General features: G+C 41.9%; 4 protein-coding genes across 4 annotated transcripts in view; 1 reads left to right on the top strand and 3 right to left on the bottom strand.

Annotated features, from left to right (window-relative positions):
• LOC142398589 (uncharacterized) overlaps positions 1–5809 on the bottom strand; it is a 7963-nt gene extending 2154 nt beyond the window's left edge. The window contains exons 1-3 of the mRNA XM_075482646.1: positions 5383–5809; positions 3075–3166; positions 2921–2993 (exon numbers count right to left, since the gene is read on the bottom strand). Of these exons, the coding sequence (XP_075338761.1) occupies positions 2921–2993; positions 3075–3166; positions 5383–5689 (472 nt within the window). The 5' untranslated portion in view covers positions 5690–5809. The remainder of the gene's footprint in view (positions 1–2920; positions 2994–3074; positions 3167–5382) is intronic.
• Positions 5810–5814: 5 nt separating this feature from the next.
• Positions 5815–10303, top strand: LOC142398786 (tripartite motif-containing protein 16-like). The gene is made up of 2 exons (XM_075482960.1): positions 5815–5848; positions 9186–10303. The coding sequence occupies exons 1-2, from the start codon at positions 5815–5817 to the stop codon at positions 9824–9826; spliced, it is 675 nt and encodes a 224-aa protein (XP_075339075.1). The 3' UTR covers positions 9827–10303.
• Positions 10304–11547: 1244 nt separating this feature from the next.
• On the bottom strand, positions 11548–23978 carry ift57 (intraflagellar transport 57 homolog (Chlamydomonas)). Its single transcript, XM_075482146.1, has 11 exons — positions 23507–23978; positions 22171–22345; positions 20790–20908; positions 18692–18782; positions 17342–17410; positions 16740–16862; positions 16527–16598; positions 14858–14989; positions 14657–14719; positions 12267–12333; positions 11548–12182 (listed from the first exon to the last, which is right to left on the bottom strand). The coding sequence occupies exons 1-11, from the start codon at positions 23659–23661 to the stop codon at positions 12001–12003; spliced, it is 1248 nt and encodes a 415-aa protein (XP_075338261.1). The 5' UTR covers positions 23662–23978; the 3' UTR covers positions 11548–12000.
• Positions 23979–48205: 24227 nt separating this feature from the next.
• On the bottom strand, positions 48206–70004 carry cavin4a (caveolae associated protein 4a). The gene is made up of 2 exons (XM_075482642.1): positions 69451–70004; positions 48206–51948 (listed from the first exon to the last, which is right to left on the bottom strand). Exons 1-2 carry the CDS (start codon positions 69856–69858, stop codon positions 51364–51366), a joined length of 993 nt encoding a protein of 330 aa, XP_075338757.1. The 5' UTR covers positions 69859–70004; the 3' UTR covers positions 48206–51363.
• Between the last annotated feature and the right edge of the window lie 1418 nt (positions 70005–71422).

The following is a 71422-nucleotide window of genomic DNA, read 5'->3' as shown; positions in this document are numbered from 1 at the left end:
CGGTTAATAACACGGTATGAAAACCGTGAGTTTAATCCTTCCCAGCCTCATCCGAGTTCTTAATTTGTCGCGCATGCTCACTGCGCAGCCTACAACGTGCATTTCTTGAAGTTGGAATCATGGCCGAAGGTGTAGATGACAGCACTCAGAGTCAGGACATTTATCAGCCCTCTAAGAGGACTAGATCCGAAGTATGGGCATATTTTGGTTTTTATAAGAATGCCGGGGGAAAGTAGATAGAAGATGGTTATCCTGTCTGCAGAACATGCAGGAAAAAAGTTTCCGCTCAAGGTGGCAATACGTCAAATCTCCGTGATCATCACCCACAATTGTACAGCCAATGCAACGTAAGTTAACGTGAACGTTTCAGCTCAAATGCCTAAATAAATGCATGGTGTGGGGACATTGGGTTGAAGCAGAATGCAATGATCCGCCTGTCTAACTTTTTAATAACGTGTCAATAATCTAAACAGATGCCAACGGCACATGTTCGTTCAGTGGTGTTAGCGCGGAGCTAATCGGGACACATCTTTAACGTTAGCCTCAGAGCTAGACGGGTGCACATGTGAGTTGCGTTTATCATACAGTTGTAGGCTACAGTATCTCTTTGCATGCGTAGAGCCAACGATTTTCCGCCATAACGGAAAACGGACGGAAATCGCGGAATGTACCCTTTGAAACGGAATTGTAACTTTCAGACGGAAAAATAATTCAAAATCGCCCAAATTCACCTGTGTTTTGCCCTGTAAGACTGTATTTCACCCCGTTAGCCTGCATTTCGTTTTAAAATGAACACAACAACATTCGCAGTCTGAAAACGCATGATAGCGGAGGACTCCACTCGGGGCAGTAATATCAGATTCGGAAATAGTTCAAAAGCCGATGTTTTTGATAAGATTTTGCACTATAATAAACACTGTTGCACTTTTTTTCAGCTTGTGTAGGCCTGTCAGTGCTTTCTGAACAGATTGAACACACTTTTAAAAATATATCGTGATAATACCGAAAACCGTGATCATTTTGGTCACTATAACCATGAGGTTAAATTTGCACACCGTTACACCCCTAATCCCAACGCCAAACTCCCTTTTCTCCGACAATTTCTCCCACGTTAATGCCACAAAAATAAATCTGACCTCCAAATTAACGCAATTAAGATGAACATCTTACCCAAATTCCTATTTTTGTTCAATTGTCTCCCACTTTTCCTGCTGAAGCATTTTTTTCAAAAGAATTGATCAGACTATTTCTGCCTTTCTATGGTGTGGAAAGGCACACAGGATCCGCAAATCCACATTCCAGAGGTGGACCGTCTCTCCCTAAATGTATTACTGGGCAGCACATGTCCACAAAATTTTGTTTTGGTCTAAACCAGGGCTGGGTTAACTCGTTATTATCGCGTTAACTCGCTAATTATTTAACGCCGATAAATATTTTATCAAGGAATTAACACAGGTTTTATTTTTTTTAATTATTTCTAAAAAAAAATGTCTTTCTTTTGTGCCTTTAATGGAAAGTTCAGAGAGACAGGAAGCAGGGAGCAGAGAGAGGGGGAACAACATGCAGCACAGGGCCGTCCGATACGGGACTCGAACCGGGGCCAGCTGCAGCGAGGACTATAGCCTCTGTACATGGGGCGCCTGCTCAACCCACTACGCTAAAATCAAACCACCCCTGTTTTATTATTTATTTTATTTTGTAAAAGTCTGTTGCTCACAGGCTTTTATTTTGTAAAAGTCTGTTGCTCACAGGCTTTTATTTTGTAAAAGTCTGTTGCTGTCTGCTGTGGAATAGGAAAAGAAAGTAATCGGCGGATCCACCAAACATGGAGAAGGGTACGGAACTTTTACTCGGCCATTTTCATTTTAAAGTTCTTCCAGACGGCGGAGTCGACAGAACCAAACTCATCTGTAAACTCTGCCAATATGCCGCCCATTGATTGGACGCGAGACTCCGGTTCTTCTCACAGATGTTTATTAACGCCACATCAACACCGTAGAACTAAATGTTCGAGTAAACAAAGTAAAAGACAACATTAGCTGTTGTAATCGTTAAAGAAATAGCATTCTTAGCATTGTGGCTGGTGCCAATAAATAATCAAAGTAATACTGGCCACTTTAGCTGCTTCTCAACCAGCGGCCGAGTCATTCCCCAGAGGCAATCTGCAGGGTCAGAACTAGGATTCTTTAACTTCCACTTCTCCTCTGCATCACATTCACACAGTTACAGCAAACACCACCAAGCATGGAGGAATAAAATAAAGAGAAACTAGCAGCTAACATCACCGCAACACGTGTGAAGCTAACGGAGCTAACCGGCGCTACTTCCTGTTTTACTGGTTTCAACATAAAAGCACGTATTTCAAAATAAATTTAAAAAAAAAAAAATCCCACATTTACAGCCAAGTTGAATTGTCTTCTCAGCGTAGTAGTTCCAGTCTAAAATATCACTTAAAGGCAAAACACACAACTGATAGCAGCAAGTCATTCAAGGAAACAGACAGTGGAGCGAGGCTTCTACATAAAAACTACAGAAAGATGCTGATGTTAAAAGTGTGTTTGCACAACAAATGTTATGGCACTTTCATTCATATGGCAGCACATTTAAAATAAAGCTAAATGCTAAAAGCTATACGCTACTTTTGGATTCATTTTTGGATTCTGCGTACAAATGCGATTAAGCGTGATTAATCAGGGAAATCATGAGATTAATTATATTAAACATTTTAATCGTTGCCCAGCCCTAGTTTTTTTTTCTAGATGCACATTATTTTGACTTGTTTGTTCAAACTGACACTGTGGTGATGCTCCATGTAAATGTGACATTGATTTCTATTCCAACGTGCCTTACCCCCCAATAAAAATATCAAACAAAAATAAAGAAAAGATCCAACCTGTTAAATCACAAGACGTGTACTCACGGTCCGACTCGGGCCGGGACCAGGGCTCCTCGTCCTCCACTTTGACCACCACAGCCGTCTCCTCTCCGGCGGGCTGAAATCAGAGCAGAGAGGGTATGAGGCCGCCGCAGTGGTGACGGAGCAGTTAGACTCCGCCCCCTGCGCCTCTACTGACCGCCTGCTGGGTTTCCTGTCCAGAGTCCGGCGGGGGGCTGGGGTCTCTGCAGCGGGACGTCTCCTGACCGGACAACCGAGCCAGCGCTGCCTCTGATGGAGGAGGGGAGGGAAGGAGATGTGATCAAGTTTGTTTCTTTTTTTTGGTGTATTTTAATACCCAGTAGTATGATGACACTTTTATCTTATTCGAGTTTGTTTTTTCTTCTTCTGTTTTTTTCCAAATTTTTACTCAGAAATAGTTTAAATCAAATTCTGTCGTTCTGTTTTTATTTCACCATCTCTAAAAGTCAAAGTTTCTGAATCATTTTATTACATTTCCCCTCTTTTTGGAGAAACGTATTGAACTTCGATGCATTGTTACTTGGTTTAAAATGAAAATGTTTCACATGAATCAACCATTTAATTTGCAGAATCTGTGTATATATATATATACATATATATATCAATCTAACACCACTTATTTAGTATCAATGCTTTTACAAAGGCTTTTGCTTTAATTTGTTTTGGTTATTTTGTGCCATCTTCGAACTTTATGTTGGTTAAATCAGTTTGTTGGATCGTCTTTATGTATTTATTCACCATCACCTCTTCAAATCTAAGCTAAAAACCTACTTATTTAGGACAAGTTGGCCATTTTACCACAGGCAAGCTGCCTGGCGGGAGACAGTCAAACCTGAGGTAAACTGAGTTATGGTAAGTGATCTGCTCTGACGCTATTACTCTTATCTCGCAGAAATCGCCACGATTTTACATACTAAAAGACCCTGTGCGATATTTTATTTATTCGGTCATCTGTGCAATAATTCACGTCACTACTGTGCAATATCTTATCTATTTATGGTCAGACTGTGTGCATACAATGTGTAATTAACACAAGTGTAGTGCAATATGGGCAATAACTCAACCATAGTGCTATAACTTATTTTATTCAACTCTCTTTACTTTGTATATCTTGTATAGCCTATATTCTTTTTTACACTTTGTTTTAGATTATTCTATATTAATTATCTTTTAATGATATATTATATGAATTATTCTATATTATACTGTATTTTAGATTTATAGAGATCCTATGTGTGTGTTTGGAGCTACTGGGGACTTGAATTCCCCTGAGGGAGTCATCACAAGGGATAAATGAAGTTCAGTCATGGGGAGCTTCAAAGTAAGATGAGGGTTGATCTACTACTGTAGACAACAAAGTATATGCTATATTCTACATGTTTTTTTATGAATTTTTATGTTGTAGAGTTGTGAAATTATGTTATCAATGGAGAAATTGAGCAGCCTTGCTTTGTTGTCTACAGTAGTAGATCAACCCTCATCTTACTTTGAAGCTCCCAGATCAAGGAAGTGACGTCGACGCAGCTTTAGCTGCGGAGAAGCTATTAGGCTTGTGTTGATAATAATAAACTCCTGGACTATGTACAAACTTCCAAATGCATCGTTTTGTGAGTACAGACCATATTTGTACAACTGTAGAAGTTTGGTGTCATGGCATGTGATTTTAGTGTGGTAATTTTGGAGATACTGCCAGGGTCCATTAGCGCTTGTACGAAGCTATTCGGGATAACTCAGTAACTCAGCTGATGTTCAGCCAATATCGGAAAAACTTCGGGTGGGCTACTTGGCTGGATATCACGGTTCAAATGACCCCAGGTTGAATCTACTCCGGAGTATCACTTTAACATGCCATTCTATAATTCCATAATTGCATTGTTGACTTCGTCAAACTCACGTCAAGTTCCACTGTAGGCTATGTTCGCGGAGAACTAGCCCCTCAGAGTGTTTTTGATTGTTGGCAACGTTCGCCTGAAATTCAAGGCTAGTGGAAAATAAAAACCATACTTATGAAATCGATATCATGAACAGCTTTACTTGTCACAAAGAATATTTAAATGAACACAATTATTAATGGATGGCCAGCTACACCCGGTGGATAAATAGCAACAGGCGAATATCAAGTGCCAACGTGGACAACGTAGTCTTTTTTAGTTATTTATTTATTCTTTACATGTATATTTTAAAAATAACAATGTTTTTCATGTTTGGAACATGTTTGGAAAAAAAAAAAGGGGCTTTATTTCATACATTTTTCGTTGGTGTCAGATGTTTTGGTGACAAACACTGTTGGTAGGGCCCCCTAGGATTTTTTTGCTTGGGGCCCCCACAGACTCTAGAATCGCCACTGGGTTTCTTAGCTCTCTGTGAGTTTAAAATGTAACCGTTACCTGCGAGTTTAAAATGTAACCGTTACCTGCGAGTTTAAAATGTAACCGTTACCTGCGAGTTTAAAATGTAACCGTTACCTGCCTGCGTCCCGCTCCGCCTCGGTTCGTTGCCCGCGAGCAGATGGACTCTTGGGCGGCCGCTCGCGAGCAGCAGCCCGCCGCAGCCGCTGGCCGCGGCTCGCAGCGCGTTCACGCGCACGGCCCGGAGCTCCATGAGCCGCAGCTTCCTCCGCAGCACCTCGTTTTCTTTGCGGCTCCGCGAGATCTCGAGCTGCAGCACCGCGTGGCCGCTGTCCACGAGCTCGCAGATCTCCGCCACCGCCGTGTTAGCCAGCACCTCCATGATGGAGGCGAGCTGCGCGTGGAAGGCTGCGGCCGGGGACATTTTTTCCAAGACCGTCGCGTGCGCGCCGTTGACGCAGAAAAGTCCAGAACAAACGGTTCGAGGCGGTGACGGAAGCAGCTCGCGTGTTCGCCTGACCGTGCACTCCTGAGACGAACCCGGAAGTGATGAGAGCCGAGAAGCGACCTGAGATAACCCCTGGTGCGCATGCGCATAGTTTCTCGGTTCAAAATGAGAGGAAATGGGGATTTATACATGAAATTAAGTCAAAATAACAAAAGATTTTAAATAAACTTTATGAAAAATGTACGTTTCTTGTCAAAAATTACTCCCAGCATCTTTTGATTAACATTTCTTTAATGGTGGAAATGATATTCAGCTGAAGCTGGAGTGTTGTTGTAACAGAACATATTAGTATCAGGGATATCATTTGGCCCTGTACTTCTATTCTATTCTATATATACAGGGTTCATACACATTTTGACCAAAAGATTTCCATGACTTTTCCAAGACTTTTCCATGATTTTAAACCAAATTTCCATGACCAAACATTTGGTGAAAACTCGGTGTATACATGAAAAAGTTATCAAATGTAGTATTAAAACTAACAATGAGAATTCCAAACTCCAAACTACTTCCGCCGGAAGTAGTTTACGCATCGTTTGCCAATGTAAACAGATGATGCTAGCTTTCAGCCCACTCAGGCCAACTCGTAGATCGCTAATAATGTATGTAACGGGTTGGCAGTTGATTCCACTTCCACAGTGACTGCCAATCATATTTATCTTTATTCGTGTATCATGGTTGGCAGGGCTCTCCTCAGCACGTAAATATGGGCAGTGATGTAGGCGCAGCCAGTGCACGAGGATTGAGCCCATAGTAGGTTTGTTACACAAAGCACAGTGTTATACTGAAACTGTATTTAATGTAATAATGCGGTTAGCATTATTATTATTATTATTATTATTATTATATATTATGCTCAGTAAGATGGCGACAGCATTGCATTTGACTACATGTGTTTTTATTTTGTAATGTTAATGTAATGGTTGTTAGCGATCTTGGCTCGAAGGCTAAGCTAAACGTGCTAACTTTCTCTCATGAAGCTGTGCCGAACGAGTGCTGCGCTGTGACCGTGAGCTGACCAGTCGTATTTCTTCTCGTTATTCAGGCAATAAAAGTCCAGTCCTGTTTACATAATGTAATATAATGTTGAATATATTGTTGTACAAAATTGAAAATAAAGATTGATGTAATTTCATTTCATTATTTCACTGAACTACGATCATGAGTGCCCTATCTTCCTTAGAGTGAAATTCTTTTAACACAGTTCATTCATAGTAAACTCATACTTTACATTAATAACACTGGAATCAATTCATTGTTTTGAGGAAATTAAACAAATGGCTTCAACTAGAACGATCATCTATTTAATCCTAACGGGTATTAAAAAGTGAAATGCAAGATGACCCCACACAATTACATCACTATAATAATAATTTACAATATTAACTGTTAAACATATACACACAGCAGTGGCGGCTGCTGACTAAAACAGGGGAAGCCCATATTACGCTGGGTTAAAACCCTATATTTGGTGTTGCTAACTGCTTAGCTGCGAGCATACCCGCCCGCCCCCTCCTGAAGCCGGGCGTCCTCGGCTCGGAAGCCTGGCTGTGGCGGCTTCATAACATGATTTCCTCTGTGAACGGCAGCGATTTCAGAACAAATCACCTCATTAAGCTACAGGACAACATGTTGTAATTATTTCAAACTCAGTATAAATGAACGACCTGAAAATATGAATGTTACAAATTTCCATGACTTTTCCAAAACTTTTGCGATTTTATTTTTTTCAAGCACTTTTTCAGGCCTGGAAATGACCATTTTGAAATTCCATGACTTTTCCAGGTTTTCCATGACCGTACGAACCCTGTATATATATTATTATTATAGAACACCAAAGTTAAAGGATGATATTAATCAGAGGGACAAAGTGTTTCTGTGTTTCTATAAATGTGTTCTAAGTGTTTCTAAATGTTCTTCCTGATTTTTTCAGTCTCAAAACTCAGCTGCTTTTATGTCGAGTGCAAATTAGGATCCAAAGCAGCAACATGTTGGATTTATGTGCAGCAGCTGATTCCGTTATCTCAGGAGAAGCTCGTCTGCTTTATTTAAAGTTCTGTGAGGAGAGAAGCTGACGAGGAACTGGAGCTTTAACATCATGAGTCACTGTGAAAGTGAAGTTTCTTTCCAAAGGGATTAAAAGAAGAATCGACCCGTATTTAACCATGAAGACTGCTGCTAACAGCTTGGACTCACTTCCTGCTCTCACCCACAGCGGCTCCGCTCGGCCCACATGTCTCCTTGTTCCCTCCCCTTCAGATCTGCAGCTCATGATGGGTGTAACCAACAGGAGGGGAGCTGATAGGCTCTGTTCTCTGCACCGACACGTCATTTATAGCTCAGAGCTCAGAGCAGTTTCAGCTTTCAGGAAGTGAAACTCAGTCAGTCGCTGATCTGAGAGGAGAAATGGCTCAGAAAGGAGTTCAGCTGGACCCAGAAACCCTCTGCTGTTCGATCTGCCTGGATCTGCTGAAGGATCCGGTGGCTATTCCCTGTGGACACAGCTACTGCATGAGCTGTGTTAAAGGCTTCTGGGATGGAAAGGATCAGAAGGGAATCCACAGCTGCCCTCAGTGCAGGAAAACTTTCACAGCGAGGCCTGTCCTGGAGAAAAGCACCATGTTAGCTGATTTAGTGGAGCAGCTGAAGAAGACTGGACTCCAAGCTGCTCCTGCTGATCACTGCTATGCTGGAGCTGAACCAGAACCAGAACCTGAACCTGAACCTGAACCAGGACCAGAACCAGGACCAGAACCAGGACCAGAACCAGGACCAGAACCAGAACCTGAACCAGAACCAGGACCAGGACCAGAACCTGAACCTGAACCAGGACCAGGACCAGAACCTGAACCTGAACCAGAACCAGAACCAGGACCAGGACCAGAACCAGAACCTGAACCAGAACCAGAACCAGGACCAGAACCTGAACCTGAACCTGAACCAGAACCAGAACCAGGACCAGGACCAGAACCAGAACCAGAACCTGAACCAGAACCAGGACCAGAACCAGGACCAGAACCAGGACCAGAACCAGAACCTGAACCAGAACCAGAACCAGGACCAGAACCTGAACCTGAACCAGGACCAGAACCTGAACCTGAACCAGGACCAGGACCAGAACCAGAACCAGGACCAGAACCAGGACCAGAACCAGGACCAGAACCAGAACCTGAACCAGAACCAGAACCAGGACCTGAACCTGAACCTGAACCAGGACCAGGACCAGAACCTGAACCTGAACCAGAACCAGAACCAGGACCAGGACCAGAACCAGAACCAGAACCTGAACCAGAACCAGGACCAGAACCTGAACCTGAACCTGAACCTGAACCAGAACCTGAACCAGGACCAGAACCAGGACCAGAACCAGGACCAGAACCAGGACCAGAACCAGAACCAGGACCTGAACCAGAACCAGAACCAGGACCAGGACCAGAACCAGAACCAGGACCAGAACCAGAACCTGAACCAGAACCAGGACCAGAACCAGAACCTGAACCAGAACCAGAGAGCAGAGCTGGATTCTTAAAATATTCATGTGAAATCACACTGGATCCAAACACAGCACACAGACAGCTGTTACTGTCAGAGGGGAACAGAAAAGTGACATATATGAAACATCCTCAGTCTTATTCTGATCATCCAGACAGATTCACTGTATGGCCTCAGGTCCTGAGCAGAGAGAGTCTGACTGGACGTTGTTACTGGGAGGTGGAGTGGAGAGGAGAATTTGCTGTAGCAGTCGCATACAAGAACATCAGCAGAGCAGGAGGATGGAATGAATGTTTATTTGGATGTAATGATAAATCTTGGGCATTATTTTGTTCCTCAGGCAGTTATACATTTTGGCACAACGGCATCTCAACCTTCATCTCAGGTCCTCGGGCCTCCAGAGTGGGAGTGTACCTGGATCACAGAGCAGGTATTCTGTCCTTCTACAGCGTCTCTGGAACCATGACTCTCCTCCGCAGAGTCCAGACCACATTCACTCAGCCGCTCTATGCTGGGATCAGGCTTTATTATGATTATGGATCCACAGCAGAGTTTGTGTAAAGTGAAATAAATGTGTTTAGTCAGCTGGTTGCTGACAGCTGGTTGCTGGGATGTCTCTGCTGCTCTGCTGTTTAGTTGCTGCTGTTTCCTGTGTCTGTGCAGCCATGGAGGATATCACTGCTGATCAGGAGTTTGATTCACAGAAATATTTCTCCACATGAAACTCTAAACTTCTCTGAGCTCTAAACATCAGTGGGATCCTGGTGCTGATGTGTCTGTATGTTGTTGTTTCTCTTCCACTTCATGGAGCCCAGCAGAGGAATCAGCAGACCTTCCTTTATCACAGACTCTTTTCACATCTCATCACTTTGGAAATGGGAAAATAATCCTGGAGTTACGCTGACTTTGGTTTGTTCCAGAGATCAAATGTTGTTGCTGTTTTCTGAGCCGACCAACAGATGAGGAAGTCTGTTCTGAGGTGTTCAGAAACTGTCAGAAATTTGTGCTTTTGACTTTCTTCAATAAAACAGCTTCATCACAGAGAAACGAGTCCAGTTTTCTTTGAATGTGTCCTACAGAGATTTTTCTTTCCTCCGTCTCTCACTCAGAAAGATCTGATCCACATGCTTCAGATGATCAGTTATTATTCTGGGAGCTCTGTTGTTCGGACATTTCTTCTTTAACAGCGTGGAAACGCTTTCTTCAGCTGATAAAAACAGTACGAGAACCGATGAGAACAAACAGCAGGGACGCAGAGCGTTTACCCACAATGCATTTCGCTCCTGCCCGAGCCGAAATCAGCCGGCCTGAAGCTGATTTCCCTTAACCTCTGTAAACTTTAGCAACATTTGAAACATTTTCAGGAGAGAAAGTAGTCGTTTAGATCCCCAACGTGTTGAAAATCTGACAAAATACCGGCTGTTTACAATTTTGTTCCGATGAATTTGGCGCTACTAAAGCTAGCCGCAGTGAGCAACACACTTCCTGTTATTTTCACAAAATAAAATACCCGTTGCCTTTTATCATAGGGAAAGCCATTACCATACAATTGGTGCTTTTGTTTTGAAAACAGGAAGTGAACCTACCCTCGCTGTAGCTAGCTTGAAACTGCCGTTTTGAGGGGAAATGAGGATCGGCGACGTCACGTTACGTTGCATCTTGGGTAGTTTGAGTATGAGTAGTAACCTCATGATGCATACCCAACATTTCAGAGAATCTAGTATGCATCCGGGAACTTAAAAAAAAGTTAAAGTTAGTAGGAGTAGTATGCGGTTTCGAACACAGCCTATTGCCCCCCTTTTGGGCGAAAACCACCCGCGCCATCAGGCAACGTTGCAGGCAGGCCGAACGCAGATTGAAGAAGGACAAACTGCATGCGTCTCTGGAAATGTTAATGGCTGATTATCAGAGAGCCGTATGTGAAGCAAAATCTCAGCATCTCTGATATTATTGTGCTGCCAACTCTGGTCTGATGGCTGCCATCAAACACAAATTCTACTTTTCACAGTAGAACAGACACTTTAGTGTGCAGTGCTGGCGCCATCTCATGGACATTTCTCCTTACATGCGGTTATCATTCGGCCTGAAATTTGACTCAGTGAGTTGAGTTGGATGAAATTCTGAGTTGTATCAAAGTTTATTTGACATATATTTACAGAAACAGACGTAATATACTAAATAATATGAAATCTGAAAAATAAATACGTGAGAATCCAACAAACCAGTTATTAGAGGAAGGAAAGTTTTGTTTGATCCAGTTACAGAGGCTGAGGGTTTATACGGAGGCTGTGAGGGTTCGTACGGAGGCCGTGAGGGTTCATACGGAGGTCGTGAGGGTTTATACCGAGGTCGTGAGGGGTTCATACGAAGGTCGTGAGGGTTCTTACGGAGGCCGTGAGGGTTCGTACGAAGGTCGTGAGGGTTCGTACGGAGGTCGTGAGGGTTCATACGGAGGCCGTGAGGGTTCATAAGGAGGCCGTGAGGGTTCATAAGGAGGTCGTGAGGGTTCATACGGAAGTCGTGAGGGTTCATACGGAGGCCGTGAGGGTTCGTACGGAGGTCGTGAGGGTTCGTACGGAGGTCGTGAGGGTTCGTACGGAGGCCGTGAGGGTTCGTACGGAGGTCGTGAGGGTTCGTACGGAGGTCGTGAGGGTTCATACGGAGGCCGTGAGGGTTCATAAGGAGGCCGTGAGGGTTCATATGGAGCCACGCTGCGTGTTGAGGGCCCGGTGGGACTAAGCGAAGGGCCCGGCGGCGGGCTCGGGGATGTTGGTGGCGTGCATGTCACGCGTCATGTTGGACTTCTCTTTGAGTTTGGCCTGCAGCAGCGTGTGCTCGACCACGCCGATCCTGACGTCCATCTGAACGACCTCCTGCTTCAGCTTGGTCAGACTCTGCTTGATCTTCACCACGGGAGCTGGAGGAGACACAGAGGCAGCGCGTCAAACTCTACGCTCACAACACCAGAGGTCACAGTACCAGAGGTCGGTGTCTGCTTCACCTCCATCAGACATGCTGCTGCCTTTGTCCTCCATCTCCTGCTTCACCTTCTCCAGCTCCTCGCTGACCTGAAACAGGTGGAACAAACGTATGAACGAGTCCAACAAACCTTCAACTGCTTCTCTATTTAAAGGGATAATCCGGTGTAAAATGCACTTTAGATCAATTTACGGGATGTTGGGAGTACATACGTTGAGTTGACATCAAAATCATGTCATTCGGATGTGTTTTGAGAATTTCGATTTGACCGTTTTTAGCCAAAAGTCGTTAGCCTGGAAGTGATGAGGGCATCGAGTATCGCCGCTACAAAACTCTATTTTTATACCTCTTCTACAGCTCCAAACAACATAACACTTACGTGGTAGTGAGTAGAGGGTCCCTAAAGCCAAACCGAAGTGTCCCGAGGTCTTCATGTGGTCGGATAGAGTCCAGAATGAATTTAATCACGCCAGTACCTTTCCGGAAATGTGTCTGCTGCAGCTGCCGCTACAGACCGTGGTGAAGTTGGTTTGATATTGGTTTGAAAAAAAAAAGACACCTTATTTCCTTATTGTGAATATCTGTCGAATATCTAATATCAAACCAACTTCACCACGGTCTGTAGCGGCAGCTGCAGCAGACACATTTCCGGAAAGGTACTGGCTTGATTAAATTCATCCTGGACTCTCTATCCGACCACATGAAGACCTCAGGACACTTCGGTTTGGCTTTAGGGACCCTCTACTCACTACCACGTAAGTGTTATGTTGTTTGGAGCTGTAGAAGAGGTATAAAAATAGAGTTTTGTAGCGGCGATACTCGATGCCCTCATCACTTCCAGGCTAACGACTTTTGGCTAAAAACGGTCAAAACGAAATTCTCAAAACACATCCGAATGACATGATTTTGATGTCAACTCAACGTATGTACTCCCAACATCCCGTAAATTGATCTAAAGTGCATTTTACTCCAGATTATCCCTTTAAGCTTCTGTTTTTTTTAAAATCTTAAATAAGAACAACTTGATCACATTTTTAACTGCTGAAAGTGGAGCTGATCGACTCTTTCCTCATCTTAAGATTTCTTTAACAGCTTCTGAGAGGAACCGGAACCTTTAAAGACCAACAGAAACCTGAATTCAGCCATTCACAGACCTCTTCCCAATGCTTTCAAAACTCCTGAATCATCCTCAGATTCACATCTGGAGTCAACAGCTGGAGTTTTGTTAGAGAGTAAACCTGCTGGCGTCACATTCAGCTGTTTCCGGTCTGCTAAAGGCTCCCTAACAGGATGTAAACCTGCTGGTTTCATCAGTTATCTGGGCCAACAAACAGCTGGACCTCCCCGTTACACCTGAGCGAGATGGGGACTCGAGTTGCTGTTTTGATGACTTGTGACTTGACTTGACAAAAAATAAAAGACTTGAGACTTGACTCGGACTTGGAAGTTAAAGACTCGGCACTTGACTTGACTTGAGACACGATGACTTGAATGACTTGAGTGTTATTCAGTTCATGTTTTCAGTTTGAATATAAAACTAATAAATTAATTTAAAAAATAACATGGATTACCCGGTAGGAGCGCAGGCTGAGAATGGCGTCATGATTGGATCCCTACCCTGTCAGTCAGCCATGCCCTCTCTACATACCTTAGTGTTACCTTACTTATGTATTTTACTGATTTTCAGTAAATACAATGCAAATCCAAATTATCCAAACAGGTTGAACACATTGGCCAATGATGTTTAATGACAGTTACTTATATCTCGTCTTCCATTCTGACCAGTAAGTGCTTGTCAAATGAGCTAATATTATCCTGTTAGCCTAGCCGGTAGTTAGCTAACGTTAGCTTGATATGATACGGGGTGGACAGGTTGGACACATTGGCCAATGATGTTTACTGACAGTTACTTATATCTTTGTGTTTTCACTTTATTAAGATCAGATTCTGCAGGTTAAACTGCAATAATAAGGTGACTTGCCCAAGAAAGAATTACTTGAGACTTGCACATGTGTGACTTGGTCCCATCTCTGGTGCATGCTGACTGCTCAATGAATGCATTCGACTTGGTGAAAAATGTCTCTTAAACTTCTAACAAAATGCTTAAAAACTAAAGACATCAGAACCACCAAAAGTCCCGGCACGAACCTCCTGAATGAGCCGAATGTTTTGACATTTGAATCGTTGCCGTAGCTCACAGAGCGGAGGAGCATTTAGGTGCCAAAGCGAGGAGAAACCGCAGCTTTAATCTGCTGAAACATGTTGATGAAAACCAGAAGAAACGCGAGTTCATTCATTCTGAATTCTTCTTCTCTGGTTTCCCTATTCTTTGGTCACCGTTTGCACTGTAAGTGTTCGGCAGCGGTGGGATTTCCTGCACTCTAAGCGTTGCACGGTGATGCATTCACTGACCTCAGCCAGGACTCTGGTTCTGTCCGTCACCCCCCCGCTGGCCTGTTGGTAGCGTTCTTTGGCCTGACGGAAAAAAAAAAGAGACACGCGTCAGACGCATCCTCTGGAATCATTTTAAAATAAATGAGTGTAAACTTTTCAAGCCCTCCTCCTCCTGTTGGTCACGCAGGTGGAGCGGGAAGCTCCGCCCTCGGCGTTCACCTCGCTGAGCTTGGCCTGAGCGCCGCGGTACTCCTGGATCAGATGCTCCAGCTGGTTGTTGATGTACTTCTCTCTGCTGCCCACCTTCTCCAGAGTCTTTCCGATGTCCTCCTGCAGCCTGTCCAGGTAGCTCTGCACAAACAGACAGGAGGAGGATCCTCGGTGAAGAACACCGCCAGCTTCCACTTCCATCGCCCTCCCATCTGTGGACTCAGTAACTGCTTCATTTTTATCCAAAGAGACGCTTTAAGGCGAAACACGGCAGGCAAAAACAGGGATTTTTTTTTTCATGCAGTGGTCAATTTTGAGATTTTGGGCCAGTCTGCTCCTTCAGCATGTGTTCTTTCAACCTGCTGTAAAGAAAACATTAAAATGTTTATTTTATTACATTTTGTTTACTCGCGGCAGCACGTTTCGCCCGAATTTACCAAAAAGTTAGCATTCCAACGCGCCGTGCCGAGCTTCGTCTGTTTACTGAAGTGCGTCGTGACCGGTGTCGTTGGAAAGCTCCGAGTCTCCTGCACAATGATATGTCACCCAAATAACGACACTTCCTTTCTATCAGTAACCAATCGCGAATGTCTAAAGACGGATTTATAGCTAATGACAGAATCTCATTGGCTGCTGCTCGTTTCTGCTAACGTGATTCGCTCAGACGCATCACGCGGTGGACTCTGACGCTCTGAAAGTTGCAGTGTTTTGGGGCATTTTCGAAGAAAATAAAGCAACAATTTGAGCTTTGCAAGATGCAATAAAAGAAACTCCATTAGATCAGCTGATGAAGCATCAGGAAGCAGCACATCTGACCGTAAACTGTTGCTAGGAAACCGAGGGGAGTTAATGACAGAGGCTGGAATACATGTTGCACGTCTCAATGAATAGATTGTATTGATTTATTGAGCTTGTATTCTTTATTAATAAGATTATTTTATTCAATATTAGTATTACTAAGGGCCTGATCATTTATTCTGTTTTTGAGCAATTGTTTCTAATACAAATGTATTAAATTCCCCTATTTAAATTTTTAAATGCCGTTTTCTCAAAATCAGTTTTTTGTATTTTTCCAGTATCAATATGTCAGCCTATGGAGCACCTACTAACACCAAACTTTCCAGTTATACACTCAGCAGTATTCTGAAGATATTTACAGAAGGATTTGTTGATAAATCATTTCTGGCCTGATTTATGTGACATTATAATAAAAAAATATGGCGGAAATCAATGTTTTTTTAGGCTATGGGAAGTATATTTTGATTTCCTATGAAATGAAAGCAGATATCCTGAAATCCCTCTGTAATTTTCTTTTCATTTTGTGTGTAAACCAAATGAAAAAAAGAGAATTTTGCACCTGGCTTTATCACATGTTCAGATCTATCTTCTGGAAATATATCCAAATGTGTGCATATTTAATGAGATAATGCCTCATTTGCATAATTAAACATAGAAATTTCTAAAACTTGTAATACATTTTTTTTTCATACTTGTATAAGTTATCAACTGAGGAAGTTTCATGGTGATATCTATTATTTTAAAATATTACCCTGTTCACCTGTGGCGTCTCGCCTTAATAACAAAGCAATAAAGTCTTTGTTGTGGACGCTGATCAGAGGAGGAACAGCTGACATTTTCCCCTGAAAGACACATTTACTGCTCACACAGAGTCACGCACCTTGGCCTCTTTGAGTGAGGACTGGATCCCGTCTCTGTGTTGGTGCATCTGGTCCACGTGGATCCTCCAGTCCTGCAGAACAGAGAGCATGATGGGAAACGGAGTGCTCCCACAGGCCCGGAAGTGTTTCACACGTGCATCTTCCTTACAGATTCACACTAAGAACCATCATTTTGGACTGAACACAGACAGATGAACATATATCAGACGCACCTTGTTGTCGGTCCTGATGGTCACTTTGAGCTGTGGCAGGACTCTTTCCACCTCCAGGTTCCACTCTGCTGCGTCAACCATGGACTCCAGAATCTCGTCCGGTTTGGAGGATGATTCAGGTTCCTGTCAGAGAAGGTTTCAGGTTTCTAAAACATCCTAAAAACGAAGCTTTAAGCCTCTGAGAGAACAACTTCCCTCAAAACATTTATTTATGGGAATAGTTTTTATATATATATATATATATATATATATATATTCATATTTAGAAGGATATGTGTGTAGTATATATTTATTTTTGTGATTAGATATTTCAGAAGTGTATATATGGCATATATTTATGTAGTTAGGATATTTACAAACTGAAGAGTAGTTAAAAGGGGTGGGAAACTAAAAAAGTATTGTACTTCTTCCCATTCCTTTATTAAACAATGTGCGTTGTTTTGTTATGTATTAGCACTTTATGGGATTTCATTTAAAAAAAATGTATTTTTTATTTCTATTTTTCTTTCTTTTGTATGTACAAATAGTTACATACATTTTCTTTTTTATACATGTTCGAAAATAAAAATCTATCAATCAGAACATTTGAAGCTTTTTCTCACAGTGTGAGCCGTTCGTAACTTCAGAGCCTCCAGGTCCATCACCGTCTCCTCCTCATCGTCAGCTTCCTCCTGAAATAAACAAAACAAGAATTAACACAAAGAACACCTCGATTATTTTCTTCTTCACACATTCTGCTGATCTGCTGCTGTGTTTGGGATCTTTGTCCTGTTGATGAGCCAGTTTCAGCCCAGCTTTAACCTTTAACATGCTGAGGCCCGCAGTCTGAGATGTAGCTCTTTGGGTTTCTGACCTTGGGGTGACCTTTAACCTTTAACATGCTAACTGAGGCCTGCAGAGTCTGAGATGTAGCTCTTTGGGTTTCTGACCTTGGGGTGACCTTTAACCTTTAACATGCTAACTGAGGCCTGCAGAGTCTGAGATGTAGCTCTTGGGTTTCTGACCTTGGGGTGACCTTTAACCTTTAACATGCTAACTGAGGCCTGCAGAGTCTGAGATGTAGCTCTTTGGGTTTCTGACCTTGGGGTGACCTTTAACCTTTAACATGCTAACTGAGGCCTGCAGAGTCTGAGATGTAGCTCTTTGGGTTTCTGACCTTGGGGTGACCTTTAACCTTTAACATGCTAACTGAGGCCTGCAGAGTCTGAGATGTAGCTCTTGGGTTTCTGACCTTGGGGTGACCTTTAACCTTTAACATGCTAACTGAGGCCTGCAGAGTCTGAGATGTAGCTCTTGGGTTTCTGACCTTGGGGTGACCTTTAACCTTTAACATGCTAACTGAGGCCTGCAGAGTCTGAGATGTAGCTCTTTGGGTTTCTGACCTTGGGGTGACCTTTAACCTTTAACATGCTAACTGAGGCCCGCAGAGTCTGAGATGTAGCTCTTGGGTTTCTGACCTTGGGGTGACCTTTAACCTTTAACATGCTAACTGAGGCCTGCAGAGTCTGAGATGTAGCTCTTGGGTTTCTGACCTTGGGGTGACCTTTAACCTTTAACATGCTGACTGAGGCCTGCAGAGTCTGAGATGTAGCTCTTGGGTTTCTGACCTTGGGGTGACCTTTAACCTTTAACATGCTAACTGAGGCCTGCAGAGTCTGAGATGTAGCTCTTGGGTTTCTGACCTTGGGGTGACCTTTAACCTTTAACATGCTGACTGAGGCCTGCAGAGTCTGAGATGTAGCTCTTAAAAACCTTAAATTCTTTTTCACTCATCTGTAGGTTTATAAAACAAATGAGCTGTAGTTGATGTTCAATAAAAGAAATCGTCTCTTTTTTCAGTATAGTCAGTAGCAGACATTGTTTCAACAACAGACACGTTAATGGGAGATAAACTGTAAACCGCTCAGTTCCATCTGCACGAAAACAAACAAAAAAAAAAGGTTAAAACCTACGATCATCTCCTCCTCCACTTTGCTGAGGGTGAGCTCTGCGTCGTCCTCCATCACAGACTCTTCTTCTGTGTTTTCTGACGGGTAGTTTGGCCTGAAACGAAGAGAGAAGTCAGGAAGTCAAAAACAGCGACATCCTGCCATAAGCCCCTGCAAACGTCCCTGCGTGACCACAGACATAATATAACGTAGACGAAATCTCTGTCATTTGTAACAAAGCAAACCGTGTGAAACTCCGGTAAATATTCGGGGAGTTCTGATCATTGTAGTTGGGGATAAACACCGTCCTCAGTGGAAATAAATGCAATGTGGGGGCATTGGAGACCCATCCAAGATGGCGGCCGCGCTGATATGTCAGCTCCAACAGGCAGCGTCGGTCTATGAGGCGCAGTGTTGCATAGTAACGAAGTAAAAATACTTCACTACTGTACCTAAAGGAGAATTCCGGCATTTAACAAACATATCCCATCTTTTGGAGACCAAGGAAAGTTGGCCAAAGGGAAAAACGCGAGAAATTTTCATGCCCGCTGCGCAAAGTTGTCCGATTGCGCTGATTTCCATGAAAGCGGGCTCTATCGGGCAAGCGTTTAACCTTTCCTGAGGCTCTTAACGTGTATCAAAATACTTTTTACCGAATTGGCCGTGGTGTCAGTAGCAATACAATTCAACCCAGGGGCTAACCATACCGTTAGCTAGCACAGACATTATACATTTTGAGATTTCAAAAACAGCGCACTTACCTCTCTCAGCTTCCGTGTTCCACAGAATATATTTGATACACGTTAAGAGCCTCAGGAAAGGTTAAACGCTTGCCCGATAGAGCCCGCTTTCATGAAAATCAGTGCAATCGGACAATTTTGCGCAGCGGGCATGAACATTTCTCGCGTTTTTCCCTTTGGCCAACTTTCCTGGGTCTCCAACAGATGGGATATGTTTGCAAAAATGCCGGAATTCTCCTTTAAGTATATTTTGGAATACTTTGTACTTTCCTCGAGTTTAATTTTTTTTGACAACTTTCCCTTTTACTTCACTATATTTCCAAAGTTAATTGCATACTTTTATTCCGATACATTTTCATTGTTTGGTTTAGTTACTCGTTACAAAAAAAGAGAGAGAGAGAGAAAAAAAACGCAACAGTGTTTTGACCCCATGCATGTTATGCCTGCCCAAAGACGTGCAAATTCTATCTTACAGAAACTCCCCTTTTTTAGGTTTTAAGGTAGTTTTCCTCTTCAGCTGCCAAATAAGCTGCAGTTCCCTCCCAATTCTTTTTTTCTTTTGTATAATGACCGGTTGTGTGTGCACCTCCTACAGCTTGTGAAGTACAGGAATCCTAACAGCTTTTTTTCTGTACCGAGTTATTTTATTTATTTTTTTAGAAAGGTTTACAAAAGGGGTTTCAAACTGGACTCCCTCTTCAGATGCCAGATAAGCTTCAGTTTTCTCCTATTTTTTTCTTTAAATTTTGTTTATAATGATGGCAATAACAGTAGCAGCCTCTTTTGTTTCATTTTTTTCTTAATGGTGTAATGTACGCCTCATTTTCAGCACTGACCTTACATGAAGAAAAACTTCACAAAGTTTGTATTTTCTGTCTAAACCTGGTCTAAATGTTGCCTGCACTTGGTTTTGTGTAGATTTTAAGTGTATTTGACCCTCAAAGTTTACCAAAATATAAAAAAAATGTAATTCAAACTGCATTTGCCTTGTTTACTTTTTACTTATACTTTTCATTACATTACTTAAGTACATCTATTTTTACAGTAATTCTCATACTTGAGTACAAGACGTTTCGGATACTTTAAGACTTTAACTCAAGTAACATTTCAGTCAGTGACTTGAACTTTTACCAAAGTCATATTTTGGAGGGGTACCTATACTTTTACTTGAGTGTGAGATTTCAGTACTTTATACAAAACTGATGAGGCGTCTCCGTATATTATGTCTATGTGCGTCAACATTCAAACAAAAGCTCGAAGAAGAAGCCGGAAGATTCATAAATGAAAGGAAACAAGCAGCCGGATAAAAGCCGGTTCACAATAAAAGGTCCCAGACCGACGAGCCCATTTCAGCCGAACTGGGAGAAGAACCGTGGGAGTACCTTCTGAAGGTGAAGCCTCTGTTCTTCAGAGCCTCCTCAGCCAGTCGGTCCAACACGAAGCAGACGTGTTCGCCCGAGCCCGACTTCAGTTTGGAGGGCGGGAAGTCCACCTTCACACCCTGAAAGGAGCAGAAAGACAGCAGCCGAGGACAGCCTCAGATCTGATGTATTCACTGCTCATCTGTCCAGATCAGCGATACTCACTGTTTATCAAGGGAAGAGCCACTTTTACCACAACATACTATAAAATAATAATAAACTATATTTATGTCATTTTTTCCTAATTTTCCTCAGAAATGTCAGTTTTTAGCTAAGTAAATCTTATCATGACGGGATGCGTTTCTGTGCTCTTTTGGTCCTTTGTGGACTTCTTGCTTTTATTCCTTTCATGTTGTTTTGCTGCTGTTTGATGACTGACTTCATGTCTTGCTGTTGCTCTGAAAAACACGTTCAAATTTACAGAACTTTTATTTAAAGAGGGCAGGTTGTTAGCTTTGTGAGGCTCTAGCTCAGTGATACTCACTATTTTTTTTTCACCAGAGCCACATTGGCAGCAAAATCAAGGGCAGAGCCACTTTTACCACAACATACTAAAGTTCCCTTTTTGCAAATATGCATTTCTACATATAAAACATCCCACAAATGAGCGGAAGCTGGCGTGCATGTCCTCGACTTTCTTCATGTTGTATTTGTAGTTGTAATCATAGTGAGACATTCAGGATGAGCATGGTTTCTGTGCTGGTTTCTGTGCTGGTTTCTGTGCTGGTTTCTGTGCTGGTTTCTGTGCTGGTTTCTGTGCTGGTTTCTGGGCTGGTTTCTGTGCTGGTTTCTGTGCTGGTTTCTGTGCTGGTTTCTGTGCTGGTTTCTGTGCTGGTTTCTGTACTGGTTTCTGTGCTGGTTTCTGGGCTGGTTTCTGTGCTGGTTTCTGTGCTGGTTTCTGTGCTGGTTTCTGTGCTGGTTTTTGCCCTTTTTTAACTAAAAACCGATCCATTGTGCCTGCATCTCGCGCTGGCTAAAGGAGCTAGCGTGCTCTGCGGTCAGGTGTGAGGTGGTTTAAGCGGACTGCGTTGCCAGGTTTAACAGAGCCCCCTTTAGGGAACACCATTAAGCCTTAATTAATACTTAATAAAAATACTTAATACTACAAAAACTCAAACTTAATAAAAATACTTAATACTGTGCAGTATTCGCTGTGTGTTATTTGAAAAGATGTATTGTTATTGTTACCATATTGTTATAAGCTACTATGCGAGTGCGAGCCGCCAGTTGGAGCTTGAGGAGCCGCTCAGTGAGGATCTCTGGTCCAGATGCTTGAACAGTTTGAACAGAGCCGCATTAATCTGCAGACATCAGGACTTCACAGAGTTTTAACGAGACTTACGAAAGCTCTGAGTTCCTCCAGGACGTTGGAGACGGTGGCGTTGGGTTCGTCGTACTCCTGAGGCTCGGTGAACGGCCGCCCCGCCAGGTTGATGAGCCACGCGGCGATGATGGTGAACATGAAGAACTGCTCGCCTGGGTTGGACGCCACGTATGGACTGGAGACAAAGTAATGCCTGAGGGGGGGGAAGGAAGCAGACCATCAAGCTGCTGCAGCTGGGGGACCATTTACCATCATAAAAACATGCTTTAAATGTTTAACACTCTGAGAAATTAACACAAAAGACTCAAATGGAGCCGAATGTTGGAGAAAATGTAAACGGCTCCAGGCTGAGTGATGAATCTGTGCAGAGGACTAACTAAATGATGATGAAAAGAGCTGATTGAATTCTGTAAGTGCTCAGGAAGAAAGCATCTCTTTCATTCCTTTGAACCAGCCCTCATTTCTTCATATATTTCCACGGAAACAGGAAATATCTGCAGTGACTTCCTGAAAGTTAAACATAAACCCAGAATCTGAGGCAGAACCAGAGTTAGTTCAGTTCTGAGCAGCTTTAAAGTGAATATCTGCCAATCCAAGTTTTCAGCTAACAGCTCTTTGGGAATCACCTTGTTGCTGCAGAAATCCTGTTTTCTGTCTGTCACACTGTGTTATCTTTGCTGTTTTTCACACATGCAGCTAAAGAAATGGGAACAAATCTTAATTCCAGTCTAAAACCCACAAAGAGCTTCTAGATTATTCATTTCTGGTGGCATAAAACAGTTTAATCATTTCATTTATATTAATTGTTCCATAATTAGTCATTAGATTATATCTTATATTCCTTTTTTAAGCTTTAAATTGAATCTTATTTACTTTTTCTTGATGTTGAATAACATATAATTCTTTTTATTGTCTGTTTTTTTCCTACTTTTCTACTTTTAGACGTGATAACGTTCATTATTTTGGGATTAGGATGTTTTTTTAAACTGAATTTCTTATATTAATTTGACTCTTTTGGTAACTGAAAGCAGTTTTAACGTAAATGCACAACAAAGTTGAAACTATTAAGCTGTTTTTCACAGATGCAGCTAAAGAAATGGGAACAAATGATGTGTCTCTGTGACAGGCTGCTGGGAACAAAGTGCCTAAAGATCCAGTTTAAAATGGCTTCTTTGCTAAGTTGGACACAACACTGGTTCATCCCTTGAGTTAGGAGCCTTTTTCCTGCCTGAATGGTTCATAGCTCAGAGTTAAGTGGCTTAATGAAGAAAAAACTGGACTGAAGATGAGTGAAAAAGCAGAAAATGTCCAAAGAAAAACTCTGAAAGAGCTTCAGAAAGTCTGGACTTCTCACCTGGACAGGTTCTTCATGTTGTGTTTGGACAGAACTTCCTCCTCGTAGTTCAGCACCTTCAGCTTCTCCAGCAGCTTCTCCATCAACACGAACACCTGGTGGGCAGCTCCGGGCCCGCGGTCCTCCTCCTCCCCGCGTCTGCCATCGTCCGCCATTCGCGGGATTTTTTCACCAGCTTAAAGAACTAAATGGCTAAATAAATAAATGTGAAAGCAGCGGAGCCAGGCTCGTTTCCTGCCTGTTGTCGGGGTAACCGAGCGCTAACCAACGCTACTAGCCGGGGAGGTGGCTAACATTAGCTGCTATCATGTTTCAGACTTCGATTTTTTTTTTTCAAAGTTTAAACTCTTTTTTTTATCAGCTTGTGGGACACAGTCTAACTGTTTACAACATAACTATCTATTTAAAGGGACCAACAGGACGCAGCTGCTACATTAAATGACAACACAAGCGCCAGTGTATCTCCTGTTGCTTCTTCTTCTTTTTCTACTTCTTCTTCTTCTTGTAGTTTATTGGCGGTTAGTATCCGTAATGTTGCATTACCGCCACCAACGGTACAATTATGTAACTACGGGTGTGGAGCGTCGACGAAGGAGTGACAAAGTCAAATAAAATAAATTAAAAAAGAAAATCTGGTCTGCTCATGTTGTTCAGGCATGTTGACTTTTCTTACATCCAGCCTATGAGTCCCCTTGACCCTAAACAGACCGCTGTTGGTAAGCTGTGTTTCTCAACTCAATCAAAAGCTGTTAATTCCAAAATCCGTTCTTTATTCCAAGAAAATCTGGTTTCATCCCCATCTTGTGTGTCTTATTGGAACTCCTTTGTGCAGAATGTTAATTGGGAGAAAATTTGGTCTCTCCCACACAAGTTTTTTCTCACTAATAAAGTCAAAGAAGTCTCTTTTAAATTAATTCATAAATTCTATCCAACTAAGCACTTTCTTCAGAAATATAAAGCTGATATTGATATTTCCTGTTCTTTTTGTAAGCTTTACCCAGAAACATCTGTTCATCTGTTTTGGAACTGTACATGCTCGAAGATGTTCTGGAAAGACATTGTTGCTCTAATATCCAACTATATACAACCAGATTTCCTTCTTTTCTTTGAAATTTTTTTGTTTGGTATCACAGATTTCAAGGCGAAAAATTCCTCTCCCACATACCTTATCAATCTAATATTGTTGCTTGCTAAATTTCATATTCATAAAAGTAAAATAATGCACAGGAAACCACTTTTCGACCTCTTTGTAATAGATGTAAAATTGTTCTTGACTCAATCTCAAATTCAATTAACAAAAAGGCTATAAAAACAATAAGTATTTGGAAAGACTATAACTTATTTTTGTAACTCGCATTTACTTGTGTAATTTTTTTATTTATTTTTTATTTTATTTTATTTTTTTGTCCTTTTTTCTCTCTCTTCTGTTCTAACAGTTTTCTATCGTTGTATTTTTGTATTTTTAACTATGTTCTTCTTTCATTTTATGTCCTTTGTTCATTACTGTACACTATTTCTTTCATAACTACTGTTACTGTGATTTTGTGAAGTTAAATAAAGTCTATTAAAAAATTAAAATTAAAATTAAAAAAGAAAATAAATTGACAAATAAATAAACAATTCACTAAATAAAAAATAAACTAAATCCTTTAAAAGTCCTGTAGTCTTTATGAAATTAAACACAAATCTCCAAGCTGAGGGCACAGAAAATGACTTCTTCTTCTTCTTCTTCTTCTCCTGTCACTTCTTCTACTGCTTCTTCTTCTTCGTCTTCGTGTTCTGGTTTGATTACCAGCAGCAAACCAGCTTGAAGGCGCGATATCGCCACCATCCGGACAATAGCGTGTGTGGTAGGTAATTGACGAACGGAAATAAGAAAACAAAAACTCTAAATTCTCTCTATTTACTCCAGTTTAATTCAAGTATTTAGGTTATATGCATGTATGTGTTGTATAACATGTACTACACGACTTTCACTCAGCTGCTGCCTGCTGTATCTGCTGTGAGAAACAATTATGCTGTGGGAGATTTTAATCTTATTTTTAACAGATATTATCAAGAATCTTTATTGTCACTATGCAGGCATAATGAAATTTAGTGCAGGAGCTCTTGGCTTTGGATACACAAAATATATAAAAAGATATCTAAATAATATACAAGAGAATAGAAATAGTAAAAGTTAAAGTAAAGTGCAATCCGGTTGTTGTATTATCATCATCATGGACGTGTTTAAAGATTTTAAATTCAAACACATGACGAAGAAATTACTAAATCAAAATCAACTTCTTTGGCATTTAAAAAAAATAAAATCTTTTTATAAAAAGAATATAAAGATAAATGGTCTTGCTCAACAACAGTCGTCACTTTATCAAACTTTTTTTTCTAAATTGTGTAAAATTACTGATATATATATGGAAGCCCGTTTCCGCCACTTAATAAAAATAAATTTAGAAATACTATCTCATAATTATGAGATACTATCTCATATTTATGAGATAGTAATAAAACTGAGAACTCGAAACAAACGTTCAAGTCATCTGTCCAGTTTCTGCCGTTAATTAATCTAAAACCAGGCAGAGAGAGCTGCTTTATCATTGTTGTTCTTCTTTTTAATGAATCAAACTCGACACGTCTTTGGGAAATAATAAATAATATTTAAATAATAATAAATTAATAAAAATAAATTTAGAAATACTATCTCATAATTATGAGATACTAAGTCGAAATTATGAGATAGTAATAAAACTGAGAACTCAGAACAAACGTTCAAGTCATCCGTCCAGTTTCTGCTGTTAATTAATCTAAAATCAGGCAGAGAGAGCTGCTTTATCATTGTTGTTCTTCTTTTTAATGAATCAAACTTGACACGTCTTTGGGACTTTCTCCGGTGACGCATCATTCTCATTCTTCCTGCTGCCCAACAGGAACGTGTGTGTGCTGGTGAATAATTCACATCTCCTCCCCCTGCGGTGCAGCAGGCGGTGCGTTTGTTTTATCTGCATGCTGCTCCCTGCCTGTCTGTGAGCTCACAGGTGGAGCTCCCCGGCGACACGGTTTTATTGACAGGCCTGCCGACAGCTCGGCTTCGCTTCACGCGTTCGTACACAGGAGCTCGGAGGAGGGGGAGTTACCTGCAGAAGATCTGAGGGAACATGAGGGAGATGCTACCATCCTCCACAGCAAACCGCCTCCAGCTTGTAGTGCGTCTCCGGCTGAATACTTTCCTGTGTTGCTGCACGATACTCTGAAAGCAAAAGGCTTTTTTTTTGGTTGTGTTTTGGGTCTTCATTAAATTTTCTTCTTATTTTACTGTTGGTTACAGTCTCTTTCTGATTGTTTATTTCCCTTTCTGTGGCAGCGACGGTCTCTCCGTCAATGTGTCTCTTTGTGTCTCTTTGTGTCTCTTAGATTTTACTTAAAGGGACAGTTCGCCTCTTTTGACATGTAGCTGTGTAACATCCCATATCAGCAACATCATTTATGAACATCTTCTTACCCCCTGCTGCGTCCTGTGAGCAGAGTTCCAGCCTCGTTTTGGTGTTGATGAAGGTAGTCCGGCTAGTTGGCTGGGGTTTAAAAAATAAAGCGTTTTGCTTCTCAAAACAATATGCGTTCAACAGAGTAATACATTTGCATCACCAAATCATTCTCCAGGAAAAAGTCAGACCTCACAATCTCTTGGCCCTATTTTCTCTCCCTTTGTATCACTGCCTGCTGTGCAGACCGAGCAGCAAACACCGTAACAGGCGCGGCTGTCGGCAGGCGGCAGCAGGCAGTGATACGAGGGGAGAGAAAATAGCGCCAAGCGATTTTGAGGTCTGACTTTTTCCTGGAGAATGATTTTGTGATGCAAATGTGTTACTCTTTTGAAATGTTATGAAAATGTAAGGTAAACCTGCTCCCTGGCCCTCTCCTGCTCTGTGACCAATGAGCTGACAGCACATTCATAAAGGAGTACCACAATACGGAATCCTGCTCATCAAGTAGCGTTGAGTTGCGCATTAAGTTCATAAGTTCTATTTTTAAATATGTTTACAAGTTTACAAGTGTGTTTGCACTTTTGTTACTGTCTATCTATTGTTTTATATTTATTCATACAGTTTTAAGTTCAAGACAGATTTCTGTTTAAGAAAGATATTTAATTTATTCAGTTTATTTTGTTATTTTGTAATAAAGTACATTTCTGGTTAAACATTTGTTTTCCATGTGTTTATATCACTCAAAAATACGCATTTAATTCAATTCAGGTTCGAGTCAAATAGATAAAAAATCATTTCACTTACAAAAAAAAGAGCCAAAAAAAAAAATCACCACGCCAGGAAGGGTGAAGGCAATCGGGTCGGCCGTTCCTGCCAATGAGGGGTCCCTTATTTTTTTTTTCAAGGAGTTGGCAACCCTAGATGTCATACAGCTTCATGTCAAAAGAGGCGAACTGTCCCTTTAACGCGATAATAACGAGTTAACTCGCCCAGCCCTAGTTAAGACAAATCAGACTCAGATACAGCAGATAATGAGACTCTACAGCGTACCTGTGCCTGCGGAGGAGGCGAACCTTTCCTCAGCTCAGGTGTGATTACAGGCCCGTGTCAGTCTGTGGCCCGGCTTCCACTGCCGAGCCGGCCACTGTAGGATGGAGAGGTAATTGGGAGGAAAAGCAGAGGTGGACCCACAGCTTAACCTGAGCGAGGCGGTAATGAGCACAGCCTGCCGGGCATCATTCAGAAAGCCTATTTATGCCTTTTTACAGGAAAACAGCTTCTGTCTGAGAGCCATTATGTCACTGGATGTTTTCCAAATAGGGCTGATAGGTGACATCTTTTACTGCTCTGCGCTACGTCTCAGTGTGAGCGATGACATGCGTGTCATCACTGTGGGCAATGAACATGCTTTCTGTCCCACAACAATGTGTGTTTCCCTGGAGCTCTCCTTCCATGAAACTAATGATGCAAAGAGGACTTTTTGGTTCGGCCTCAGTGTTTCCAGCCTGAGACTCGGAGAAGCAGAACTCCACCGGGAGCACATGATTGTTATGCTAGCTGCTCACAAGTGTAAGTTAGCGTTGTGCTAACCAACTGTGCTTCGGAGCTTTTATCCTGTTAGCTCATTAACAGTAACTAATGGACAGATAGTTGTAATTTATTTACCTGATTTTGTGAAAATTCTACGAATATTTGCAACAAATATTGAGTGTAAGCCCATTTATCCATGATGTCTTTCACTGGTTAGTTAAACACTTTATGTTCTGGTTTTATGGCGTCGCACATTTTCCTGTGCCTGGTAACCAGAGGTGGGTAGTAACGAGTTACATTTACTTGAGTAAGTTTTTGAAAACATGATACTTCTAGGAGTAGTTTTAAATCTCTATACTTTTTACTTTTCCTTGAGTAGATGTGTGCAGCAGAAACTGTCCTCTTACTCCGCTACATTAGGCTACAATGAGCTGGTTACTTTTCTTCTTACCTCTTTGGTATTCTACGCCTCATTATTTTTATCCCCCCGCGTACGCCTCATTTTAATGTTTTATTCTGACAGAGAGAGAGAGACTTCCGCCAAAGACTCTACCACCTGACTGTGTTCCACCAATCAGACGCAGCCGTGCAGTCTGGTCACGTGACCGTACTCAATCTCAGCGGCGGGACGGGTTAGCTTTAGCATTAGCAGTCGTAGCAAACAAAGAAAGAAACGGATGAAAAATGTCAGAACCAACGGTGGGAAATGAAGACGCAGACGAGGCCTCATACTGAAAGCATGTTTACCTTACAAAGAGTGAGAAACAGCAGCTACATTATGTGTCTTCTGTGGCAACCAAAACAAACGCACATTTCAGCAGAAACTCAACATCTAACTTGAGGAAACATGTAGCGCTAAGTTTCCTAAACTCGTTTTCCCCCATGGATAGGTGAATGTTTGTTTTTTTAGGTTACATATGGGTTACATATGTTTTAAACATTTCCTAAGTCTCTTTTATTTTTTATTGAAGTTCTTGAATTTATCAATCAATCAATCAATCAATCAATCTTTATTTATATGGCGCATTTCATACCACAGGCAACTCAATGTGCTTTACATAAAGACATAAAAAATACAACACAGAAAAAAAAATACAACACAGAAATACAGAGCAGGTAATTTGAGTAAACTAACAAAAGCTAACAAACATGGATAAACTTTCCTCTAAGAGGAAGCATTTAAAAATATAGCTAATAACAGAACGGTTGGTATAATAAATTATAACAGATCTTCAAAATGTGCAGGGCCGCTGACAGGTTTGGCTGGGCCCAGGACAAAATTCTCTGAATGAATTCACTTGACCAAGGGAATCATGTTAAGGGTACTTTTATTTATCGCCAGACCTGCGTGTATGTCTGCTGAACTTTCTGAGAATATTCGGGGAACAAGGCGGAGCCCATTCATTTGGCGAGTGTCAAGTTAAATCAGTCTAAACGAAAGTTACAGGCTACCCCAATATATATATATATACTGGCTTAATTTAAACAAAATAAGGTTAAACCAGAGCCGCGTTACACTGGCTGTCATTCAGCTGACCGGGGATGATTCTCAAATCAATTCAGCCTGATTGGCGTGCGTGCCTGAAACATTTGGACATATTTGCTGACTAATGCGCATATTCCTTTTTTTTTTTTTTTTTTTGGGCCCCCCCCATTCCTGGGCCCATGACAAAATACCCGTTTGTCCTCCCCTATCGGCGGCCCTGAATATGTGCATATGACTAAGTTCGCCTCCTAGTGAAGCATTAAGCATTAATAAGATCAGAAACATGGATAAGCTTTCCTCTAAGAGGGAGCATTTAAGAAGCCGTTCAATGGTCCATAAATTAAATTAAAGGGGACTTGGGTAAAAAACTTTCATCTGAGAGGAAATATTAAGGTTTATACAGTGATAATAGGTCTTAATAAACCATTTGAATATGACTAAGTTTTCCTCTTAGTGAAGCATTAATGAGATAAGGGTAGAATGAGAGAGGAAACAACACATTGGGGAGAGGAGGAGAGAGATCAGCACAAAGAAGGAATTGGGAAACAGTGAAGGAGGTGTGGTGTAGGAGTTGAGTGTGTTATTCAGTGAGCATGTGTGTGTGTGTGTGTGGGTGTGTGCACGTAAGTCTGTGCTAAACTATTATCAGGCATTTGTCCTTGACAGTGATGTGAGTGTGTCAGCCAGTCCAAAACAGTTTCCACAGGAGTCTCAGGAAGAGGGGGGGGGGGAGCACATGTTTACATAACAAACTTGGAGAACGATTTTGTCGGGCCAGTCCAAGGCCAGTCCTGGGGCGCCAGATTGAAATAACAATTTTTGATTTTGGTTCAGACAGACTACTGATTTTGCCGTCTATCTTTAAGTTTCTGCTGGTGCGTCTCATGGCGAAATCCGATCAGCCGAATTGTGGAATGTAGACCATTTCCGCCCGGTCCAAGTAATCAATCAACTTTACTCCCAGTTTTAATCCATTTCTCTTCTGAGTCCAGGAATCTCAGCCGGCCTGCGCGCGCATCCAGCTTCAGATTCTGCTCACGTAGCATCTCAGTCTGAGTGTTGATTGCTCTTGTGACCCCCTCGAACGCTTTCCACTTTCTCTTAATTTCGTGAAATACCAGGAATCCTCCAACTCCAAATAGCAGGAACCCGAGTATCATAAATCCAAATATAAAGACATCTTCGACGTCCTCGGCGTACAGCATCGCTTGACACAGAATTCTCCATTTCCCCCAGGAGTCCATTGAGTATCCAGCGAAGAATGTCCCGTCGGGGCATGAGAACCTCCTTTCCCCAACTTTGCATTAGAGAAGATTTGATCAATTGCGTTGAGAGACCAGCTGACCAGATCAGTCATACTTGAATTCGTCTGATATGTAAAGAGATGCTCCAAAAAGACAAAAAGAAGCAGAGTAAAAAGTGAGGGTTGGGAGCAGAGAGAAAAAGCGTCCTCCTTCACGAGAGCAGGAAGTGAAAATTTACCTGGATTATTTTGATTTAAGCTATTTTGTAATTAATTAATTCATTTTAATTTATTTGATCAACTGGATGAATGGATCTAATTGGCCTAAAGATGATTATTTAGTTTTTCTGTCCGTCTGATTGAATGCTTGTGTTAACTAATAAATCAGACGTTACTCAACAGTTACTCAGTACTTGAGTAGTTTTTTCACCGAGCACTTTTTAACTCTTGCTCAAGTAATTATTTGGATGACTACTTTTTACTTTTACTTGGGTCATTTATTCTGAAGTAACAGTACTTTTACTTGAGTACAGTTTTTGGAAGTATAATCTGCCCTTGAGTCTGCAGTCTCTCGCCTTCTTGTATGAACGCTGTTATCTGTGGCTTTGGTTGATGTTCTTTTGTCTTCAAAGTGTTGCAGCCAAACACCTTAAAACATTATGATGGCGCAAAGTCTACCCACGTTGTGTTAAGCCTCTAGCATGGTTGCCGTGTCTGCTAGCGCGAGCGGTGTTGATGACGTCACGAGTTCGTGCCCGCCATATATAGTGGCGCAAGTTGATGCGCCATTAGTTGCAATTTTCTCCGTCACAGAGGTGGCGCTGCTACGTGAAGGTTAGCGCTACTCTACAGCCACGAAAGTGGAGAAGAAAACAATGAAGAGCAGGAAAACTGTCATTAATGATACTGCTGCAGTATCTGGATAGTTTTAATTTTTTTATTCAGTTAAAAGAGGTGAAGGTTTGAAGCCCCCGGCATCAACAGAGTCTCTGCCCTCTTCTTTGCCTTCACGTATCTGTCCCGTAGCTTCTTCCACACATTCTTACAGAACTCTCCCTGTTTCCCCAAAGTTCTGCCCATCTCTGTGCACCAGTTTGGGGAGTTTACGTGCTCCCTGTGCTGTTTCACTGCAGTTTCGTACAAACGCACCTCCTCACTGAGCCTGGTCTCACAACGGTCCATCCGGTTTTTCGTTGGTGGCGCCGCCAAGTTACAAAAATCGACTGGTGCACGACAACGCGCTGCGCCGTCTTTTCAAGGGAAGCGCCAGGCCTGATACGTCATTTTGACGTCACGGTCCACCACCGCCGTGACAGATGCGTCAACCATGCTAGCGCCTTTAAGCTTGCCTTGCAACCCAACAGTTTGAGGGTTGCTGGAGCTGCACAGAGGTGACGAACAGGATCCAAACCAGAGCTGGAGACTGGTTGGGGGGGTCAGAACATCATAGGTGGGGCATAGATCATTCAAATAGCCCCCAGAATGTGGCAAAAAACCTTAGTTATGTTGTTGGACCTCAGCGCTGCGTTTGATACTGTAGATCACAGAATCCTGTTGCACAGGCTGGAAAACTGGGTTGGACTTTCTGGAGCGGTCCCTAACTGGTTCAGGTCCTACTTAGAAGGCCGGAGTTATTTTGTTACAATTGGCAGCTATGAATCTGAGCGAGTGGCCATGACTTGTGGAGTCCCCCAGGGGTCAATTCTTGGACCTCTTCTGTTTAACTTGTATATGCTCCCTTTGGGTCAGATGTTGCAGAACTTCACCTTGAGACTCTCTCTCTAAAACCTAACTATCAAGTTAGAAATCTCGGGGTAATATTGGACTCAGACCTGAACTTTAACAGCCACATTAAATCAGTAACATCAGCAGCTTTTTACCATCTAAAAAACATTGGCAGAATCAAAGTAATAGTGTCTAAACCAGACTTAGAGAGACTGATCCATGCGTTTGTCTCCAGCAGGTTAGACTACTGTAACGGCCTGCTCACTGGGCTCTAAACGGGCTGTAAGACAGCTGCAGTACATCCAGAACGCTGCTGCTCGAGTCCTGACAAAAACCAGGAAATACCACCATATTAGTCCAGTGCTCAGGTCTCTGCACTGGCTTCCTGTCGCTCAGAGAATAGACTTTAAAACAGCTCTGCTTGTGTACAAGTCTCTTCATGGTCAAGTGCCAAAGTACATCTCTGACATGTTAAAGCCATATGAACCAACTCGGGCTTTGAATGGCCTTTACTGTTGTCTTCATTCTCATGAAACAATATTTTTTTTTTTGTAAAAAAGCAATAATTTTCCAAGGCACAAAAGCAGGAGGAAAGGAGAAGATAACAGGAGCTGCAAGCAGGTCGCATGGCATGTAGAAACTAAGCTCTTCCTGATCAGACTCTGCACAGTGTCATGTGACTAAATCTACCTTTTCCAAATAAAAGCTTAAATAAAACAAAGTAATGAACTACACTTAAACGCCAGTAGGGGGAGAAAAGGCAACACAAATACAGGCAAAGCTCACATAAAACATGACACTGGCATCAGGCATTTTTCCCAAGTCACTAAAGACAGCTGCCATTAAGCCACTCCTAAAGAAGAGAACTCTAGATGCCTCTATGATGAACAACTACAGACCTGTCTCTAACCTCTCTTTTATATCTAAGATTATTGAGAAAGTTGTATTTAACCAGCTCAACGACTTTCTGAATGAAAGTGGAAGTCTTGATAAGTTTCAATCAGGCTTCAGACGTCATCACAGCACTGAAACAGCTCTGGTCAAAGTGTTAAACCACATCAGGTTGAATACTGATTCTGGTAATGTTTCAGTCCTGGTTCTGTTGGACCTCAGCGCTGCGTTTGATACTGTAGATCACAGAATCCTGTTGCACAGGCTGGAAAACTGGGCTGGACTTTCTGGAGCGGTCCTGTTATGGTAAATTCGATGTCTGCTAACCATTTGTCTTTGAAATGACACCTTGTTGTAAAATCCACTGTCTGCAGACCAATGTCTGCTGATTAACACATTGACAATAATCATTCAAATGACCATTGTCTCCGGATTCTGCATCTCCCCAAAGTGCGAGACTTTCCCCCAGGGGGTGTGGCAAGGAGACAGTTGGAGAATACACACGGTGTGTTCTTTCAGGTGTCACCTGAAAGTCCAAACCCTCCTCTTTCTGTATAAATGCTTCTGATTTCCTTTGTTCTGGGTCTCTTCTCACCAAGAACGCTGACTGGTGAGAGTTGGCCTCTTTTGCAGAAGAAATAAACACGTGGCCGGCCGGCACAAACATTGAAAGTCTCTATTTCACTTCTCATCAGATGTAATAGGAAGGTAAGCAAAAACTTAATAGGGAATTAAGACAATAATTCCATAACAATTTGGCGTTGTCGGCAGGACTCACGCGCAATCGTCCGGGGCAAAGACACGGGAAGCGATTGGCCGTCCTGAATTATATAATTCAGCCTCTGAACGTCTGTTTAGTTTTTAAGACGGGAGGGCTAACCGTGTATTTGTCCTGAATCGTTGCCGCTGAAATCCAACGAACATAGATCAGCGAAAAACCATCTGGTGAGTACTGAAATATTGACTTCTAAATTATTATTTCAAATTTGGGTTTTAGCATTTCCATTTCTCATGATCTTAGCAGGTGGCAAAGTTTTTTGCTGCTTGTAAACTTAAGAACACGAAGCAGAGAAGAGTTAAATGTTGTAAATGTTTGTCTAACGTAGTTTTTTGCTGCTTGTGAACTTAAGAAAAACGAAGCAGAGAAAAGTTAAATTAATGTAGTTTTTTACTACTTAAAGAATAATCAGTCGTACGACGCTTCCTAGTGGGGTGGGGAGCAAGGTCTCCGTTTGAGGATGGCGCAGCCTCCGGGGGAGCCACTTGTTGACGTTATGAGAAAAGAAATGTGGGGGAAAAAGTTTAAAATATCTAAATGTTTGGACGAATGAGTTTGGGTTTCCAATAGGGGGATCCTTTATTTTAAAAGACATATCAAAGTTAGAAGAAAAACTGAAGAAAAGGGAACAGGAAATAATAAGACAAATGTGGAAAACAGAGGCAGAGCAGTGGTACAAAAAAAAAAAAAAAAAAAAAAAAAAAAAAAGAGAAAAAGTGACATCTGTGTGCACACCCAAAGGAAAATCCAGCTGGTAACTAAAAGCACTTCTAAAAAACTTTTGTTGTTTGTCCAAAGAAAACACTGTACTCAAACAGCCTTACAGGAGGTCTCCAAGTCACTGTGGACTGTCGGAAATGCAGCATCACAGCCCTTCGCCACACCACAGAAAAAGACGCTCCAGTGCCACACAGAAAAGGAAGCTGTGTGATGTGGACCTGACGATAAATCTTTCCTGCCTGAACATTTCTTTCCTCACTTGGCATAAGTGACACATGGGTTGAACCATGTGTCAAAAGGGGGGAATAATGCTATAACCCAACACTGTTTTCACTAAAGGATTTTCAGATTTTCTTCAAGTTTCATCAATCATGAACGGTTTGTGCAACGCATAACAGGTAAAACAAAACGATCACACCCACTCACCCACCACATAGATAGATTTAATAATTGCTTAGTAATAGATCGACATGTGGTCGAACTGAATTGAAGTATTCCCAGCAAAATACAAAAGAGGCTCTGCTAACAGAGATTATTCCCAGCTCACTTTGTCAATTCTGCAATAACCCAAATTAATACATTTCTTGCCATTAACCTCAAACAACATTGTTTATAACACCCTGCCAGAAAATGACACTCTAAAATCAAATTAGCGTAGTGTTGTGAGGAAACAGGACTGCCAGGGACAAAAGCCTATTGTCCTTATGCATATTAGAATAAGGAAAACATTTAACATACACATAGACCTTTTGCAATTCTTTTACACACAGAGTTTGTAGCCAGACCACTCCATTTCACTCACACAAGGAAATATGTTACAATATTGCAAAACTTATTCTGTCTATCTGTGTCAGCAGGTAAAATCACCACCAGCTTCCACTTCACGCCATGATTGCCAGCCTGACGACTGAGTGGGGGTGGAGGGCCTGAAAAGGAAGCAAAGGACTTCCAAATGATGACAGAGAACGACGCGGGTCCACGCCAACCACGGAAGGAAGATCCCCGAGGCAACGGAGGAGCCAAGCTGCCAACCGGAACGACAGAGGAGGAGCAGATGACACAAGGACGAACGGCACAAGGAGGAACACACGCCGAGGAGGAACAACACGAGGACGAATGGTGCAAGGACGCACAGACGCCAGAGAGGACGACGCAAGGAATCAACTCAATAAACGCCAACTAGACGTGTTTCAACAAACTACACCATGGCACGTATTGGTGTGGAATTAAATATCCAAGCTCGGATATACACAAACAACTCAGTTTTAATCAATGGGTCACCCGACCCACATGACTCCCAATTTAACATGCTGGTAGATTTTAAGACGGTCAAGCGGACCTCTGGAACTGAAAACAACCACTCTGATGAATAGGAGAACATTACCAGCATCATCAACACATGCAAGATGCCATTCAACCCCCACCAGCAGTGAATGACTTTCTAGGCTAAAATCTTAGAGCCAAGGATGGCCATCACGGTTTTTAATAATAATTTTCTTTTTGCTCTGCATCTTAATTCCATGCGTGTTAAAACGGCTGTTTGATGTGCTCATAACAAAGATGATTTACTCCTCCATGTATGTTCATGTGTATGCCAATAAGGCCGACCAAAATTCAACCTCTGCTCACATTCCTGACACCAAATCAGACTTTGATGATAACATTTTGTAAATGTTTATTTTTATTTTCTTTGTTTTGCTTTGTGTTGGTTTGGTTTTGTTTGTTTGTTTTTATATTCCCATTATTTTCTCTCTTGTAGACAACCGCCAGGATGATATATTTTTCAATCTGTGTGAATTAGTGATAATAGTTATGACTATTTTTAATTTTGTTCCCTTTCATTTTTTTAATTCCTTTTTATTTTTCTTAAGGTTGTTTTGTTTTCTGTTAGTGATTAGTTCTACTCAATTGAAAGAAAGTGGTTGGTGATTTCTAATTTTTATCTTTTTAAAATTCAATTTCAATATTGTTTTCCTTTAGTTTTTACATCATTTCATTTTATTCTTCTTAGTTTATTCTTTTTATTTTTTCTTAAGTTTGTCTCCTATCAGTGATTAATTGAATCAAAAAGGGGGGAATGTTATGGTAAATTCGATGTCTGCTAACCATTTGTCTTTGAAATGACACCTTGTTGTAAAATCCACTGTCTGCAGACCAATGTCTGCTGATTAACACATTGACAATAATCATTCAAATGACCATTGTCTCCGGATTCTGCATCTCCCCAAAGTGCGAGACTTTCCCCCAGGGGGTGTGGCAAGGAGACAGTTGGAGAATACACACGGTGTGTTCTTTCAGGTGTCACCTGAAAGTCCAAACCCTCCTCTTTCTGTATAAATGCTTCTGATTTCCTTTGTTCTGGGTCTCTTCTCACCAAGAACGCTGACTGGTGAGAGTTGGCCTCTTTTGCAGAAGAAATAAACACGTGGCCGGCCGGCACAAACATTGAAAGTCTCTATTTCACTTCTCATCAGATGTAATAGGAAGGTAAGCAAAAACTTAATAGGGAATTAAGACAATAATTCCATAACAGTCCTTAACTGGTTCAGGTCCTACTTAGAAGGCCGGAGTTATTTTGTTACGATTGGCAGCTGTGAATCTGAGCGAGTGGCCATGACTTGTGGAGTCCCCCAGGGGTCCATTCTTGGACCTCTTCTGTTTAACTTGTATATGCTCCCTTTGGGTCAGATACTGCAGAATTTTAACATCAATTATCACAGTTATGCAGACGATACACAACTTTATGTGTCTCTGTCACCATGGCGACTGCAGCCCAGCAGACGTACTGTGTCAGTGTCTGGAGGAAGTAAACACCTGGATGAGAGAGAATTTTCTACAATTAAATGAAGACCAACCTGAGATCATTCTGTTTGGGAGCAAAGAGAAGAGGGTCAGCGTTGGTAAATATCTTGAGACTCGGGACCTTACAATGCTTCTTCCACTCCCTGCTGCAATGCTTTTATTTCATGTAAAGCACTTTGAATTGTTTTGTACATGAAATGTGCTATACAAACAAATTTGATTTGATTTGATTTGTTCCTAAGTCTTTCGTATTGAACCACTCTTAGTTATGTGCTCAATCACTGCAGCGTGTGATCGCCGCTGTAGTGGAAGAACCGTCCAGCTTCCTCACTTTGTCTCTTGTTGCTGTTTAGACTTCTGACTAATATAAATCACTAAAAGTGAAATAAATGTTTTCAGAAGCAGTGAATGATGCTTTTAATTGTTGCTGACTCACAGCTTCATCAGTATTCCACTTCCTCTGCCGTGGAGTCGGCGCTCATTTCCCTAACGGAAGACTTCTTTCAAGCGGCGGATTTGTCATTTTGGGAAAAAAAAACACTCTTCACTTTCACAGCTTGATGAGTCTCAATGTTCCCCAAAAGCTGAGTGAATGTCGGAGGTTTTGTCTCCCACACACAGTCCCACACAGCAGCTTTGATGCCTCTGAGCAGTGAGAACTGAAATGTTTCTATTTCTTTACCCTATTCACATTATTTATGCATCTTCTATATAAAGGCATTGCTTGATATAGAAGACAAAAGCTGGCATTTTTGCCCTGAAAAACTAAATTTGGCTTCAGGTTGTCTTATATTTATAGAAAAGCTTTAACGTCCTGAATTTAATATTCTGAAATAAAAATGTAATTTATCAGAAAACGTTTCGACATATTGGAGGTTATTATGGATGCACTAAGCAGAGATGAGAGCCAACAGTCCAGCTCTTACATATTTTCTCCGATGTGGGATCAGGCTTTTGAGTGCTGCTTTCTACCCTCTCGTTCAGATATGTCCAAACCCGGCCGCTGCCCTGCATGTTTTAGATGTTTCCCTGCTTTAACACACCTGATTCAAATCAATGGATTATCAGCAGGCTTGTGCAGAAGTTAACAGTCTTTTGAGGAGATCCAATTAATCTGAATCAGGTGTGTTGAAGCAGGGAAACTATTTGAAAAAACATTTTAAGACTATCCCAGAGTTTAAAGGGACAGTTTAAGACATGAAGCTGTATGACATCCCATATCAGTCTTACGGTCCCTGACCTCCAGGGGGGGAGCTCTCTTCATGAGACACCCTTCTTACCTCTTCCTGTGTTTCAGGCCTACCTTGCTGCCACAGGTGATTGGTATTACAGCTCGTCAGCTGCTCCATAAAGAGCTTCACTCAACATGTGCTAAGCGCCCTTCCCTTTTCCTCTGGGCCTTGATCTGGTGCTTGTGCTTGTGCTTGTGCTTGTGCTTGTGCTTGTGCTTGTGCTTGTGCTTGTGCTTGTGCTTGTGCTTGTGCTTGTGCTTGTGCTTGTGCTTGTGCTTGGGTATTGTGTTTTGAGAAGGTGTACAGTGTTGGTATTTACTTTAGGTCACTGACGACTAATTTTGTGTTTTGTTTTCACAGTGGAAGCTGGTAGGGGTTCTCTGCCTTTACTTTTGTTCTCACTCTTTTCTCCTGTTTTTTGGTCAGGCAGGGAGTTTAGCCCTTGTAATTTTAAGTTGACTCTTAGCCAGAGATCTTTTCTTTTCATAATTAGAGGGGGTGTTTTGTTTGTTGTTTTGGCCTCGGAGACCCTGAAGAGTAAGAGCTTCACTGTGGTTTTGGATGATCTTTTGTTATGTTACCTTTTCACAATTGTAAATAAATTATACTTTTTCTATGGATATCAACTGACTGAGGTATTACTTATTTTGTTTGTGTTACACCCAGTGCCATGACTTATCATAATTAAGAGGGTTGTAACAATCAGCAACATCATTTATGAACATCTTCTTACCCCCTGCTGCGTCCTGTGAGCAGAGTTCCAGCCTCGTTTTGGTGCTGATGAAGGTAGTCCGGCTAGTTGGCTGGGGTTTAAAAAATAAAGCGTTTTACTTCTCAAAACAATATGCGTTCAACAGAGTAATACATTTGCATCACAAAATCGTTCTCCAGGAAAAAGTCAGACCTCACAATCGCTTGGCCCTATTTTCTCTCCCTTTGTATCACTGCCTGCTGTGCAGACCGAGCAGCAAACACCGGCTGAAGTATGTCATACAGCTTCATGTCAAAAGAGGCAAACTATCCCTTTAAAGTAATTCCTGATGAAGAGCTCTGTATATTTTCCTTTTGTGCATGGCTGTGTTCGAAACCACATACTACATACTTCCATTCTGCATACTCATCGATCAGACCGTATGGAGAGCGTTTACCCACAATGCATTTCGCTCCTGCCCGAGCTGAAATCAGCCGGCCTGAAGCTGATTTCCCTTAAGCTCTAAACTCTGTAAACTTTAGCAACATTTGAAACATTTTCAGGTGAGAAAGTAGTCGTTTAGATCCCCAACGTGTTGAAAACCTGACAAAATACCGGCTGTTTACAATTTTGTTCCCACGAATTCGGCGCTACTAAAGCTAGCCGCAGTGAGCAACGCACTTCCGGTTATTTTCACAAAATAAAATACCCGTTGCCTTTTATCATAGGGAAAGCCATTACCATACAATTGGTGCTTTTGTTTTGAAAACAGGAAGTGAACCTACCCTCGTTGTAGCTAGCTTGAAACTGCCGTTTTGACAGGAAATGACGATCGGCGACGTCACGTTACGTTGCATCTTGGGTAGTTTGAGTATGAGTAGTAACCTCATGATGCATACCCAACATTTCGGAGAATCAAGTATGCATCCGGGAACTTCTCGCTTACTCAAACTCAAAGAGTTAGTATGAGTAGTAGGAGTAGTATGCGGTTTGGAACACAGCCTCCTGTTTCCTGTTAGGACGACTACTTCATCTACTTAATTCCAACCACTGACTCGTAGCCTATACCGCCCCCCGCTGGTGACACAGCAGAACATGTTTGATCCACACGAGGCTTTCCAAAGGATCCGTTCGGATTCGCTTGACTTGTTAATGGAAACCTTGCTACTGACTTTAATGCCTTTAATTCATTATTTCCATCATTTAGCTACAGTAGGCTTTAATTAGTTTTTCTGCTGAGGGAGACGAGGTAAGTGTCAGAGTTGACGTGCTGTAATTAACTGTGGTTTTTCTACACAGCACAAAGGGAACAATCTGCGATATTTCAGCTGCTCTCCTTCATGTCGACCCTTTAAATAAAGTGATTTAACTCGTCTGAAAAAGCTGGAAAACATGGAAAGTTCCTGAAATTATTACAGCTGCTTCACGCAGTTTTTAAAACATGGAAAATGAAGACAAATTAAATACAGAAACGCCGAATCAGTGTTGTAACGACAGAAAAAACTGCTCATCGCTTCCACCTCCGGCACGATGTTGCTGCTGCAGATTACTGGTGCACAAATGCAAACTTCAGAGGAAATGTTGGCCGATCGTTGCTGAAACTGCAGCAGCATTTTCTAAACTGTCTGCAAGACTCGTTTCATTTTCTTGAAGCGGCCTCAGTAGACAAAGGAGCAGCACGAGTATTTTAAAGGAAACATCGTGGCCCTTCGGAGTTCAGCCTTCCATCAGTTCCCAGAGTCAGAACCAAACATGGAGGAGCTGCGTTCAGCTTCTATGCTCCACATATAACTATTTGCTATAATTGTTTTGTGAATGTATTTTACTTTACTAGGACTTTTTGAACTTTTAATGCATGTATATCTGTATGGTTTTTAATTGAAATTATGTGATGTATTTTGAATTAGGACCCCAGGAAGACTAGCGAACTGCTATGGCACAAGCTAATGGGGATCCTTTAATAAAATAATAAAATAATGTCTGGAACAAACTCCCAGAAAGCCTCAGATCAGCTGAAACACTCTGTGTTTAAGACACACCTATTTTCAGCTGCATTTGAATAAAGCTCAAAACTTAAATCACATTTTAACTACTGATTTTATCTATTGCTCTTATTTCTTTCTTTTTTTGTTTAAAATTTAAATCATGCTTTTTTTATTTCTACTGTTTTAAAGTCTCTGTAAAGCACTTTGAATCACCTTGTAGTTGAATTGTGCCGTACAAATAAACCTGCCTTGCCTTTCGGTTGATGAAAAAAATTGAAATAAAAAAAAACACATAGAAGAGCCTATGATCCGGAGTCTCGGCTCGGTTTTATAGATCAGAGATACTCATTGTGCAGCTCCTCACACCGGAAAAAATGCCCCTCCAAAAATAAGTAAAAAAACAACAAATAAAAGACGTTTTTGCTTGAAATAAGCAAAAAAATCTGCCAATGGAACTAGTGAAAATCGACTTGTCAAGATTTCTTGAAATAAGATGTGATATTTAGGACTTTTGAGATAAAAGTGATCTTGAAATTAGCTTAAAAACCTCTTCAAATGTAAAAAAAAAAAGCTTGTTTCATATGAAATCCGACTCAAAACAATTTGTTTTCAAGACTTTTTCATTTAACAAGATATTCCAGATGTATTGTCTTCAAACAAGTCCCTATATCTGGCTGAAATGGTGCTTGTTAGGCAGTTGTGTCTGATATTAAGTGTAATGAGATATTTTGACTAGAAATGAGACAAATATACTTGGTAAGACTTAGATTTTTTTCCAGTGCGAGCTCTAATTGGCGACTCGCTCTCGCATAGCAGCTTACAACAATATGCTAACAATAACAATACATTTTTTCAAATAACACACAGCGAATACTGCACAGTATTAGGTATTTTTATTAAGTTTGTGTTTTTGTAGTATTAAGTAGTTTTATTAAGTATTAATTAAGGCTTAATGGTGTTTCCTAAAGGGGGCACACTGTTAAACCTGGCAACGCAGCCCGCTTAAACCACCTCACACCTGACCGCAGAGCAGCTAGCTCCTTTAGCCAGCGCCAGATGCAGGCACAATGGATCGGTTTTTAATTAAAAAAGGGCAAAATCATAGTAACACTGCAATACCTGGATATCTGTTTATCCCTTTAACTGAAGAACAAATTTGAGCTCTTTATGTCGTTGTATAGTTTCTTTTTGTTTTGGTCCTTGTCTGTACTTAATATTAATCTGTTTTGAATAGATTTTTTCAGGTTTTGCTTTTTTGTTTGTTTGTTTGTTTTGTTTTTGTTTTTCTCTCTTTCCTTTCACTGTGTGGGTTTTTGCTGTTGTATGGTTGTTTGTTTGCTTGTTCACCTCGTTCTGTGTATTATAAGGCGCCTTCATGCTTCTGTACAAAGCTTTTCGTGTATAATTTCAAAAAGCAATTAAAGATTAATTTAAAAAAAAAAAAACGGCCAAAAAACCAGCACAGACACCAGCCCAGAAACCAGCACAGAAACCAGCCCAGAAACCAGCACAGAAACCAGCACAGAAACCAGCCCAGAAACCAGCACAGAAACCAGCACAGAAACCAGCACAGAAACCAGCACAGAAACCAGCACAGAAACCAGCCCAGAAACCAGCACAGAAACCAGCACAGAAACCAGCACAGAAACCAGCACAGAAACCAGCACAGAAACCAGCCCAGAAACCAGCACAGAAACCAGCACAGAAACCAGCACAGAAACCAGCACAGAAACCAGCACAGAAACCAGCACAGAAACCAGCCCAGAAACCAGCACAGAAACCAGCACAGAAACAGAAACCAGCACAGAAACCAGCACAGAAACCAGCACAGAAACAGAAACCAGCACAGAAACCAGCCCAGAAACCAGCCCAGAAACCAGCCCAGAAACCAGCACAGAAACCAGCACAGAAACCAGCACAGAAACCAGCACAGAAACCAGCACAGAAACAGAAACCAGCACAGAAACCAGCACAGAAACCAGCCCAGAAACCAGCCCAGAAACCAGCACAGAAACCAGCACAGAAACCAGCACAGAAACCAGCACAGAAACAGAAACCAGCACAGAAACCAGCACAGAAACCAGCACAGAAACCATGCTCATCCTGAATGTCTCACTATGATTACAACAACAAACTACAAATACAACATGAAGAAAGTCGAGCACATGCACGCCAGCTTCAGCTCATCCCAGTATTAAGGTAAATGTGGTCTGAATTGAACATGTATTGGCTGTGTTGGTTCTTTTTTTGTGGGATGTTTTATATGTAGAAATGTATGTTTACAAAAAGGGGACTTTAGTATGTTGTGGTGAAAGTGGCTCTGCCCTTGATTTTGCTGCCAATGTGGCTCTGGTGAAATAAATAGTGAGCATCACTGTGTTAGAGCCTCACAAAGCTAACAACCTGCCCTCTTTAAATAAAAGTTCTGTAAATATGAACGTGTTTTTCAGAGCAACAGCAAGACATGAAGTCAGTCATCAAACAGCAGCAAAACAACATGAAAGGAATAAAAGCAAGAAGTCCACAAAGGACCAAAAGAGCACAGAAATGCATCCCGACATGATAAGATTTCCTTAGCTGGAAACTGACATTTCTGAGGAAAATTAGGAAAAAATGACATAAATATAGTTTATTATTATTATTATTTTATAGTATGTTGTGGTAAAAGTGGCTCTTCCCTTGATTTTGCTGCCAAAGTGGCTCTGGTGAAATCAACAGTGAGTATCGCTGCTGTAGAGGGTAAATCAGGTTCCAGGGGGAAGCATCTCTGCAGGTTACTCGAGTGTTTCTGGCTCAGAAGAAGTGTTCACACTCTGAGGGAGAAATGAAAATGTCTTAATGGAGCTCCTCTTTTCCTTCCCACCACTTCACCCGAGCCCTTTTCCAACAGATCGCCTGAAGAGCTCAATTGTGCTCGGCTAATGCATAACAAACAGATGGAGCTGAGTGCAATCACTCCGGCGTGGCGTCTCCATCTCTGTCTCGCTGCCTCTCTCTGAGATAAATCAAAATTACGGGTTTTTGTTGGCATTGGTGCAGCAACATGGGGGGAAACACAAGAGCAACAAAGCGCTCGTTAGTCTCAGAATCACAAACATGCCCGGAGAAGGAGAATGAATTAATGTCATTTTGCTCCTATTCTTTTAAATTGAGACTACCTGAAAAAGTCGTGATTACGTTCAACAGTCACTTTAACGCAGTTACAGCAGCTGGATGTAAATTAAACAAGTCACCCAAGAGCCACATCTCAGACTCTGCGGGCCTCAGTCGGCATGTTAAAGGTTAAAGGTCACCCCAAGGTCAGAAACCCAAGAGCTACATCTCAGACTAAAAGGGGGTTCACTTAGTTTCTCACTCACTGCTGCTACCAGCTGCTGGATCAGGGGTTCACTTAGTTTCTCACTCACTGCAACTACCAGCTGCTGGATCAGGGGTTCACTTAGTTTCTCACTCACTGCTACCAGCTGCTGGATCAGGGGTTCACTTAGTTTCTCACTTACTGCTACCAGCTGCTGGATCAGGGGTTCACTTAGTTTCTCACTCACTGCTACCAGCTGCTGGATCAGGGGTTCACTTAGTTTCTCACTGCTGCTACCAGCTGCTGGATCAGGGGTTCACTTAGTTTCTCACTCACTGCTGCTACCAGCTGCTGGATCAGGGGTTCACTTAGTTTCTCACTCACTGCTGCTACCAGCTGCTGGATCAGGGGTTCATTTAGTTTCTCACTGCTGCTACCAGCTGCTGGATCAGGGGTTCACTTAGTTTCTCACTCACTGCTGCTACCAGCTGCTGGATCAGGGGTTCACTTAGTTTCTCACTCACTGCTGCTACCAGCTGCTGGATCAGGGGTTCACTTAGTTTCTCACTGCTGCTACCAGCTGCTGGATCAGGGGTTCACTTAGTTTCTCATTCACTGCTGCTACCAGCTGCTGGATCAGGGGTTCACTTAGTTTCTCACTGCTGCTACCAGCTGCTGGATCAGGGGTTCACTTAGTTTCTCACTGCTGCTACCAGCTGCTGGATCAGGGGTTCACTTAGTTTCTCACTGCTGCTACCAGCTGCTGGATCAGGGGTTCACTTAGTTTCTCACTCACTGCTGCTACCGGCTGCTGGATCAGGGGTTCACTTAGTTTCTCACTCACTGCTGCTACCAGCTGCTGGATCAGGGGTTCACTTAGTTTCTCACTCACTGCTGCTACCAGCTGCTGGATCAGGGGAAACTAAGTGAACCCCTGATCCAGCAGCTGGTAGCAGCAGTGAGTGAGAAACTAAGTGAGCAGGCAGTGATACGAAGGGAGAGAAAATAGGGCCAAGAGATTGTGAGGTCTGACTTTTTCCTGGAGAATGATTTTGTGATGCAAATGTATTACTCTGTTGAACGCATATTGTTCTGAGAAGCAAAAGGCTTTATTTTTTAAACCCCAGCCAACTAGCCGGACTACCTTCATCAACACCAAAACGAGGCTGGAACTCTGCTCACAGGACGCAGCAGGGGGTAAGAAGATGTTCAGAAATGATGCTGCTGATATGGGATGTTACACAGCTTCATGTCTAAAGAGGCGAACTGTCCCTTTAAAGGCATTAGAATCCAATTAATTGTGATACAATCATCCATCCATCTATTTTCTATAACTGCTTAATCCAATTTTAGGGTCGCGGGGTGGTGGAGCCTATCCCAGCTGTCATTAGGCAAGAGGCAAATCCTGGACAGGTCGCCATCACAGAGACAAACTCACTCCCAAGGACAATTTTAGAGTCACCAGTTAACCCAACATGCATGTTTTTGGACCGGAGAGAACCCACGCTTACACGGGGTGAACATGCAAAGCCCCAGCTGGGGATCAGACCTGGAACCACCCCACACACCACCGTCTAATCCATAAAAAATCAAGTTCTGGTTCTTTTTGGCTAATCTTTGCAGCCCTAACGGTGAGTATAAAGTAGGTCTGCATGAATCTAACTATGGAATAAAAAAAAGAAAATGACAAACAAAGCAGTCGCATGTTTTTATCCAGCAGAGCTGATATTTTGTTTCAGGTGAACTTTATTTATACAAAATCAAAACAAAGTGAGTAAAGCAAGAAACAAGCGACGATCAGCTGTTTTTCTTAAAGTCACAAAGCGTTTCGGACTGATTTCTGACTGTAAAAATGGCAACAAAGTAGAAAACGGAAGCCAAACTGGGATCAAAAAAACAAGAAAGACAAAGAAGTGAACCCGAATCTCTAAAAGCTGAGATAATTCTGTTATTTAAAATTTGATTAATAACGTTTCTACAAGAAATCTGCCTTTTTGTTTCCCTGAGATCGCAGAATATCACCGGAGAACAAGCTTTGGTGTCTCTGATTTCGTTATTGCAGTCAAGACGTAGCCAGAGGTGGGTAGTAACGAGTTACATTTACTGAAAACATTATACTTCTAGGAGTAGTTTTAAATCTCTATACTTTTTACTTTTCCTTGAGTAGATGTGTGCAGCAGAAACTGTCCTCTTACTCCGCTACATTAGGCTACAATGAGCTGGTTACTTTTCTTCTTACCTCTTTGGTATTCTACGCCTCATTATTTTTATCCTCCCGCGTACGCCTCATTTTAATGTTTTATTCTGACAGAGAGAGAGACTTCCTCCAAAGGCTCTACCACCTGACTGTGTTCCACCAATCAGACGCAGCCGTGCAGTCTGGTCACGTGACCGTACTCGATCTCAGCGGCGGGACGGGTTAGCTTTAGCATTAGCAGTCGTAGCAAACAAAGAAAGAAACAGATGAAAAATGTCAGAACCAACGGTGGGAAATGAAGACGCAGACGAGGCCTCATACTGAAAGCATGTTTACCTTACAAAGAGTGAGAAACAGCAGCTACATTATGTGTCTTCTGTGGCAACCAAAACAAACGCACATTTCAGCAGAAACTCAACATCTAACTTGAGGAAACATGTAGCGCTAAGTTTCCTAAACTCGTTTTTTCCCCCATGGATAGGTGAATGTTTGTTTTTTAGGTTACATATGGGTTACATATGTTTTAAACATTTCCTAAGTCTCTTTTATTTTTTATTGAAGTACTCGAATTTACCTGGATTATTTTAATTTAAACTATTTTATAATTAATTCATTTTAATTTATTTTATCAATTGGATGAACTCTAATCTGCCTAAAGATGATTATTTAGTATGTTTGTCTGTCTGATTGAATGCTTGTGTTAACAAATAAATCAGACGTTACTCAACAGTTACTCAGTACTCGAGTAGTTTTTTCACCTTTTTTACTCTTACTCAAGTAATTATTTGGATGAATACTTTTTACTTTTACTTGAGTCATATTATTCTGGAGTAACAGTACTTTTACTTGAGTACAGTTTTTGGCTGCTCTGCCCACCTCTGGACGTAGCGTGCACGTCTGATTTTGTGCACCGTGTTTGTGGACAAAGGAAAGAGCTCAGGCCAGAAGACCTCAGAGAATCTCTACTCGGCCAAACTAACTCGGCCTTGTTATTTTGAGTTGAAGGAAACTTTCTTATGTTGATATAATGACATAATTAACTTGTGATCTTGGGCTACTTCTAATAAAAATTATGTTTCAAGCCCAGCTTCTCTTGGTTTCCCCTTTCGAATCTCGACATTTTTACGGTAAATTCAGCCCCGACACCAGAACATAAACAGGAACTTAAGAATGAAATGAAGCAGCAGATATACAGAAAGTGTGTTTTCAGCAGAAGACTCCACTGAAGTGTAATGACAGCACCTTGGAAGCGTAAAAACTTTGGGATGTGTTCAGAGCATCTTAACAGTGCGGGACAGAAACTTTCAATAATCTGAGCAGCAATCGCATCAGGACAATCGACTCTTCAGAAGAAACTGAGAAACAAGCAGGAAAAATGAAACATTCAGACAGTGAAATGAGCTGAAAGCTCATCTGAAATCCACCAAATTGACTAAAGTTGCTGTTACTTTAAAGTCCGACTCCCCACCTTCTGATGCCGGGGTCTATCATCTCTGCAGCAGATCGGTTTGAACATTTAACTCGTTGTAAACATTGTACGGAAGCCCAGAGCGGACGTGGTTACATATAAACTTTTTTTTTGATGGTTTTCTCGAGATAACGATATAATTATCTCGATAATAATAATATAATAACAATAATTTATTTATATTTTATACTTTCACCAAATGGAGACATTTTTAAATCCAGGTTAAAAACATTTCTGTTCTCATGTGTCTGTGCATGAAATCTGCACGATATCTCTGAACTTATCTGGACTGTTGCTTGTTTTTAAATTCATTTAAATTATTTCATTTGTTTCTCTTTATATTATTTTATGTATTTTTAATGCTTCTTGCACTCCCTGCTGCAATTCTTTTATTTTATGTGAAGCACTTTGAATTGTTTGTACATGAAATGTGCTTTATAAATAAATTTGATTTGATTTGATTTGATATATAGCACCTTTCATACACAAAATGTAGCTCAAAGTGCTTTACAAATAAGATCAATATACAAAGTAAATAAAGTAAAATAACTACAAGAATGATTTTCGAGGCCACTTTTTCTCCCCAGTCCGCCCCTGTTTACATGTGTCTATATGTGTTTATATGTATTTCTGACAAAGGTTTTTACCCATCTTGACCCCCTTTCATTGAAAACTGAATAAAGTCGCCTATGAATCAAACATGGAATGTGGAGCGTTTGTGAAAATGCACAAAGCAAATCCCGCTGGTGTGACGAGCATTTGTTTTTCTCGTTTTCGAGATAAATATCTCGTTATCTCGTTAGAAAACGATAACGGCACCTCTCGTGCATCATTCGGTAACCATGGAGACGGCCTGGTCCCCTCAGGCGGTCACTGATGAAGTCGACTACATCAGCAGGATCACTGAGGTGTAAACGCCTGCTGAGCTGCAGTCCAGCCGGCCGTCTCCTTAAAGGTAGGGTAGGAGATCCTGGATTTTGAGTCCAGCGAAGCTGCATTTTGAAAATACACAGGTAAAAAGTCCCAACCCTTTTCTTCACTTTACCCCCGAAGTCACGCCTCTAGAGTACATGAACGCGCACGAGCACGAAGGTGCACGAAGGTGCACGAAGGTGCACGAAGGTGCACGAGCTCTGTTCTGACAGCAAGCATCGATCGTTGCCGTATTTAGTATTTAGTATTTAGTATATGCTAACTATACGTTTAATAATGCTAGGTGCTAGCCAAGCTGGCTCTAGTTTAGCTTCCTGCCAAGCTTCTGGACGCGTAATTCGTTCACGGAGCAGGGTACGCACACAGGGGGAAGGAGGGGGAGGGAGGAGCAGATTGCAGTTTGATAGACGGCATCAGTATCCAATCATTGTTAACGGTCCGTTCAGTATGATTGGATACTGTTTTTACTGGATTGTACGTTCTAGAGGCCACTAAAACTTTTCATATTTGTGTCAAAACTTTTAATTAATTGGTTGCAATGGGGGTGTGAAGAGTATTTCAAGCAATATGTAAAAAAATGTTCCAGAAAAAGATCCCCTACCACACCTTTAAAGGACGCGGGCTGATATGAAAGTTATCTCTACACGACAAACAAACTGCGAACACATAAAACACATGTAAACAGGGGCGGACTGGGGAGAAAAAGTGGCCTCGAAAACCATCGTTAAATTATCTCGTTATCTTGAGAAAACTATCCAAAAAAAAGTTTGTAGGTACCACGTCCGCTCTGGGCTTCCGTACAGGAGAGCAGGAGTGAAACATGCATCTTTTAAAGTTGGCGACACGTGGTTTTAACGCGGTTAAATCTCTTAAATCTTAAAGTTAAATCTCGCTCACTGGTGGTCTGCTCTGCGGCAGAAACCAGCCTGACGCCAGCTCTCTCCGTTTTCCCACCGGGCTGAAGCTCCGTCTGTACATCCAGATAAGAGTGTTTCTCCAAAGTCAACATTCAGAATCCTTCTCAAAGTCCCGGCTTTCGCTCGCCATCCCTCTCCTCCCTTCAGTCCTCTCGTGCAAACCGACCTCGCCCTGATCAGCGTTTTTTAAATCCTGGTTTTCAAACCCAACCTTTTCAACAATCTGGACATTTTTTCAGGACCTCTTCTCTAAAGTCCTAAGCATGAACTTCCCAGAATATTTCCTGTTAAACTTGATTAAAAGATGACAGATGATATTTTTGACGGCTTCTGTAAGCAGATTTTTTTTACAGATAACCAACGAATTTTTTCTTCCATTTATTTTTACATTTTTGAGTCGAATAAAAAAGTCCATCGTTTAAGTCGACGAATCGTAGCCCTTCTTCCTCTTCCAGCGTCCCGCCGTCTCTTCCCGCCAGCTTCTACTTCCTGTCGTCCTCCTCTGTTATCCGGGTGGCGCCAGCCTCTTCCACTGGCCCCTCCCTCTTGGTTTCCAAGGCGACCTCTGTGTAGGCGACGCCCCCTGTGGGCTCCTCGGCCTTGGCCTCGGCGCCGGCCTCGGCCTCGGCGCCCTCCTGGCCCTCGGCCACCGCCCTCTCCTTCTTCAGTTTGATGCGAAAGGTCTCTTTGGTCGGAGCCTTCTTGGCGATGTTCTCCTTCAGCCGCTCACCGGACTGCTTGAGCCGCTCGCCGGCCTGGTGCATCTTCTCCCGCCGCTCCGGCGGGATGACCTTCTCGCCCAGGTGGTGGAACTTGGTGCCCAGGTTGCCTTTGGTTTTGCTCATGTTCTCTTTGGAGAAGGCGGCCTTCAGGGTCTCCGTGCTCTTCACCATGGATTTCTTGAGGCGGGCGGCCCGCGAGGGGTCGGCCTCCTCCGCGCTGAGGTCCTCCTCGTCGGAGGAGAGGTCGGCGGGGGCGTCGTAGGCATCGGGCTCAACATCCAAACCCTCCAGGCCCGGTCCTTTGGGCGACTTGGTGACGGCCACGGACGGGATCTCCGTGTCACCCTGCAACGATAAAGACAAAGATAGATTTTTTGAGGTCACGTTTATTCACAGACTTTCATGTGAACTGCTTTCACATCATTATGAGCATGGGCGTCGCACCCGTGGGGGATTGGGGTGTTTCGACACCCCCACTTTTACAGCAAGATGATTTCACCCTTTTGAATTTTCAATGACCAAATAAAGTTTTAACAAATCATAAAATATGTTTTAAAGACTCTGTACCCTCTTTAGAATAATTCTATCCAGATTTGAGCAGTCTAACTATTGTAGTTTCCATACAGGAACTAGTTTAGGGCGATCAAAATGCAAAAAAATGCAGTGAAATGGCCCTGTTCTGCATTTGTACAAATCAGAAAAAGGTTTCACAAATCCCAAACAAGGTTTTAATGAATCTACAGCCTCTTTAGAATAATTCTATCCAGATTTGAGCAGTGTAACAATTGTAGCTTCCATACAGGACCTAGTTTAGGGCGATCAAAATGCAAAAATGCAGTGAAATGGCCCTTTATGCCCATCCATTTCATTCGCGAATCGGATGCCAACTTCAGCGTCGTGTCTATGGGCTTGATGTGGCGCTCATGTAACACCCCCACACTTAAAATCACTGCTCCACCCCTGATTATGAGCAACATTCCTGCTCAAGTAGAAGATAAAACTGTTGATCCTCAGGCGGCTAAATTCAGTTTAGTTTTAAATCCCTATACTTTTTACTTTTACTTGAGTAGATGTGTGCAGCAGAAACTGTCCTCTTACTCCGCTACATTAGGCTACAATGAGCTGGTTACTTTTCTTCTTACCTCTTTGGTATTCTACGCCTCATTATTTTTATCCCCCCGCGTACGCCTCATTTTAATGTTTTATTCTGACAGAGAGAGAGACTTCCGCCAAAGGCTCTACCACCTGACTGTGTTCCACCAATCAGACGCAGCCGTGCAGTCTGGTCACGTGACCGTACTCGATCTCAGCGGCGGGACGGGTTAGCTTTAGCATTAGCAGTCGTAGCAAACAAAGAAAGAAACAGATGAAAAATGTCAGAACCAACGGTGGGAAATGAAGACGCAGACGAGGCCTCATACTGAAAGCATGTTTACCATTACAACGCCATCAGGGTCACAAGAAATGCGTTCACCAAGTAACTGCTAAAGAGAACAAATAAAGCTGAGAGTACCAGAATACTATTACCCTCCAGTCCTGCTGTATACCAGAACTGAAATCTACATCCATTGTCCAGTTACGGAGGGGGGGGGGACACGATAACAAAAAAATAAAGAAAGCTATAAACTTTGCAGATATATGCTTTTTTAAAATCACCACCTGCATTTATTCTATCAATACAAGACACAAACAGAGATAATAAATCGTGGCCTTTTATCGTGCCCCCCCCCCCCGTAGCCACGCCCCTGTTCCAAACTCTGTTGGGGTTTTTAACCTCTGGTTTTCTGCTGCCCAGGTCGTGATTTTCTCCCAGGACGTCTGAGCACCGCACTGATATCCACCCGCCTCCCCCCTTCTATGCTTTCCAGATAAAATAGTCATTAAGCTCAGAGAGAAAACACGATATTCCTCTGAGGTGCTCCGTCAGAAAACAGGCACCGTCATGAGATCAAGTTTTTCTATTTTTAGGCGTGAGGAGAAACTGAAGCTCATTCAGACGGGAAGCTGCTGGCAGGACCGGCACCTGGAACTCCAGCTCAGGCAGAGGTGTGAGCAGAATGGCATGTGTGGGGGGGCAGTTAGCTCATCTGGGGGGGCAGAAAACAATACCTGAAAAAAAATATCGGTGGAAAACCACGACGATTGTTCTGCCCCTTAACCCCTTCGCCATGTTGCAAATATGTCCTATTTTGGAAGGTTTTTAGACCAGGACTTTAGGATGCAATAGCTTTTGTTTAACATGCTCCACATTCTCCATCGAGGGTTTGAATTCAAGTAGATACTTTGGGCAAGACATCCAGCCAACTCCAGCTTTTTATTACCTTCATTAAGTCTACATTTCAGATCATTATATACAACAAAAACATCCGAAAATGTGAAAATCGCCTTTTTTTTTCAGCAGCAAGGGGTTACGGAGGGGGGGGACACGATAGCAAAAAAATAAATAAAGCTATAAACTTTGCAGATATATGCTTTTTTAAAATCACCACCTGCATTTATTCTATCAATACAAGACACAAACAGAGATAATATATCGTGGCCTTTTTTCTGGCCAGTTTTCTTTGGATGGACAGGGCATTTCTCAGGGGGGCAGTGCCCCCCCCAGCCCCCCGTAGTCACGCCCCTGTCAGGCGGTCATGACGCGGAAAAGTGAACATCAAAAGTTAATCCTTTAATCTTAAAAAAAACGAATGAAACCCAAACTTTATGATTCAAGAAGAAGAAGTTTGTGACGCAGACACCGACTGGGCCGCTCCACCTGCTGCGCCCTGCAGGTGACTTTGGATATGAAAGCCAATTAATCGTCCTTAAGCTGTGGCCACCTGCTGTGATCACACTCATTAATCACCGAGGTGTTGTCGGAGCTCTTTGAGACGCGACGAATGACACAATAATCACACCGGCAGGGGAATGTGGGTCAGAGCTCGTATTAATAACTTAAACTGGGATGAAGGGGGGAGTGGGACAGATCACTGTGCCGAGCCAACAAAGCTTGTTTTACTGGAAGAAAATGACCCAAAAACACACAGAAAACTATTTGGACTGACAACCAAGAGAGCTGAAATGTGACAAAGATATAGAACATCACTGAAAAATGACTTTACAGTGAAACACTTAGACACAAAAAGGGGTAAAAGAATATAGAAACTCCTCATATTCATTCCTATATTGTCCTCCTAATCTGCCAAAACGTTCCTGTAACCTTTAAAGTGTCCTGAGCAACAGTTCTGCAGCTTCCTGAAGGTCTTTCAGAGTTTTTCTTTGGACATTTTTTGCTTTTTCACTCATTTTCAGTCCATTTTTTCTTCATTAAGCCACTTAACTCTGAGCTATGAACCATTCAGGCAGGAAAAAGGCTCCTAACTCAAGGGATGAACCAGTGTTGTGTCCACACAGAACAGACAACTTAGTCTAGTGACCCAAAGTCACCAAATAAAACAGAAAAAACACAAAATACAACAAAAAAAACACAAAATAAAACAAAAAAAACACAAAAAAACAAAAAAAACTAATTAAAACAGAAAAAAACACAAAATAAAACAGAGTCCTGATCATTAACCTAACAGACAACTGAGCAAAGAAGCCGTTTTAAACTGGATCTTTAGGCACTTTGTTCCCAGCAGCCTGTCACAGAGACACATCATTTGTTCCCATTTCTTTAGCTGCATCTGTGAAAAACAGCTTCATAGTTTCAACTTTTTTGTACATTTACGTTAAAACTGTTTTCAGTTCCCAAAAGAGTCAAATTAATATATGAAATTCAGTTTAAAAAACATTATCCCAAAATAATGAATGTTATCACGTCTAAAAGTAGGAAAAAAAACAGACGATAATAAGAATTATATGTTATACAACATCAAGAAAAAGTAAATAAGATTCAATTTAAAGCTTAAAAAAGGAATATAAGATATAATCTAATGACTAATTATGGAACAATTGATATAAATGAAATGATTAAACTGTTTTATGCCACCAGAAATGAATAATCTAGAAGCTCTTTGTGGGTTTTAGACTGGAATTAAGATTTGTTCCCATTTCTTTAGCTGCATGTGTGAAAAACAACAAAGATAACACAGTGTGACAGACAGAAAACAGGATTTCTGCAGCAACAAGGTGATTCCCAAAGAGCTGTTAGCTGAAAACTTGGCATATCTCAGCATGGTGTGCAGTGTGTCCTTAAAACATTTGAGGAAACTGGACAAGTGGAGGACAGAAGAAGAAGTGTCAGGCCTAAAGAACTATCTACAGCAGATGAACAGGATCTGAAAGTGATGTCCTTAAGAAAGAGGAAAACATCCAGCAAAGACCTGACACAGGAGCTGAGAGATGCATCTGGAGCTTCAGCTGATCCATCTGCTGTTGGCCCAAGCCTCATCAGAAATGGGCTCCATGGAAGGGTGGCTGTCAACAAGCCGTTCTTAAAGTGATACTCCGGAGTAGATTCACCCTGGGGTCATTTGAACCGTGACGTCCAGCCAAGTAGCCCACCCGAAGTTTTTCCGATATTGGCTGAACATCAGCTGAGTTACTGAGTTATCCCGAATAGCTTCGTACAAGCGCTAACGGACCCTGGCAGTATCTCCAAAATTACCACACTAAAATCACATGCCATGACACCAAACTTCTACCCAGGCTCCGCCCTCGCAGTGACGCAACACCTTCGGCTCTGCTACACTTACTCAGGCAAACTGCTCATTCAGGTGGATTCGAGTTCCCGAAAAAATGGGAACTCCACCCACTTTGTCGGGAAGCAATCAACTTTGAGCAGCGCCAACGGCCCAGGGTAGAGGCGTGTTCAAGGTAGTGACGTGGTTGAACTGCCACTCAACCCATGGATTGTACACGGAAGCGCTTCATTCAATACCAACATGGAGCAGCGTCAAGCTATTGTCACTGCTGTAGATGCTGTAATGAAAGTGTTCGACGGGAGATTCTCGTTAAAAATCGAGCAAAGAACAGCCCTTGAATCATTTCTTGACAGGAAAGACGTTTTCGCCTTGCTCCCTACTGGCTTTGGTAAGAGTTTAATCTACCAGTTAGCCCCGCTGGTAGCTAAATCATACGTCAGAGGAAAGAGTGGTGTGATTGGCTTAAGCTTAGGCACAGCCTTTTCTGGCCTCAACCAGTAGCAACCCGAGGGAGGCGGGTTGACCAGGCCATTTCGAATCGTATTCGTTATGGTCTTGGTCAGACCAGAATCTCGAAGAGATTTGAAAGTCTATGTTAATCAGGCTACCAAACTTCTACAGTAGTAACAAATATGGTCTGTACTCATAAAGCGATGCATTTGGAAGTTTGTACATAGTCCAGGAGTTTATTATTATCAACACAAGCCTGATAGCTTCTCTGCTGCTAAAGCTGCGTCAACGTCACTTCCTTGATCTGGGAGCTTCAAAATAAGATGAGGGTTGATCTACTACTGTAGACAACAAAGCAAGGCTGCTCAATTTCTCCATTGATAAAATAAATTCACAACTCTACAACATAAAAATTCATGTAGAATATAGCATATACTTTGTTGTCTACAGTAGTAGATCAACCCTCATCTTACTTTGAAGGAACATGTTTCAGTGAATCTCTGCAGCTGTTACCATGGAAACATCTGCAGATATTCACTTTAAAGCTGCTCAGAACTGAACTAACTCTGGTTCTGCCTCAGATTCTGGGTTTATGTTCATGTTGGAACATGTTTCAGTGAATCTCTGCAGCTGTTACCATGGAAACATCTGCAGATATTCACTTTAAAGCTGCTCAGAACTGAACTAACTCTGGTTCTGCCTCAGATTCTGGGTTTATGTTCACGTTTGATCAATAAATCACTGCAACTTTTTCCTGTTTTTACATGGAATATTTCACACCATGCTGTGTTGGACAGCTGTGCCTCATTACCGTAAAAATAGTTTTTCAATAAACTGTAAAATAAAAATGAAATAACGGCCTAAAATAGATAACGTGAATCAAAATAACAAGAAAAAATAAATACCGTAAATACAAAGACTTTCACTGCCACAACAAACAGATGCAAAATATCAAAGCAAAGAGGCAAACCAGTTCCAACAATAACTAAATAACAGGCTGCAAAATGACCACTGAGAGATATAAACTAACAACAGAAATACACAAGCGTAACAAAGAGACGAACAAACAATAAAGAATGAACCAACATAATGACCACAAGAGACAAACTGATCAGCTGAGAGACACAAAAAGAGGCAAAAATAGATTTTAAATGTCTGTGAGGAGACACAAAACAAACATAAATGCACAAAAACAGAAACATAATAATAAAAATGAAGCTAAAACATGATGAAAAAACAAGAGTGACTGCAAAGACAAACAAAATGAATAAAAATAAGGGCTGGGCGAGTTAACTCATTAATTATTTAACGCTGACAAATGTTTTATCGCGCATTACGCAGGTTTTATAATTAATTTTATTATTGTAAAAGTCTGTTGCTCACAGGCTTTTATTATTGTTATTCGTATCACTGCCTGCTGTGCAGAGCGAGCAGCAAACACCGTAACAGGCGCGGCTGTCGGCAGGCGGCAGCAGGCAGTGATACGAAGGGAGAGAAAATAGGGCCAAGAGATTGTGAGGTCTGACTTTTTCCTGGAGAACCATTTTGTGATGCAAATGTATTACTCTGTTGAACGCATATTGTTCTGAGAAGCAAAACGCTTTATTTTTTAAACCCCAGCCAACTAGCCGGACTACCTTCATCAACACCAAAACGAGGCTGGAACTCTGCTCACAGGACGCAGCAGGGGGTAAGAAGATGTTCAGAAATGATGCTGCTGATATGGAATGTTACACAGCTTCATGTCAAAAGAGGCGAACTATCCCTTTAACCTGGCAGGAATGTGGTCTGTTAAACGCTTTGTTGGTCACTGCTCCTCGCCTTCACAGCAAACATCACAAACTAAAAGCAGTTCACTTTCTGACATCACACGCCGTCCTCAGATGTGTAGCGCCGGGAACAAAAGGCCCGAGCGGAGCGGCGGCCATTTATCTTTTTCTTATTACTGCCCGGCGCCATCACTCAGCCGCCGGCGACATGTGTCTCTAACAAAGCGCTCGCTGCTTCCCGGTGAAACGGCCGCAGCTGAAGCTCTATATTAGGACACGAGCGGAGGCCTCAGAATAACCGACAGCACATCAGTCATGAGGCAACTCGACACTGCGAGTGTCTCCGCCGCCGGCCGGGCCGCGGGGGGCCAGACCCAACTAAACCTGGCCCCCCCGAAAGCACCAGGAGGTGTGTTAACAGGGCGTTTATTAATCATTCGGTTTCACCCCTGCGTGCGGAGCAGATGGCAAAGATAGCTCAGCACAAAGAATGGAAACTGTTGGCTCAGTCAAAGGTGAGAAATGCACTCAAAGTGAAAACTGGGCCTTAAAATAGATCCAGCAGAGATGGAGCACACTAACTTTTAACTGAATAAAACTGATTCCTCTTATGAAGAACTTTTCCTGTTTTTTTTTTCATGGTGTCATAGTTTTTATCACCAACAGTTTAAACATTGATGAACATCCATAATTTACAGGTTCCAGAGTTTTTCTCTTGTTCCTTTAGAGGCTGGTGAGTAAAGGTGTCAGTAGATCCATCTTTGGTCAACTCTTCACTTCAGGGGTTCCTCAGATTTAATAGTTTAGAAATAGGTTAAAAATAAATGATTAACATGTTTAATCAGATGAAAATTAGTATTTTTTATGTTTTTTTTAATGATTTTATTGCCTTCTTGTGATTTTATGTAGCTGTGAAGCACTTTGAATTACCTTGTGTAGGAATTGTGCTCTATAAATAAAATTGCCTTTCCTAATCTAATTAATCACACGATTTCCCTGATTAATCACGATTAATAGCATTTGTACGCAGAATCCAAAAATGAATCCAAAAGTAGCGTATAGCTTTTAGCATTTAGCTTTATTTTAAATGTGCTGCCATATGAATGAAAGTGCCATAACATTTGTTGTGCAAACACACTTTTAACATCAGCATCTTTCTGTAGTTTTTATGTAGAAGCCTCGCTCCACTGTCTGTTTCCTTGAATGACTTGCTGCTATCAGTTGTGTGTTTTGCCTTTAAGTGATATTTTAGACTGGAACTACTACGCTGAGAAGACAATTCAACTTGGCAGTGTTTACAGATGACTTTGGTTCTGTCGACTCCGCCGTCTGGAAGAACTTTAACATGAAAATGGCCGAGTAAAAGTTCCGTACCCTTCTCCATGTTTGGTGGATCCGCCGATTACTTTCTTTTCCTGTTCCACAGCAGACAGCAGCAGACTTTTACAAAATAAAAGCCTGTGAGCAGCAGACTTTTACAAAATAAAAGCCTGTGAGCATCAGACTTTTACAAAATAAAAGCCTGTGAGGTACAGACTTTTACAATAATAAAACCTGCGTTAATGCGCGATAAAATATTTGTCTGCGTTAAATAATTAAAAAGTTAACGCGATAATAACGAAGAAAAGAAATACTTGAATACTTGACTCGGGACTTGAGGGCAAAGACTTGTGACTTGCAAAACAATGACCTGGTCCCACCTCTGTGACTTTCCTGTAAATCTAATAACAGCTGAACTCTCTGCACGAACAGTCTAATCCCAAAACGCTGCCGTTCTAAATGAGTGAATTGTTCCCCCTGAGAGCAGTTTAGCCTTTTTTTTCTCTGCAGCATTCATAAAGATGAGCAGTCCGTCTCAGTTCATGGACACGTGCAGGCTGTGCGGTCGCAGGGCTTTCCCCTGCGCAGCGAAGGAAGATGGATGTGCAGCTCAGCAGCCCGGGAGTGGTGGCCCAAAAGAACACCTCCTCTGTTATCTGGCAACATTTAGGCTCTAAGCTATCAGACACCGAACAAAGAGAACTGTGTAGAAACGTAGAGACTTAAAGTTTTTATCTTACTCCTATCAGCACCTGAAAGAGCACAGAGCGAAAGGCGACCTGTGAGTCGAACAAAGGAAACATTATGCAGGATGGAAAGGTCTTCACAGAGACGTGAAGAAATAACCGACTCCAAAAGAAAAGGCGAAAGTTGTGTAAAAATCTCCTTTTTCTGAAAATGTATACACTCTTATTTATTGTTCTGTTCATTTATCCAATCCAATTTTATTTATAAAGCACTTTACAACAACCTCAGTTGACCAAAGTCCTGTACAGAAAAATAAAAACAAAAAATCAAAAGAATAAAATACAAGAATAAACTAAAAGACTATATAAAAGCTATATCATTTAAAACAATAATAATACTAAAATAAATAAAATAAAAAAATAAAAAAATCCCAACTAAAGACAACAATCTTCTTTATCGTTTCAGGTATAAAATAGAATAGAATAGGAAAATACTTTATTCATCCCCAATGGGGGAAACTCAAATTAGTCAAGTAGCTCAAGAAAATTATTGTATATTAACAACAACAATAATAATACCAATTCTAATAAAAATACTACTACTACTACTAATAATAATAATAATAATAAATTCAAAATTCAATCTCACATCGTGTCGAAAGCCAAGGAGAAGAGATGTGTAACATTTAATTTAATGTTGTGGAGAAAACAGCCGGTTTTCCAGTGATGCATCACTTTGAAAACATTGGATTTCTGGTGCTTGTTGCTCGATATTTTATGTTTGAGGAGAGAAACGCACGATTCAGGGATATCAGTGATCATGTTCCTCGATAACCAAAGATCATGATGGCATTTATTTATCCTATCGTAATATAATAACAACACAATATGTGCCTATTTCCCCAGATGGTGCAGCTCTCTGCAGATGGAGCCGACCACCCTGTAGACCAGAGATACTCACTGAGCCACATGCGGCTCCTCAAGCTCTAATTGGCGGCTCGCACTCCCATAGTAGCTTATAACAATATGGTAACAGTAACAATAATTTTTTTCAAACAACATACAGCGAATACTGCACAGTATTAAGTATTTTTATTATTAAGTTTGCGTTTTTGTAGTATAAAGTATTTTTATTAAGTATTAATTAAGGCTTAATGGTGTTTCCTAAAGGGGGGAACTGTTAAACCTGGCAACGCAGCCCGCTTAAACCACCTCACACTTTTACCACAAAGCACGCTAGCTCCTTTAGCCAGCACGAGATGCAGGCACAATGGATTGTTTTTGATTAAAAAAAAGGGTAAAAACCAGCACAGAAACCAGCACAGAAACCAGCACAGAAACCAGCACAGAAACCAGCACAGAAACCAGCACAGAAACCAGCACAGAAACCAGCACAGAAACCAGCACAGAAACCATGCTCATCCTGAATGTCTCACTATAGCCCCTTTCACACTGCCGAATAACCCGCGTTTAATTCGCGAATTTAGCGTGTCCGCTGTTGTGTTCACACTGCCGACCCGGGCTGCCGCGTCAACTCGACTCGCCTTTCGACCCGCGTCGGACCCTAGTCTTTTTGCCGAGCCGAGTTAGATGTGAACGCAATCGATGCGGGTCGGACGTGGGCGTGACGTGAGGAGTTTAAAAGACAGAATGGACAGCTGATTCAGAACAACAGCGACAGGTGAGGACAAGTTTCACTCTGTTTTACATCAAGTTGGAGACATTTTTTAATATGGCCAACTGGGGAGACAAGGAGGTCCGCGAGCTCCTCAGCCCCCGAGCAGAGGACGTTATTTACCGCCACATTTCGGGGACGGTGAAAGATGGACCTCTGCTGGAAGGGCTGGCGAGAAAGATGGGAGAGCGCGGTTTCCAACGCAGCAAGACGCACCGTAAAGTAACATCTCCATGAACTGCATTGCAAAAATGAGTTCTCAAGGTGTCCCGCCATCGTTTGTTTGAAAAATTTGATGCAGACAGGTGTATTTCACCCTACCTCCGACGCATGGCTTGTGCCTACATCATTGTACACGCCCAGCATTTTATGTGTTTCGTGTGACGCTCTGCCACTAGGCCACGCCCCCTGAACTCGGCTTCAGGCGACACGGGTCACCCTGACACGCCAAGTGTTCACATTGCTCGACGCGGGTCGAAGGTGCAATTTGGAGCCGCTAAGGTAGCGGGTCGCAGTGTGAAAGGGGCTGGTGATTACAACAACAAACTACAAATACAACATGAAGAAAGTCGAGGACATGCAGGCCAGCTTCAGCTCATCCCATATTTGTAAAAAAGGGGACTTTAGTATGTTGTGGTAAAAGTGGCTCTAACCTTGATTTTGCTGCCAATGTGGTGAAATAAATAGTGAGCATCACTAGTGTATAGCACCTGGTGTCCACTCAGAGCTCAGAAAAGTTCCTTCATCAGATCTCTCGAGCAGTTTTCTGATTGTAACTTTCCTTTTTCACACAGCGGATAAAAGCAGTGGAAGATGTAGAGGCTGAAGCAGTGGCGGTCCTACAATGAATTGCGCCCCGGGCGACGCCCCCTCCGACGCCCCGCCCCTTTCGCGGTGGCCCCGCCCCCGGTCAAAAAAAAAATCGTCAAAAAATGCTTATAATAACTGACAAAAACCACTTATAGTAATATTATTATTACAACAATGTGTTAATAGTGTAGAAATAACACGTTTTAAACAATTTTGAATATGTTTATAACTATTTTAACATTTTTGCGATGTCGTTTGGGGGCGGGGTTTCGCGATTGCCCGGTCGGCCCGCCCCTAGGACCGCCCCTGGGCTGAAGAGTCAGAAACGGAGTCTCAGGAGGCGGGCGGAACCAAAACAATTAATGAGGAAGTAAGAAGGCTCCAGCCCAGTCTGCCGCCCCCCCACACGGCCCTCAGGAACCAGCTGAGCAGGCTGTCCTCCACAGTTTTAGCTGTTTTTAGCAGCTGATGGACATATTGATTCCTGTGTTAAGCTGCCATCTCAGACCCTGATTCCGGGGGACAGCAGTTTATGGGCCCGTCCCTGCTGGCAGCGAAGCAGAATGCTCTGATCCCAGAATAGTTCCCTCTGTCACAGATCCACAGCAGCTGTCAGCTGCCCGCAGAGCTCCGGTTACTATTCAGAAGTACAGACATTAGTGAGGACAGAGGCATCCGGTACCGGCGGCTGAGCGTGTCCGAGCACAGTGCACGTGAAGACGGGCAGTTTTCTTCAACTTCAGCAGTTTTCTGCTTCTTATCAGAATGGGTTTTATATAGAGTTCAAAAAGGAAAATCAAGCAGATACTTCACAACTTTGATTACAAAGACATAATTAGCTTTTATTTGTGGTTTAATGCTGCTGTTCCACTTTGATTTTAGGTTAGTGATACCAGCATGAACCCTAAAAAAAAGACTATTTGGCATAAAAACTGAGACCACAGAGAGAAAATACACCATCAGGACTTAGAAAGCTCTGCGAGAGCTCTGTGAATAACATCAAAAAACACTCATTAAATCCGCGTATTTACAGGGAAAATACAACTGTGCAAGAGGTGAGCAAGGAACTGATGAGTCGGCGTAAAATGCATTCTCAACAGAAACACAAATTCACATTATTACAGATTCATCAGTAATAAAACGAGCAGCTGAAGATGTCCTTCTGCTGCTAATGTCGGATAAAGTCTTTAGATCCAAACAAATTCAAACAAAGAACCTAAAACACTGAAATCAGTCATTAATTATTAATATGTTTAATTCAATTAGAAGCTTCTTTTTTAATGAGTGATGAGTCTTTGAGTTCAGGTGATGGGGTGAAACCCAGTCTAATAATGTCTGATCATTCAGCATATTCTTTTTTATTTATTTATTTATTTATTTTTATTGACTTTCAGAAACAAACATTCACATCCGGTACATGTCTGTCCTAAATGCCAAAGTGGTATTTTAGTTTTATCTTTATTTTGTCTAAACGATGAAAAAAAGAACCAAACAACAACAAAAAACACAAGAATATGTACAGAGTGGGGAGTGATCCTGTTTATATGGCACAGTTACTGATTGGTAAAAATAAAATCAGGCCTATGGGGCATGACATAATTGCCCCAGTTTTCCCAATATGAGGCGAATTTCTCCAGTTTAAGATTAACAAATGCTGTTAATGTCTCCATTTTATACATGTCCATTGTGATGTCCATCCATATGTTGGCAGTTGGGCTCTCTTGTGATAGCCATTTCCTGGTAAAATTCTTTTTACAAGCCGTTAGCAGGATATTTAAGAGGTGCTTATCTCTTTTCAGCCATCCCTCAGGTATGGCTGAATCGTCGCCGATCGTCATTTCCTGTCAAAACGGCAGTTTCAAGCTAGCTACAACGAGGGTAGGTTCACTTCCTGTTTTCAAAACAAAAGCACCAATTGTATGGTAATGGCTTTCCCTATGATAAAAGGCAACGGGGATTTTATTTTGTGAAAATAACCGGAAGTGCGTTGCTCACTGCGCCTAGCTTTAGTAGCGCCGAATTCGTGGGAACAAAATTGTAAATAGCCGGTATTTTGTCAGATTTTCAACACGTTGGGGATCTAAACGACTACTTTCTCACCTGAAAATGTTTCAAATGTTGCTAAAGTTTACAGAGTTTAGAGCTTAAGAGAAATCAGCTTCAGGCCGGCTGATTTCGGCTCGGGCAGGAGAGAAATGCATTGTGGGTAAACGCTCTGCATACTGTCTGATCGATGAGAATGCAGTTTGTAGTATGTAGTATGTAGTATGCAGTATGTAGTATGCAGTATGCAGTATGCAGTATGTAGTATGTAGTATGTAGTATGCAGTATGTAGTATGTAGTATGCAGTATGCAGTATGCAGTACGCAGTATGCAGTATGTAGTATGTAGTATGTAGTATGTAGTATGCAGTATGCAGTATGTAGTATGCAGTATGCAGTATGCAGTATGTAGTATGTAGTATGTAGTATGCAGTATGTAGTATGTAGTATGTAGTATGCAGTATGTAGTATGTAGTATGCAGTATGCAGTATGCAGTATGTAGTATGTAGTATGTAGTATGTAGTATGCGGTATGCGGTATGCGGTATGTAGTATGTAGAATGCAGTATGTAGTATGCAGTATGTAGTATGTAGTATGCAGTATGCAGTATGCAGTATGTAGTATGCAGTATGCAGTATGCAGTATGTAGTATGTAGTATGCAGTATGCAGTATGTAGTATGTAGTATGCAGTATGCAGTATGCAGTATGTAGTATGTAGTATGCAGTATGTAGTATGTAGTATGCAGTATGCAGTATGCAGTATGTAGTATGTAGTATGCAGTATGTAGTATGTAGTATGTAGTATGCAGTATGTAGTATGTAGTATGCAGTATGCAGTATGCAGTATGTAGTATGCAGTATGCAGTATGCAGTATGCAGTATGTAGTATGTAGTATGTAGTATGCAGTATGCAGTATGTAGTATGTAGTATGCAGTATGCAGTATGCAGTATGTAGTATGTAGTATGCAGTATGTAGTATGTAGTATGCAGTATGTAGTATGCAGTATGTAGTATGTAGTATGCAGTATGCAGTATGTAGTATGTAGTATGCAGTATGTAGTATGTAGTATGTAGTATGTAGTATGTAGTATGCAGTATGTAGTATGTAGTATGTCTGATACAGAAACAGAACTGTGATCACTAAACATCTGGACTGATCAGGTGTGGGTCTCTTTTCAGGCACAACACCAGAGAACGCAGCTCTGGAACACAGAAATACTTCCAGGCTGAGGGCTCGTGTTTACAGAGAAAACAACAAAACCACCGTTTCTGTTTGCTTCTGGGCTTTAATCTGAGAGAGTTCACACGTGTCTTCTTCATTAATCCTGCATCCGTGTTGGCACTGATTGTACATAAACAAATCACACTTTTCACACACCGTCACACCAGAGTTTTCTTCCATCTTCCAAGTAAAGAACAAATTCAACAGCCGGAGATCTCTGACCGCGCTGCTCTGTGACAGGTGGCCCTGAGCTGCTTCAGCATCTCTGTGTGGTGAACTGTGTCAGAAAACATCGTTCTGTCGCCTCCAACTTCCTCCTGCTGCTTGTAAATGTGGCTCATCGCAGCGCAGACATCGTCTTAAACTCATTTTTCAGATGATGCGGCTCTAACACGTGTTTCATCTCTGAGTTTCAGACCCGTTTATGACAGAAAAAACAGATAGATATCATATAATATAGGAATATTGTTGGAATTTGTTCCGTACTGATATAAGTGTGAGCACAGGAAGTAGGAAAGAAAAAAGTTAAACCGCTACAAACAGCAGAATGCTGATGGCGTGATGGCGTTCTACGTCCCTGCATCCCAAGTTGATTCTGTTCAGGATTTCAGATGCTAAGCGACTGTTGATCTTCTTTTATGCATTATTACTCGTAGTGTGTTGAAAATTGACAAGGAAGTCAATAAAGAAGCGGATCAATAAGAAGCATCGCTAATAACATCGATGCTGAGTCAGTAAATTCTTATAAACTCACATCTCTGGGCCTGACTGCAGGTGTTTTTGGGTCCAAAATGGTTAACTTTACCCAAAATAGACCCCTGAAAAGTACTTTGGTCAACACGAAACGTTCTTTTTTTTTTTTACCCCAACACTGCAGAGGCATCACCGATTCTGAATTATTTTTATTACGGACCAGGAAACAACAACTCGATGAATGATGCTTCACCGACAGAATTACATAAAACGTTTAAACCTACGTGTCAACCTTCTGCATCAGCTGGTTAAGACCATGTGACACATTTCTAACTTATTATGACCCAAGTCTCCCTGTGGAGGCCTTACGAGTTAAACCATGCTGTTATTGTACCTGAAAGTTTCAATCTGTCACATTTTATGAAGCAGAACTTTATCTTTAATAGAAATATTATATATTTTTTTGTTATATTTGCTAAAAAAGTTGTTTTGTTTTTGTTTTTTTGTTGTTGTTGCTGGGTAACGATCTGTTAACTCAAGTTTGTCCAAGTGCTTGCAGCTGCTACAGTTGCTATGGCTACCGGCCTCTGCAGGGAGGGGCTTTAGAGAGAGGCAGTGCACAGCAGAGAGGGAGGGGGAGGGGCCTAAATACTAAAGTCCTGTGATATAAAGTTGCAGAAGTTGTTGTGATTTGTGCTTGGAACCATCCAGCGTCATCATGGAATAATAATCTAGATCAATCTAAAGATAATCTGAGTCAGTTTTTAATACAAATTGATGAAGATTTTACTTTATTATTAGATTTTGGGGTGAAATGTTTCGTTAGACTGGAATTTAAGGATATTTTATTACTTTGATAGTAAGACAACAAACCAAACATTGTTCAGATGGAAGAAAATCCCACTTTTTCCCCTTTCAAAGCCATAAAAAGCTCAATTTAACCATTTGAATCGCCTGTAACTGTATTCCACCTGTGTCCCATTGCTTGTTCCCGTTCTTTTGCTCTGACACATATTTCAATCGTTTCTAATTATGGCCACAGCAGTTGATATCACCAAACTAAACTCTAAATAATCAGCGTGACCTCGGACGAACAGCCGCGTAGCAGAAAGCGTTCATGCCTGGATTCCCAATTCAAGACGACGCTCCTCTTATCCGACCGAAGCTGAACTCTTACAGCCAGCAGCGACGTCTTTGATCAGTTCGTCTGACCGGCTGCTCCCACAGAAGATCCAATTTAAAGCTATTATAAAGTCTGTCCATCTCCTTAGCAGCAGCTCTCTCAGCAAGCCAGCGGCCTCGGTGTATTCTCACTTTGCTCCCTTAAAACGCTTTTACTTGCATCCATTTTAGGTCGTTTTTTCATGTCAACAGATGCCTCAGTGGGAGTATTTTGGTCTTTAATAAGCCTCATTCAGCATCTTATATTGAAAATTTAGCATAACTTGGACTAAAATTAGCTGTTGCCTCGCCACCTTTTGTCACAGGCGGCACCAGAAAGAATGAATCATTTTCTTTGCTGTGTTCTTGGTGTTGCAGATATCAGTTTTTCCAGATGGCCACCCCCCCTACCTTGCTGGAAATCACTGGATTTCATCATCCAATCGTCTTCTGTCCTCATTCGTCCACTAACTGCTGCTGTCCATTTAAGTAGATTCTGTCTCTTTACTGTGTAACTATGTCCACATGCCTCCTCTCGGGGTCACTGTGGTTTGAAAAGAGCTCTAAAGGTCAGAATGTCGAACTAATACATAAAATATCTGCTTGATGAAGGACTTTAATCACTAATTTGCAGAGATGGGGACTCGAGTCACTGTGACTTGGACTCGAGTTGCTGTTTTGATGACTTGTGACTTGACTTGACAAAAAAGAAAAGACTTGAGACTCGACTCGGACTTGGAAGTTGAAGACTCGGCACTTGACTCGACTTGAGACACGATGACTTGAATGACTTGAGAGTTATTCAGTTCATGTTTTCAGTTTGAATATAAAATTAATAATTAAAAAAATAATGTCGATTAGGAGCGCAGGATCAACCGAGAGTCGTTGTCTTCGGCTTTCGTAATCACCATTTTGACAGCAAAAGACGAACAGCACAGTGCAAGACATGCGGCATCAACATCTCAGACAGCCAGACGACAACTTCCAACTTTGTTCGCCATTCTGACCAGTAAGTGCTCGTCAAATTAGCTAATATTATCCTGTTAGCCTAGTCGGTAGTTAGCTAACGTTAGCTTGATATGATACGGGGTGGACAGGTTGGACACATCGGCCAATGATGTTTACTGACAGTTACTTATATCTTTGTGTTTTCACTTTATTAAGATCAGATTCTGCAGGTAAAATTCCAATAATAAGGTGACTTGACTTTGACTTGCCCAAGAAAAAATTACTTGGGACTTACTTAAGACTTCCACACTGCTAATTTGTAGAAATTAGCACTAAAACTAGCTGGGTAAAGTTAGTAGGTCATGCGAGCACTTGGTGTAATTGTTGTAATTTAGAAGTGAAAACCCCAAAGTAAGCAGACATCTGATCCCCTGCTGACCTGGTAGATGACGACCCTGAACTTGTTGCGGGTGAGCAGCTCGTCCTGCGTGGTTTCCACCTTCTTGACTCGAGCGTTTTGCTTCTCGACGCGCGTCCGCACCTCCTTGACGTTGGCGCTGACCTTGCGGGTTTTCTGCAGGAGCTTCTCCACCGTGCTGTTGGTGTCGGTGTGGTCCTTGGCCAGCTTCAGGACGTCCCCCTGGATGCTCTTGATGTTGCTCTCCAGGTCCAGCTGACGCTCCTCCATGCGCTGCTGGCAGGACTGGACGTTGTCGATGATGCCGGCCACGCGCTCCAGCAGAGAAAGGATGGTCACAGCGCTGATGGGGTTCCCGGCCTCGTCCTCCACCCCGATGATCTCCAGCTTCTCCTGGACCCCCGCCGTGCGATACTTGTGCTGATCCATAGCAGCGTTTTTAAGACTAACTTTACAACCGGCTCGGTTTGGGAACCTGGACAGAGATCGTCGGGGGTTACCAGCAGGGAGACTGGAGAGTGGCGACACCCAACCGCTGCGAACCCAACCCAGGAGAGAAGGGAAACTCCACCTACCCCCTTTTTAAAAAGGGACCTGAATTCAGCTCCCATCGGGATGTGGGCCAAGCGTTAGCTCAGAGGGGAGCGTCTATTCTCACACGAAGCCCCCTTCCCAGCTAAAAATAAAAGGTTTCTGTAAGGTGACACCCTGACATTTTGGGTAGATGCAAAGCAAGGGGACGATGGAAATACCCATCCAAGTCCTGCTGTGCTTTGTTACGCCCCCCCGCACACTGATTCATCCTTTTCCGTTTATTTGCACATATGTTTCATGCGAGCAGCTGTGAGACGCGTACGTCAACAACATCTCAGGAGCTGACGAATGCAGAGGAGCCGCAGTTGTCTGGTGTGATTACTCAGAGCTGGAATGTTTTCAGGAGATTAAACGCCGCTCTGCCCTTCTTACTGTCCCCTGGGCAGCAGAGTCCAAACATTGACTGAGATGGAGATCTGAAGCCCTTTATAGAGATGACTGACAGTTCCAGAGCGACAGGAGGAGCATCCGAGCGGCTTCTTAAAGCCACAACTTACATGCTCAGTTAACAGCACGTCTCTTAATGCGTTAGAGTGGTCTTTAGCCGACTGGATAAGACTAAAGACAACAACTTTTTATCTCTTAATAATCTGTTGAAAAATAAGTACACATGGGTTAGACTGGGATTTAACATTTGGGGGATGGGTCTGTTGTTTCAGGTACAAAATACAAAGGAAAGGCTTACATTTATGCATCATATTTAGGGCTGGGCAACGATTAAAATGTTTAATCTAATTAATAACATGATTTCCCTGATTAATCACGATTAATAGCATTTGTACGCAGAATCCAAAAATGAATCCAAAAGTAGTGTACAGCTTTTAGCATTTAGCTTTATTTTAAATGTGCTGCCATATGAATGAAAGTGCCATAACATTTGTTGTGCAAACACACTTTTAACATCAGCATCTTTCTGTAGTTTTTATGTAGAAGCCTCGCTCCACTGTCTGTTTCCTTGAATGACTTGCTGCTATCAGTTGTGTGTTTTGCCTTTAAGTGATATTTTAGACTGGAACTACTACGCTGAGAAGACAATTAAACTTGGCAGTGTTTACAGATGACTTTGGTTCTGTCGACTCCGCCGTCTGGAAGAACTTTAAAATGAAAATGGCCGAGTAAAAGTTCCGTACCCTTCTCCATGTTTGGTGGATCCGCCGATTACTTTCTTTTCCTGTTCCACAGCAGACAGCAACAGACTTTTACAGAATAAAAGCCTGTGAGCAACAGACTTTTACAATAATAAAAGCCTGTGAGCAACAGACTTTTACAAAATAAAAGCCTGTTAGAAACAGACTTTTACAAAATAAAAGCCTGTGAGCAACAGACTTTTACAATAATAAAATAAATGATAAAACAGGGGTGGTCCGTGGCATAGTTGGTTGAGCAGGCGCCCCATGTA

The sequence above is a fragment of the Odontesthes bonariensis genome, chromosome 14, assembly GCF_027942865.1.
Source record: "Odontesthes bonariensis isolate fOdoBon6 chromosome 14, fOdoBon6.hap1, whole genome shotgun sequence".
In the NCBI taxonomy this organism is placed as follows: Eukaryota; Metazoa; Chordata; class Actinopteri; order Atheriniformes; family Atherinopsidae; genus Odontesthes; species Odontesthes bonariensis.
The sequence above is the reverse complement of the archived record's forward strand: the minus strand, read 5'-3'. Positions and strand labels throughout refer to the sequence as shown.

What these genes read in the sequence shown, in the direction of transcription:
- LOC142398786 (XM_075482960.1), top strand. Translation starts at nt 5,815, where the DNA reads ATGAGAGCCGAGAAGCGACCTGAGATAACCCCTG. An exon ending in GCGACCTGAGATAACCCCTG is followed by an intron (nt 5,849 to 9,185) that starts GTGCGCATGCGC and finishes GACCTGAACCAG; the next exon opens with AACCAGAACCAGGACCAGGA.
- ift57 (XM_075482146.1), bottom strand. Translation starts at nt 23,661, where the DNA reads ATGGCGGACGATGGCAGACGCGGGGAGGAGGAGGACCGCGGGCCCGGA. An exon ending in AGAGGCTTCACCTTCAGAAG is followed by an intron (nt 18,783 to 20,789) that starts GTACTCCCACGG and finishes TCTTCGTTTCAG; the next exon opens with GCCAAACTACCCGTCAGAAA. An exon ending in AGTTACGAACGGCTCACACT is followed by an intron (nt 16,863 to 17,341) that starts GTGAGAAAAAGC and finishes CTTCTCTGACAG; the next exon opens with GAACCTGAATCATCCTCCAA.
- cavin4a (XM_075482642.1), bottom strand. Translation starts at nt 69,858, where the DNA reads ATGGATCAGCACAAGTATCGCACGGCGGGGGTCCAGGAGAAGCTGGAG. An exon ending in TCAGGGTCGTCATCTACCAG is followed by an intron (nt 51,949 to 69,450) that starts GTCAGCAGGGGA and finishes TTATCGTTGCAG; the next exon opens with GGTGACACGGAGATCCCGTC.